The sequence below is a fragment of the Podarcis raffonei genome, chromosome 14 (assembly GCF_027172205.1).
Source record: "Podarcis raffonei isolate rPodRaf1 chromosome 14, rPodRaf1.pri, whole genome shotgun sequence".
In the NCBI taxonomy this organism is placed as follows: Eukaryota; Metazoa; Chordata; class Lepidosauria; order Squamata; family Lacertidae; genus Podarcis; species Podarcis raffonei.
In genome coordinates, this window is record NC_070615.1 from 41,786,993 (window position 1) to 41,859,081 (window position 72,089).

At 43.9% G+C, this 72,089-nt stretch overlaps 1 long non-coding RNA gene across 2 annotated transcripts; it reads right to left on the minus strand.

The window, feature by feature from the left end:
* Window positions 1-12,710: 12,710 nt before the first annotated feature.
* LOC128401885 (uncharacterized) lies at window positions 12,711-41,624 on the minus strand. 2 transcript variants are annotated; one of them, XR_008327555.1, is made up of 3 exons: window positions 41,455-41,624; window positions 37,733-37,897; window positions 12,711-13,334 (listed from the first exon to the last, which is right to left on the minus strand). It is a non-coding gene; the product is annotated as an uncharacterized LOC128401885 (long non-coding RNA). The 2 variants fall into 2 exon arrangements; XR_008327556.1 differs by lacking the exon at window positions 12,711-13,334 and adding an exon at window positions 33,452-34,757.
* Between the last annotated feature and the right edge of the window lie 30,465 nt (window positions 41,625-72,089).

The window sequence follows — 72,089 nt, forward strand, 5'->3', positions numbered from 1 at the left end:
AAACGAAGTGAAGGCTAAATATTTTATTACATAACCAAACAGAAAACTACAAAGCATTAGACTTATGCTAGCATCCCTGTGACTGCTGGGAACCCCATTAGCAACACACAAGACTCCTGCAGTTGAAATTTGGCAGGTATGCTGCACATTCCACAGTCTAGGGCAGGCATAGGCAAACTCGGCCCTCCAGATGTTTTGAGACTACAACTCCCACCATCCCTGACCACTGGTCCTGTTAGCTAGGGATGATGGGAGTTGTAGTCCCAAAACATCTGGAGGGCCGAGTTTGCCTATGCCTGGTCTGGGGCATTCTCTGAGGTTCAACAAACATGTGGTCTGAGGACTATTCAGTTATTTGGGTTACATAAGCCACATTTGGTATTTACACCAATGGTCTTGATCAATGGCCTTGGCGATATTTATACTATCTCAGCATATAACTACTAATGGGAAAGTGATATTTTATGGAACTAAAAGGTAAAAAGGTAAAGATAAACTTACCATTTCTAGGCCCACAGGACTTCTAAGCAGGAAAGGAGCATTGCTGTATGCCACCTAAACCTCCTTGAAATCACAATGGTCTTCCACGATTTGACAATACAACTTATCTTACCAGGAAATTAGTTTGAGATGGTTTTGTTTTATTCTGTTAACAAAATCATTGGACTTCCCTTCCCCAAATCACCGAATTTCCCCATGTTATAATATCAAGAAATCCAGAATGTCAGAGGCAAAAGTCTGAAGACGCTTCATTCCGGCAACTCACTGAGAACTGAAAGGAAAGTTAAACTCCACCATTCTCCAAACACACTGCCAAGATCTGGATGACTTCAGCTACAAATCCTATGTGCAGATCCGGGTGCCTTCCCTGAAAAATGACTTTGTGGAGTTGAGAAACACTCCATAAAGGGCAACCACAGGAATCAAGGAGATTGGAGGAGGAACGGTTGTAACATTGGGGGCTTTTAAATTGAGAGTAAGGGCGAGGAATAAGAGACACAATAGGAGGAGAGTATCAAATTAGGCACAGCTCTCATTTGTGGCCTTTCCAGGGTCAAGCAAACTCAAGATGGTGGTGGTGGTGGGGAATGAGGTATGTTTCAAAAGTGTTTCCATTAGCAAGCGGGGTGGGGGAAGCCTTGTGTAATAGTCTCTAACTGAGAGCAATTTATTCAAAGGAAATAGTTTTCCTAGCAGTCTTTTTAAGACGAACTAGAGCTTAATTCCCATCTGATTGCTTTCCTTCCTTATATCCTTGTGGGCATATATTGAGGATCAGTCTCCCACTGGCTATGTAAAGTAGCTTTAGAATAGCTTTCCCCAATGATACAACTTTTGGAGGTTGTCCGCCAGGCTATATAGGCGATGATTGGCTGCCTCTTAAAGTTACCAAATTAATTCAAAAATGTCTGAATTACACCTGGAAGTAAGTTCCTGGAATTTCCAGGAAAACTTAACACCACTTAAGTTCCTTTTGCAGTGGAACTTTGGGCGATTTTTAATTCAATTTTGTTTTAATTCATAAACACAAACACATGGGTTTCATCACATTTAACTCTGTTTGATTGTGACTTGTTGTTGTTGCTGTTTAGCCATGTCTGACACTTTGTGACCCCATGGACCAGAGCATGCCCGGCACTCCTGTCTTCCGCTGCCTCCCACAGTTTGGTCAAACTCATGTTGGTAGCTTCGAGAACACTGTCCAACCATCTCGTCCTCTGTCGTCCCCTTCTCCTTGTGCCCTCAATCTTTCCCAACATCAGGGTCTTTTCCAGGGAGTCTTCTCTTCTCATGAGGTGGCCAAAGTATTGGAGCCTCAGCTTCACGATCTGTCCTTCCAGTGAGCACTCAGGGCTGATTTCCTTCAGAATGGAGAGGTTTGATCTTCTTGCAGTCCATGGGACTCTCAAGAGTCTTCTCCAGCACCATAATTCAAAAGCATCCATTCTTCAGCGATCAGCCTTCTTTATGGTCCAGCTCTCACTTCCATACATCACTACTGGGAAAACCATAGCTTTAACTATATGGACCTTTGTTGGCAAGGTGATGTCTCTGTTTTTTAAGATGCTGTCTAGGTGGCTATTGTGGCTATTGCAGTTCAAATCCCCATTCTTCCACAAAGCTCACTGGGTGGGGCTCGGGCCTGTCACTGCCTCTCAGACTAACCTACCTCACAGGGTTGTTGTGGTGACTGAGGGGAGAACCATGCACGTTGCCTTGAGTTCCTTGGAGGAAAGGGTGGGATATAAATGCAATGCAATAAAATATAATGTTTACCTATCTGAAAAGTGCTGCTGCTGCTTAAAGTAAAGGTAAAGGGACCCCTGACCATTAGGTCCAGTCGTGGCTTAATCAGCATCAAAATTAGTGGGGGAAATAAAGAAAGCAATTATTCACATTTGCTACCCTCAAAAGAACCTGAGTTGCGTGTTCAGACCCAGAAACCTCCCCCCTAAATAAATTCACACTTGACTCAAAATTTGTTTTGGTTTCTGGCAGAATTTAGGCCACAACTTTATTGATTACAGAAAGTGACTGGTTGCATAGGCTGCGGTTCGACTAGCTCCCTGCCATGCAAGTAGCGCTGACCCAGGGTTCCAGCATAGGTCAGCCAAAGGTGAACACCTGAATAAGCGGAAAGCCGGGAACGGGCTAACTCTGCCACCCAAATGTCCCCCTGGACTCAGGCACAGGCACAACCCCCTCACAGGGGTTGACCAAATCATTGAGTCCCTGGATTCCTTTAACAGAATACAGTGGTACCTTGGGTTACATACGTTTCAGGTTACATACGCTTCAGGTTACACACTCCGCTAACCCAGAAATAGTGCTTCAGGTTAAGAACTTTGCTTCAGGATAAGAACAGAAATCGGGCTCCAGCAGCACGGCGGCAGCAGGAGGCCCCATTAGCTAAAGTGGTGCTTCAGGTTAAGAACATTTTCAGATTAAGAACGGACCTCCGGAACGAATTAAGTACTTAACCTGAGGTACCACTGTACCCTTCACATAGGGATGGTGAGAGCGTTCTCCCATCCCTATCACCTGAACCAGAGCCTATCCACAACCTTACAAGTTGTGACAATTTGCTAAGCAGCAGGCAAAACCCAAATGGCAACAGTCAATCAGCCAAGTGGGGAAAATTCCTGCCGTGCCCCAGTCCCAACGACAGACGACACACAACGGCATAGCAAGGTCAAGCGCAAAGCCCTAAAAGTAGGGAGAGGTGGGTGGGTGTTCCGAATGCACGCGCCAAAAGAGGAAGCTCTGGGTCACATGCATGGGCATAAATAGGTCCCTCGAACCATTTGGACTGCGTCCCATTGGCCGGATTGCACCCAGCTTTGAGGGACTTACCAATGAGATGTTGTGGCCGACCAATCGTACCCACCCACAACACAGGGTGGCAGTTTTCTAGGTCTCACCACAATATGTGCCCTCTTTAAGGGAGGACCCGATTTGTGAGAATGAAAGTAGGGGGGAAATGCCCTATTCAACTATTACAGTGGTGCAGGGGTTGCTTGCAAAATTCAGTCTAATTTCATGTGGGAAGTGGAAAGAGGGTTGATGCCTTCTTACCCCCCACACAGACTTCCTTCTTGTGAGTATCTGGTGCATAACAGAACTCTTGGCTAGACAGATCTTTATCCCACTTGCTTGCTGATGTTCTTGATGGAATTGTAACGCATCTTTGCATACAGGAGGTACCAGAGTGAAACCGTTCTGAATGTACCATGGGAGGAGAATCAGGAACTGAAGGGGGGGAGATATATGCAAATTGTGGCCTATATCACCTACTGCCAAATTACAAGATCTGGAACAGGAGCTAGCTGGAATGGGAAAGAGATTTCAGCTCAGTGGTCCCAGATGCCAATGTGATATTTATATCCAAGGACCAATTAGGCATGTTTTTAGATCTTCCCTGCTGGTTTCTGGAGTCTCCATCTTCTTTTTCCCTCCTAAGCTCCCTACAGCTTCCTTAGATGTACTCAGTGGTACTTGGGACCCAGTCAAATGGTCTTTTCTTGAAGGATAACTGGCCTTCAGAATATACCAGGAGGGCTGCAACACTCTCTGTCCAAAGTTTTTTGCATGGTGACAAAGGGGTCGCAGTGACACTCCATTATATTAAAAACTGAAGGGCAGCATCCCTGAATGAATTCAATAAAATTTGTGCTGAAAATTCATGGAGAGGTTCATGGCAGCCAGTCTCCAAAATTTCTGTTGTTGTCATCACCACAGCAACAGCAACAATTGAAACACATGCACACACTGGGGGGCAATAATAATAATAATAATAATAATAATAATAATAATAATAATAATAATTTATTTATACCCACCCATCTGGCTGGGTTTCCCCAGCCACTCTGGGCAGCTCCCAACAGAATATTAAAAGCACAATAAATAATTAAACATTAAAAACTTCCCTAAACAGGGCTGCCTTCAGATGTCTTCTAAAAGTCAGATAGTTGTTTATTTTCTTGACATCTGATGGGAGGGTGTTCCACAGGACAGGCACCACTACTGAGAAGGTCCTCTGCCTGGTTCCCTGTAACTTCACTTCTTGCAGGGAGGGAACCGCCAGAAGGCCCTCGGAGCTGGACCTCAGTGTCTGGGCTGAATGGTGGGGGTGGAGACGCTCCTTCAGGTATACTGGGTCGAGGCCATTTAGGGCTTTAAAGGTCAGCACCAACACATTCAATTGTGCTTGGAAATTGTGCAATAGCAACAATTAAAAACACGCACACACTTTCCCTATCAATGGTAAATCCCTCTCCAGGCCTTTGAGAAATGTTGTTTCCCTGCCCCCCTCCCCAAATTTCCCACCACCACTCCATGTGCTTTTTTCAGATAATACAGCATATCTGAGAACAAGGGTTTTCATTCGACCTTTACTTTACTTTCCTGCTTGCACATTTCGCAGATGGACCCAGCCGAGGTCTTTACTGGAAGAGAATGCTAGAATAGATTGGAGCTGTGTGCAAATAAAAATTATCCAGATTCTCCATCCTCTGTTTATGGATAGAGAACTTGAGGGGAAGTGTGGAGATAATTCACTAATTTTCTGGGGTTGGGTGAGGAGGAAAATGGACTTCTGCAACTGTTTCTTGAAGGTGGGGCCCACCATCAGCAGTAGCAGAAATTCAACTTATTTCTTGCTTACTAAAGGTTGTTTGTTTCATTTTGCATTTTTGCTAGTAACCTGGCTACCATTTTGCATCCTCCTGGACCTCATGTCCTTCTGGAGCATCAAGGGAGGAAGACAATGGTTGCTACACACAATGGAGAATATCTGGAGAAAATAGCATTTCTGAGGAGAGTGAGAAAAATAAACATCTCATTCCCCCCCCCCCTCATAAAAATTCCTAAGGAATTTCAGGTCAACTCTAAGCCATCTAGGCCCTTGGCATCCTCCAGCATCTCATTTTCTTTTCAAAGGGGGACATTTCTCTTCTTTTGTTTTAATCAAAATCCCAAAACTATTGAAAATTGGACGGGCCCTCTGTCACACATGACCGCCTTCCTGTTGTCATAGAAACAACACTCCTTCCATCTTTATGATGCATAGGTGTGATTGAGCCACCTGAAAAACATCACATCATAAAACTGATACTCACATTTCACAGGAAACTTCTTCAATACTGTCTCTCGGGTAAAAACACACACGGCAAAAAAACCAAAACTCACAAAAAACACTGTTATCTTGCACAGTTTCTCGGGTTAATTTTTGCCTATTGTTAAAGGATTGATCAGATGCTAATACGGCAGGTTGGCTTCTTTCCTCCCTAACCCTGTTCCTGATTAGAATTTTAAACTTGCCGGATGAATGCGATGATTTTGTGCCATTTCGCGTGTCTCTTTCATAGCCTAACGACATGTTCTCGCAAAACTCTTGAGGGCAGAGATTCTTTTTCTCTGGATATGAATGCGTGAGGAGAACAATGTTTAGGTAATTACAGAGGGAATGAAAAGAAAGCTTTAACAGGCTGGCAGGGACCGTGAAGTTTGGAAAGCGACATTTGGGTGGGTGTGTTCCTAAGGGAGAGTGGGAGAGAAGGAAGGAGAATTCTCCCTGAATCATCCTGCAAAACAGGGCTGAGGGGAACCAGTAGCCCTTGAGGTGCTGCTGGACTTGAATTCCCACCATCTCCAGTTGGTATGGCCAATGGTCAGGGACGATGAGAGTGGAAGTTCTGCAACATCAGGAGGGCTTCCCCTCAACCTTGCTGTAAAGGAAACCCAACTGTAAGTGTTGCAAAGCTACAAGGAAGTCAGAATTAGTGGACAATCTTTGGGCAGCTCTCAGCATCCTCAAAGAACTGCACTTGCATGGCAAGTCCCCCTCCCCCCCTTAGGAAATAAAGACACAGAACACGGTATTTAAGGTTAATGGGCGGAAAAGGCCACAACTTTATTGATTGTAGGAATTGAGCGGTATTGGCTTAGGCATTGGTCCTATCAACTAACCGGCTTCAGCCTGATTGCATGAAGGCCGGTAAGGGTTAACCACCAGTGCGGGGAGTCCTGCTGATGTACATCAACTAGGAGCTCCCCCGGGGTCACCGCTCGGGGGCGTGCCTTAGGCCCATACCTCCATAGGCTTCGGACAGGGCAACGCCCCCCGGAATCCTTTACCGGACTACCCTTTGCTTTGGGGGAAGATGATGGCGCTTCCTTCCCCCCTCATTTGCATAACAATAACCCTACCAATGCCTAACTGCCAATGCCGAGAAGTTGTGACGATTTGCTACGAGGTAGGCGAAAAACCAAATGGCTGGTGCCAATTTGCCAAGTGGAAAGAATTCCTACCAGGCCCCTTGACGGCGACCAACCGAAGTCCATAGCAAGGTCAGAGGAGTAAACTAAGGGCGGGCGGGGTGGGAAACCGGATCAGCTGGAACGGCGAAGAGAGGGCGGTCCTCTGGCATGCCGGCCCTAAATAGCCCAGGCCACGCCTCCCTGGCCAGCTGATTGGCTGGACAGGGAGATGATATGCCCGAGGATTCCCACATTCTTGCAGGGGCTGTGAGTCAGCCCCCGCGTGCGTGGGGAGGGCATGGGCCCGCAACCCCACCTCCTCTCCAGTTCAGAAGTGGCTTTCTCAGGATTCCTTGGGGAAGCCAGAATGTTGTCTTAATTGTCTCCTAGGTTACAGACATCTGACTGGCCTCAGCTAGAAGTTGGGCATTTAGTGTCACTGATCCGATGCTGTGGAACACTCTTTTGCAACAGAGACACAGCGGGCACCTTCACTTTTGACTCCTAGAATCATAGAATTGTAGGGCTGGAAAAGAACCTGAGGATCATCTAGTCCTACCCCCTCGAAGACCTTTTTATGTCAGTGGGCCTTTGCAGCTGCTGAATTTTGACTCTTGCTTAGCCGGTCACCTTGATGATAGCCATATGTTTGTTTGTTTGTTTGTTTTTAAAAAATGGCATTTTATGTTGTACATTCAACTGCCCTGATATTTTGCAATATGACGGTATAGAAATGCTTCTGTAAATAAATGCATTCTCATTTTTGTGTGTGTTGAGAACCACCCTGTGATCTTCCGATGAAGGGTGGTGTACAAAATTTTAATAACAACAACAACAACAACAACAACAACAACAACAATGGCTTTTTTTCAGCTGGAATGCACCGGAACTCAGTTCCGGCACCTCTCAGGTGAGCACCATTGCCATTCTAAGAGAGTGAGGAAGGTGTTCATGGTGAGTTTCGGCAACTCTTTTTGTAAAAAAATAGCACTAATAATAATAATAATAATAATAATAATTTTAAAAAATTGGGGTTTTTTGACAAGGATTTGGCTGGTTTCAGTCATTAGCTAGGATTGTTGTCTTTTGAATACAGGGTAACTTTTCATGTGTGAATTCTACATGGACTCAGATCCAAAGCAGTGAGGATATGTAGAATTTTTGATTGGATCTCCCAGGGTTTTAAGACGAGCCATTCAGGAGAACTTTGATTGGTCAGTTCAGGCAAAGGGGGATATAGACACTTGGTCTGATAAAAAGTGGGGTTGGGGAATGTGCTATCCCAAGGGTAGGCAACCTAAGGCCCGGGGGCTGGATGCGGCCCAATCGCCTTCTCAATCTGGCCCATGGACGGTCCGGGAATCAGCTTGTTTTTACATGAATAGAATGTGTCCTTTTACAGTGGTTACCTCTAGTGGTACCGCCAGCACACGATTTCCGTTCTCATCCTGGGGCAATGTTCTCAACTCGAGGTAACTCTTCCAGGTTAGCAGAGTTTGTAACCTGAAGCGGTTGTAACCTGAGGCGTTTGTAACTCGAGGTACCACTGTATTTAAAATGCACCTCTGGGTTATTTGTGGGGCATAGGAATTCGTTCTTCTTCTTTTTTCTAAATATAGTCCTCACAAGGTCTGAGGGACAGTGGATCAGCCCATGGCTGAAAACGATTGCTGACCCCTGTGCTATCTCCTTTATCCCCACAAAAAAAGACGTTATTAGCCCTATTGGAGAAAAAAGCAGACCTGAAAAACATAACTGTATTTTTTCCCCCAGGAGGGGGCTTTAAGCAGGGTATTTCAATCAGAAGATGCCAAGGGGATGCTTAAATATGCTCTTTACCAGCACTGCTTGTGTGATCAAAACTGGACACACACACACACACAGAGAGAGAAAGCTGCTTTTAAGTTTAAAAATCCATCAGAATGTTATTTAAATATGCATGTTTCTGGCTTTACTTAGGAATAAATCCCATTGAAGTCAAGGGAACTTACTTCTGAGTAAACATGCACACAATCTTTTTTTCAATCACCAGGGAGTTCAAATATAATTCATTCAGCTGACTACCTTCCTACTCCCCAGCAATTATTATTTTTTGTGGGGGGGGGGACATCCACAATGCAACAAAATGTTTTAAAGTCAGAATACTTTGATCTTTCTCTTCACTCAAGGTACATCCCCATTGTAAGGATGCTGAGTAACTTGTTTCCTGACTCTGGGTAATGGGAGCTGATAGGTTATTCATCAGATATAGAGTACAAAAGACAGAGTAAAAGGCTGTACTGGAAAGGTTTTAGAAACAGATGCTTTGAACAAAAAGTTGCAAAACTCCACCTGTCCAAATCAAATAGGGAACAGGAGATGTTGTTGAATGAGGATTGTGTAAAGAGGGAAAGAAAGTGGGCAAAGAGAGGGGGAAGTATTTATCCTTGTCTTTCCAATGCAAATAATAATAATAACAATAATTTATTACTTATACCACGCCCATCTGGCTGGGCCACCCCAGCCATTCTGGACGGCTTCCAAAAGGATATTAAAAACACAATAAAACATCAAATATTAAAAACTTCCCTAAATACTTTAATAGTAAAAGGAACGGGTGGGAGAGAATCCTGAACCTTTCTTCTCTCCGGCCCCCAGGCCCTAGGTTGCCTACCCATGTATTACCATATACCGTAGTATATATTCAACACAAAAAACTGCAACAATTTGTTGCTGACAAAGGACAGCTGGACATATAAAGGGCCCCATTACCTTCAGCAGCTTAGGGCCTCATCAAACCTAAATCTGGCCCTGTCTGCAAGTGTTGCATTTAAGAGCATAAGAGGAGCTCTACTAGGTCAGGTAACAGGGCAGTCTAGCTCAGCATCTTGTTCTCACAGTGGCCAAGCAGATGTCTCTGAGATACCCACAGAGCAGCCCTCTCACCACGTATGATAGCACAAAGCTCCTGCTTGCAGGCTTTCCAGAGGTATCTGCCTGACCATCATGAGAACAGGATTCTGGACCAGATGGATCTTTGCTCTGATCCTGCAGGGCTTGTCTTATGTTCCGATGGGCTCAAAGTCAAAAGCAAACTGAAGCACCATCTTGCTGCTTGCAATAGCCCCGTCTCCTCTCACACTTGTGCTTCTGTGCGGCAAAATGACACGCACAGCTAAGCGCCTTGCAGTTTTTTGTTTCGTTTGCCAAACTGTGATCTTGGTGGGCCATTAAAAGTCACCATTAACACACCAGGATTTATCATGTTTACCTTTTTGTGCTCTTTTAACTTGTCACATCGGTCGTGTAAAACTAGGTCACCGTTGCTGATCAGACATGACTTTTTCCCTTTTTTGCTTTTGACAGATGTTTGGCTAGAGGGAGGGAGGAAGCTACAGACCTAACAGTTATTTCCAAGGAAGCTTGCTAGAAGGTTAGCATGACCAGAACACTGCACAAGCTGCCTCCTCTAAGTGTCTCTCTTTTTTTGCTAAGGAAACTGTCATAACAACTTGAATTTAGAATGCAGACTGATCAAGGAATAAAAGCCTCCTGAGAATGGGTAGACTAGGCAAAGTGCTACTTGTGAAGGGGTGAGAATGAACTTTCAGCGCATGGAGAAATGCCAGATTTTTTATTCCTGAAATGTGGAACTCTCCATTAGAAAGCTGATTATTTTTTGTCTCTTTGTACAGGCTGCCGTGTGTGTGTGTGTGTGTGTACACACTGTTGTTGTTGTTGTTTAGTCGTTTAGTCATGTCCGACTCTTCATGACCCCATGGACCAGAGCACGCCAGGCCCTCCTGTCTTCCACTGCCTCCTGCAGTTTAGTCAAACTCATGCTGGTAGCTTTGAGAACACTGTCCAACCATCTCATCCTCTGTCGTCCCCTTCTCCTTGTGCCCTCCATCTTTCCCAACATCAGGGTCTTTTCCAGGGAGTCTTCTCTTCTCATGAGGTGGCCAAAGTATTGGAGCCTCAGGTTCACGATCTGTCCTTCCAGTGAGCACTCAGGGCTGATTTCCTTAAGAATGGATAGGTTTGATCTTCTTGCAGTCCATGGGACTCTCAAGAGCCTCCTCCAGCACCATAATTCAAAAGCATCAATTCTTCGGTGATCAGCCTTCTTTATGGTCCAGCTCTCACTTCCATACATCACTACTGGGAAAACCATGGCTTTAACTATACGGACCTTTGTTGGCAAGGTGATGTCTCTGCTTTTTAAGATGCTGTCTAGGTTTGCCATCGCCTTTCTCCCAAGGAGCAGTCGTCTTTTAATTTCGTGACTGCTGTCACCATCTGCAGTGATCGTGTACACATTAGGGACTGCTATTTTCTTCTAATTGAGCCTCCATCCCTGCTCAACTCAGACTTCTGCTGCTGTTTTAAGCCATTACTTTCCTCCTCTCAGTGTCCTTCCCTTCTCACTCCCATGCCATAACCACAGCTGTTGTGCACCGTGCCTTTGCTTTTGCTCCCCTAACCCTCCCTGACTTCATGCAAATCATGTGATGTGGCACTGCACATCCTCCAATGGGGGCTGTGCAACTGTGTGTCCGTGTAGGAGCATTGGAGGACCTGGGAAACCAGGGTTCAAAGCCCACTACACTCAGCCATCAAGCTCTCTGAGTGACCTTAGGTCAGTTTCTCAGCCTAAGCACCCTCAAAGAGTTGTGAGGATAATAATAATAATAATAATAATAATAATAATAATAATAATAATAATAATTTATACCCCGCCCTTCCCGGTTCAAAAAACCGGGCTCAGGGCGGCTAACAACAAATTTAAAACACTTAATTGATGCAACAAAAAAATCATAAAATACAGTATAAAACGTGAATAACAATAAATTCAGAATTCAAAAATCAATTTAGGGGGAAAGTCCATCCAATAAACATTAGATGATCACCAGGGCTAGCTAGCTAAATTAGTCCTATTTGGGCCAGCAAGGAGGCCAGGGGAGAATTAGCTGTGGGATCTCAGAGCGGGTAATCTTCATAAAAGGGGGAGGGGAAAAGAAGGAAGGGGAATAAAAGATCAGGCTAAGTTCAAATTGAAAGCCAGGCAGAATAGCTCTGTCTTACAGGCCCTGTGGAAGGAAGTTAAATCCTGCAGGGCCCTGGTCTCATGGGACAGAGCATTCCACCAGGTCAGAGCCATCACTGAGAAGGCCCTGGCCCTGGTGGAGGATAATCTGACTTCCTTAGGGCCCGGGACCTCTAAACTATGTTTATTCATGGACCTTAAGGTATAAAATGGAAATGAAAAGGATCAAAGGAAAAACAGAACCACTTGTGCAACCTTGAGCACCTTGGAGCAAAGGAAGTATATACATGTACATAGAATCTCAGAACTGTAGACCTGGAAGGGACATCAAGGGCCATCTAGTCCAACCCCCTGCAATTCAAGAATCCTGCCCATAGCCATCCCTGGATGGGCTCAAACTACCAACCTTCTGTTTAGCAGCCAGACACACTGACCCATTGTGTATATGTAAAAACAATAACTTTATCATCATCATCACAGACATACAATAGCTTGCCACTTGGCATCAATAACTCTTGCTACCAATGGACTGAATAGATTCCCAGAGATTTGTGGGTAAATGATACATATCCCTTGGTAGAGCCAGCCCTACTGTTAGACAAAAGGAAAATATTGTCCTGGGAATTGGGGGCTGCAGGGGAAACATTACATGCCAAATGGTCTATGCCCTAGCCAGATGGGCAGGGTATAAATAAATTGTTGTTGTTGTTGCTGTTGCTGCTGTTGTTGTTATGCACTGGTGGGATCTCCTGGCTGTTCAGCTGCAAGAGCAATTCTCCCAGTTGCTCTCCTTCCACTCCAAGTTTGCTTCCATAACCACAGGCCGTTGCTGGAATGCTTTGACAGGTGTCAAACAAGGCATGTGCAATAAACTAGATTATAATCGGTCTAGTTACCTCTGCAGAAATTGCATCCTTTCTCAGTGTTGATTTTAGAAAATGTTTTATTGAAAAGGTTAGCTAACGATTTCCAACTTTAACACATCTCAAATGTAATTCATTAAAATGACAGTGCACAGTAAATTTTTAGCATCAAAGGCTAATTCATTCTCCTTCCTTCTCCCCCCCCCCCATATTTTACATAACATCATTGCCAGCAGAAGAGAGAATATATTGTTATTTTAATCATCATGTGCCGAACATATAATTTTTTAAAGGAGGAATTTACTTTTAATGTAGGTTGGGTCACAGGAGAGCAATTATATTAGATAGCAAGGATGGTATGGCATTATTTAAAATATCCTTTCAGGTCAGCTTCTTTTACTTATCTAATTTATCAACAGTTTTGGGCTAGCGGTTTCCATAATTGTATTAGCATAATACCTAGGTATGTAATTGCTTTTTGATTTCCTCCTTTCTAATCACAACGTCAACCTGTTAACTTGGTGAAAAGTTCATATTTGTGTCTGCTTGAAGATTATATATATAATGTTTTTTAGGGAACCAATGAGTGATGATATTCATTTCTCTTTAAGGTCAGGCATTATGGAGATGTTGAAATGCAGACTTTCTCCTGGAGTAGGATCACTGGAGGCTGGTGTCCATTGGTCCTAGGAGGATAGAAAGCAGGGAAGCAAACAGTATAGGCAACACCCTATTTATGTGCATTCAATACATACATGCCCATGCATATGCACATCACGCCAAACCCAAAAGTGACCCCAAAACATCACAGAAACATCACAAAAAGGGGAAGAAAAGGGTGTTTGCAGGCTTTTCCAATGGTGTTTCAAATATACACAATTTCACTGATGCCTTGGAACATAAAAGGTAAAGGTACAGGACCCCTGACAGTTAAGTCCACTCACGAACGACTCTGGGCTTGCGGTGCTCATTTCGCTTTACTGGCCAAGGGAGCTGACGTTTATCTGCAGACAGTTTTTCTGGGTCACGTGGCCAGCATGACTAAGCAAAACCAGAGCAGCACACGGAAACACCGTTTACCTTCCCGCTGGAGCTGTACCTATTTATCTACTTGCACTGGTGTGCTTTCGAACTGCTAGGTTGGCAGGAGCTGGGACCGAGCAACGGGAGCTCATCATGTTGCGGGGATTCAAACCGCTGACCTTCTGACTGGCAAGCCCTAGGCTCAGTGGTTTAGACCACAGCGCCACCCGTGTCCCCACATAAAGGGGGTGTTGCCTGTAGATGGTGCCAGAGCCAATGACAGGCAAAGCCAACTCAATTTACTTTTGCCCCCATTCTTCTCCCTACTGAGTTTTACAGTGGTAACATTGAGACTAAGGAGGAAGAAATCAATAAGGCAGTACTTTGACTGGTTGTAAGTAAGAAGGCAAGGAGATAGTGCCTGCTGTGGGCAGACTGAGATTGGTGAGGCAGTGCCCTGTTTGCCTTACCTGATCAATAAAATATTTGAGGGGGCTGGACACCCCCCAAAGTTGGTAGGCATTGCCATTCCAATTGTGCGTTAGCACTGCATCTTGTGATCAATTTTGTGGGGCGGGGTTTACATGGGTCCCCCAATTCAAGTTGGCACCCCTGGGCGGAACAATTTGCCGCACTGAGTAGACACACAAACTTGCCTTTCCATTGAATACATAGTTTTCTCTCCCTTTTTTATTCTCAGATTTCTGTAGATTTATCTAAACAAGATTGAATGACCTAGTGAGCTTAACTGGCTGGAGAGTTAAACCTGGGTCTCTCCAATCTTAGCCTAGCACTCTAACCAATGCACTGCATTAAAGCATGTGGTCATAATACTCAGTTCAAAATTTAGAAATGAAAAATGGAACCACAAAAAATCCCTAATGCATTCGTTCAATTGTCAAGCATTTCTCAACTTTTGCTGTTGCACTACAACTCCCATCATCCGTGATCATTGACTATGCGGGTTGTAGTCAAACTATATATGGGAACCAAGGATTGGGGTAGGCTACATCAGTCCTACTTTACACACAATACCAGGTAATTCAGATGAGAATTTTGGAAATGTTCCATATTTCTAAAGACAATATGGCAGTTTTCATTGACATGCTTTCTGTTTTTTAACGGTAGGTTTTAAACTTTTTTAATTGTCTGGCTCCAGTTAGTGGAGCTGTAATCGAAATATGTTTGCACAATTGCTGCCATACTACTTAACAGTGTTGCTTAAGTGCTTTTTAATTGTTGGAGTTCAGCCAAAGAAATAACAACGTCTACAGAACACCATTTGGAGATTAGTGAAATTTAGCTTTGAGCATCTGCATTGGTAGATGGCTGAGAAGAAGAGGTGCTTGGGGTAATTTGATTTCTGTTCAGTCAAATGTGAACTAACCTGATCCATACAGCACCCAGATTGGAATCTAATTTCTTTTGGATTTGTGATACATTTCTTGACTCAAAATAATAACAATGCCCAAGTGTGTTTAGAATATATCAGTTTTTCCAACTAAGGCCACATACACACCATACATTTAAAGTACCATATTACCACTTAAAACATTCACGACTCCCCAACAGGAATTCTGGGATCTGTATTTTTTTTATTAAAAAAAATTAGGTGCTGAGAGTTGGTTGGTTGGTATTCCCCTTCCAGAGGTACAATTTCCAGAGTAGAATGGCAATCAACCAGTCTTCAAAAGGAACACTGGTTTTGCTTTCAACAACTACATCTGCAGGTTTTTATTATGGTGGTGGTGGTGATTACTGAGCCAAAAGAGCAACATGCAGCTTTTGGTGAGTTTGCCACTGCCTTCTCAACATCCCAATCCCATTTAGGCAAGAGCAAAAAGAAGAAGAAAAACTTCCCTGAGGCAGCTGAGAAAACTCATGCCTCTGGTTTCATACAAAATAAAAAAAATTCTTCTTCAGTATCTGAAGAAGTGTGCATGCACACGAAAGCTCATACCAATAACAAACTTAGTTGGTCTCTAAGGTGCTAAGGTGGTAAGGGATGCGGGTGGTGCTGTGGGTTAAACCACAGAGCCTAGGACTTGCTGATCAGAAGGTCAGCGGTTCCAATCCCCACGACGGGGTGAGCTCCCGTTGCTTGGTCCCTGCTCCTGCCAACCTAGCAGTTCGAAAGCATGTCAAAGTGCAAGTAGATAAATAGGTACCGCTCCAGCAGGAAGGTAAATGGCGTTTCCATGCGCTGCTCTGGTTCACCAGAAGCGCTCAGTCATGCTGGCCACATGACCTGGAAGCTGTACGCAGGCTCCCTCGGCTAATAAAGCGAGATGAGCACTGCAACCCCAGAGTCGGTCATGACTGGACCTAATGGTCAGGGGCCCCTTTACCTTTACCTTTAAGGTGCTACTGGAAGGATTTTTTAAATTTTGTTTCGACTACGGCAGACCAACACGGTTACCTACCTGTAACTAGAACTCTGGTTTCATACAGAGCTGATGCATGTCTGTATTCAACAGTGATTTATCTCGAACACAAGACAGTGCTGTGCTTCTCTTTCTTTCTGAGGACAGTTCATGTTGGTTCAAACTGGATGACAAAGCCCTACAGGGACTGCACCACATTTGGAGGACAAGTTGCCCAGCTCTTGGTTAACTCTTCTTCACATACACAAAAAGCCCTCTTTGTTATAGGGTAGTAATAATATCAGGGATAAGAGCTCTGACCTCAACTTCCTCTTGAGGTGAAAACCCTGTTTCCTCAAGGAGTTATCACATAGAAGTGCATTCATTCCCAGCTGCACTGTGAAGTGATACGGACTCCATACCCTCCAACCTTTCTCTGATGAAAATGTTGTTGTTGTTTAGTCGTTTAGTCGTGTCCGACTCTTCGTGACCCCATGGACCAGAGCACACCAGGCACGCCTGTCTTCCACTGCCTCCCGCAGTTTGGTCAAACTCATGTTGGTAGCTTCGAGAACACTATCCAACCATCTCATCCTCTGCCGTCCCCTTCTCCTTGTGCCTTCCATCTTTCCCAACATCAGGGTCTTTTCCAGGGAGTCTTCTCTTCTCATGAGGTGGCCAAAGTATTGGAGCCTCAGCTTCACGATCTGTCCTTCCAGTGAGCACTCAGGGCTGATTTCCTTCAGAATGGATAGGTTTGATCTTCTTGCAGTCCATGGGACTCTCAAGAGTCTCCTCCAGCACCATAATTCAAAAGCATCAATTCTTTGGTGATCAGCCTTCTTTATAGTCCAGCTCTCACCTCCATACATCACTACTGGGAAAACCGTAGCTTTAACTATACGGACCTTTGTCGGCAAGGTGATGTCTAGGGATGTCCTGTTTCAACAACAACAACTATACCTTGTCCATGTGATGCCCACTCTGGTCAGCTTCCAACATATAAAAACAAAACAAAGCATTAAACAGTAAAAAAACTTCCATATACAAGGCTGAGTTTGGGTGAGTTCTGGCTGAAGAAAAGCCCTGGGGATGTCCTATTCCATACCCTTCAACATTTCTCTTATGAAAATAAGGGACAGCTTAAAGAAAAGCAGGACATTCCAGGTTCAAATTAGAAACCGGGATGGCTTCTGTAAATCCAGGACTGTCCCTGGAAAATAGGGACACTTGGAGGGTCTGAGACTCTGGAGGTCAGTAGCATATATTTTTATAAATGAAAACACAGAGTACCTCTAACTATCAGGACAGTTGTGGCTCATATGTACAAAAAGTAATTTTCTGCAGAAGAATAGCTTGTCCATCTGCCTCTCTCTCTATGACATGCTTTCTCCACTTCAAATACTTTCCCCTTCTCCTTCTCTTTCTCCTTCTTTGTATCTTAAAAATCACCACAGGTCTTAGAGGCCAAACATTTCAGACATGTCCTTCTGAATCATCAATACCCTACTCATGTAAGAGTCAATTTGTCAAAAGCTTACTGCATTTCCCTTCCTCTGCGATTTCATTTTCTTAATCTTTTAATCCAGTGTACCACTTTGTAATGCTCAAGACACTTTGTTGATTTGCAGAAATCCCCCCCAGCCCCCACCCCTGTTCAAACCACAAGTCTCATTCTTAAGACAATTTTCTTCCGGCGTGATAGAAAATGAGATCTTCTGCTGGTATAAATCTGCAGAGCTGCAATGAAATCAATAGAGCTGCACCAAGTTTACACCCCAGTTGATTACCTCGGTCATTATCTTGTGTCTGGGCTATCTATTGGCAGTTGTCATTTCCTCGTTGTCCTGTTAACTCAGTAGCAAATTACGGCTTGAATCCTGGCCTAAGGCCCTAATATTTAATGGTTTGACATTCACAATGAACATTGTAGCCGTTGTGTCAATTACTAGACAATTAGCAGCCGAATTGCTGCTTGATTCAAATATAAGTAGCGATGCTTTTTTCCTTTGTTTTTTCGTTTAATGTTTCTACAGAGAAGGGATTTTTGGAACTAGCTGAGAAGCTGACATTGTGTCTTGTGCATTTCCAAATGCCTCGAGAAAGGAAGATGAACTATCCCTCCCAGGTAAATTAAATGTCTAGTCCTTGTCTTTGTTTTCTGAAATGCCTCCCCCAGCACTTGCTGACTGGAACTTATTAGGCTATAGGTGTGCATTAAAAGATAGGCAGGCAGCGCCTTTGAAGATTGGAATCCCACAAGAGGCAAGCTAAGAGCTCCCTTCCCTCTGCTGCCTCTGAATAATCATGCAACTTACAATGGCCATACAGCAACTACAAGTGAAATTAGAGATGATCCATTTATTGCAAGCTGCCTAGACGACACCCCAAGCCACATTTTTTCACAGCATTCTCTTCCACATTCAAGCCCTATGGCTCACTGAGGACCAGCAGTGGAGGTACTGGCATTCCTTGAGCACTGGTGCAGGGCTTGCTGGTAAATAGTAGCAGCTCTCAGCATCAATAGCTGATGGAGGCTTCTAACCAACAGCTGTTGTGGGTAGCTGGATGTTTCTGAGCATTCCAATGCTTTCTTTTTTGGCCTTGTGGGTGAACCAGGGCAATATCCAACATAAAAAGAATATTTTGCAATGTGAGATTTTTAAAAATAATAATGATGATGATGATGATTTATTCCGCTCACCATGAGGCCATGTGAGTGTGTCTGTGTCTACAACACACACAGAGAGGAGAGAGAGAGATTTGTATCCAAAGCTAGTCCTACTTGGAGCAGACCCCTTGAAATTAATGGGCTTGGCTAATGCTGGTTTATCGAGCTCAATGGGTCTACTCCTGAGCAGGAATGAGTTGGAGGCAACCCATATGTTGTTGGCATCCATTTGTCTCGAGAGACAATGGAATGCATGTCTGAGTGTGAAGTCAAACCACTCTGTTAACAGCACTGAAGTGACCTCCCTAGGGTGTAAGCCTGGGCAGCGTGTATGGAGGTCCTAGACTGCCCAGATAACAAGAGTGATATCATCTCACTGACATGCTCCAAAGGGAAACAGAGCAATATGTTTGGCAGCAGCCTGGCTGCAGGAGTTGCTGAAAGACTGAAAGACTTTTGGGAAAAGATTTATAATGAATTGAAAAAAATGTTGAAATATACATTTATAAAGAAACCAGAGGCCTTTCTTTTTGGAATAACAGGTTTGGAATTGCCCAAGAAAGATGCTACATTGTTTTTGTATGCCACAACTGCTGCCCGTATTTTGTTAGCTGAAAAGTGGAAAACCCAAGAATTACCAACGATAGAAGAATGGCAGATGAAGATGATGGATTTTTCGGAGCTAGCCGACTTAACCGGAAGAGTCCGCGACCAGAAGGAGGAGGAGTATCAGGAAGAGTGGATTAAATTTAATGATTATCTAGCTAAATTTGTTAAGTCAAATTAACTGAAAACAGCTTACAGATACTTAATTGGTTTAGGATTTTATTTATGTTAAGTGATGAATTAATATGTTTAATTCCATAAGGTGAAGATTTAAGGATGTTAATGTCTAAGTTAAATTTTATAAGAATTGGGATTTGGAAAAGGACATGCAATGAAATTCAACCAAGGGGAAGAGAGAAAGTCACTTAACAAAGTTAATAAGCGTAATTTTCAATAAGGCTATGATTTTTGTTTGTTTGTTTGTTTGTTTATAATATTGTGAAAACTAATAAAAAAAATTGGGGGGAAAAGGAGTTGCTAGAAGGAAGGGTACAAGAAAACATCCAACTGCTTTAAGGGACTCCACTCCAGATCTGTGTAGGCTTTCCTTAACCTTTTCTTCTCCCAAAGATATCCCGCAAGGCAGCAGAGGTTTAGGACCAGAGTTTTCCTCCTCCTAGATGGACTACCTTTCCAGGCGGACAAGCCCCATCTGCTCCTCACTTCCCTCTACACAGCATGGGCAGGAAACACCTTCTTGACTGTCGGACCCACTGTCGGTCTCATCTGCTCAATCTACCAGAGCCTGCCTTCACATGGAGTGGACATCCCTAACTCACTGAGGGTTTGAGACCCATCAGCTACCCTCACCTGGTACAGCTGGCCAGTCAAAGCCGTTTCCAGGGTGTGGCTGCTGTCACATGTTGACGGCTTCTAGGAGCCAGAGCTGAGAGCTAAGAGCATGGTGGGGACCAAAGGTGGACAAGCTACCCTTGTCTTCCACCATATATAAATTACACATATTTCCTATTGATGTCCTTTAATGTGCAATGATTGGAAACATATCCTTCTGACTTGGTGAGACTTATTTTTTTTTGTAATCCTTTTTCACACTTTTGCAGGAGCTCTGTATGCCCACTTCAGGATTGTTTCTCTATGCTTGGAGAGAAAGGATGGGCTGCTCCTGTTGCTTCACACACTATCTATTACAGCTGCTATACAAGCTAAGAGTTATAGCTGCTCATCTCATTTTGCCTCTCAGTGAATGACATCTTGATGCTGCTGCCCAGCTTTCTTTCTAAGCCTCTCTTTGTGGACCTCACGAAGGGGGGAAATGAGTATTATTATTTTTTAAAAGACATACAGCTTTTTGAGAGCTTTAATCTTGCAAGGTTTACAATCAGCTTTGAAGCTGATGGGCCTAAATCTGACCTCTTGCAACCTCTCTCTGATTGCAGAACACATGGTCAGGCTGGTCAACTTCAAAGTGCGTTGTGCATTTGCTTAGATTAAAGCTCTCCGAAGGTCACATGTATTTAACAACCACATGTGGGATTCCCACCCGCCCACCCTTCTTCAAAGAGAGATGTGCGGGACAAAGTGTCATTAAGCAAAATGAGATTGGCGGTGCAATCCTATACATGTGTCGCCAGACATAATCCCCATTGAGTTTGGCTTCCATGGAGATAGAGAAAGGTTTTCTGCTTTGCTTCTAAGTAATTTACAAGGCTCTTAAGCATTAGGGCATGGGATGAAAGGTAAAGGGACCCCTGACCATTAGGTCGAGTCATGACTGACTCTGTGGTTGCGCGCTCATCTCGCTCTATAGGCTGAGGGAGCTGGCATTTGTCCGCAGACAGCTTCCAGGTCATGTGGCCAGCATGACTAAGCCGCATTCTGGTGAACCAGAGCAGCACACGGAAATGCCGTTTACCTTCCCGCCGGAGTGGTACCTATTTATTTACTTGCACTTTGATGTGCTTTCAAACTGCTAGGTTGGCAGGAGCTGGGACCGAGCAACGGGAACTCACCCCGTTGTGGGGATTCGAACTGCCAACCTTCTGATAGGCAAGTCCTAGGTTCTGTGGTTTAACCCACAGTGCCACCCATGTCCCAGGCCATGGGATAGTTCCCTTATATTCCTGCCCAATCATTGAGGTCTTCATGAACAGCTCAGTTGGTTAGAGCAGGGGTGGCCAACGTGCAGTCCATGGGCTGGAAGTGGCCCATGGAGCCTGTTTAACTGGCCCACAAGCCGCCCCAGAACCGAGCAGCCTGCTCGGAGAGTCCTGGTACACTGCGCTAAACTGGCGCGGGGACTCACTTCTGCGGCACCGGGAATCGCATCTGCACACGCTTAGACACTGGAAATCATGGGCAGGCGGGTGATCTGGCATGATCTGGCCCACGGAGGGATCTCCACTGGACCAATTCGGCCCAGGCAAGGTAAACCTTGCTGACCCCTGGGTTTGCTGAACAATATAACACAACACGATGGCCAATAACAATGGCACTAAACACTATTTATAGACTAATACAAATGATCAGAAATCACAACCAAAGTCTCTAAATCTTCTTCACCAGTTGCGGTAGAATAATTTAAAAGTTCGATATATAATCTGTCACCAAATATTGCCGGAACAGAGTTTCCGGATAACCAATCTGTTTCCTTCAATGCTTCATCAGCCAGTCTTGTTCAATTCTTCATCAGCTTGTCTATATTACAACACAGGGGTCTGTTTACGGACCCCTGGGTTAGAGCACGGTGCTGATAATGTCAAGGTAGCAGGTTCCATCCTCGTATGGGACAGTTGCACATTCCTGCATTGCAGGACTAGATGATCTTCAGGGTCCCTTCCAATTCTACAATTCTATGATTCTATGAGTTAGTGCTCCCCAAAAAGGATCAGATGGATGGCTCATCTCCCCCAGGAGCAGTGCTTTCAGTATTGTGGGCCCAATTTTATGGAATTCCCTTACAACTTAAGTCAGACAGCCACTCCACTACTGAGCTTCCAGTGCTTACCAAAGACAATTTCTTCTTATTCCAGCAGGCATTTTAATTAAAGTTTGATCATGTTACCAAAGTCTGCTAGTAACTCTTAGAAACTAATAAATGGCAGTATTTTGATAACAACTGGGATATGACGTGAAAATACAAGCTGCAGGGTTTCCTCCCCCATCCCAGTAGATTAAAAAACAGAAGAGTCACATTCTAGGAATCAGGAGCATAATCAGCGCTGCTGGTACATTTGGTTCATCTCACACTTCACCCCTGTTTGCTTACACCCCCAAACAGCTGAAACTTGAACATCACCACCTACAGCAGTGCCAGATTTATGTATAAGCAAAACAAGTTCTAGCTTAGGTCCCCACTCTCTTGGGCCCTCAAAAAAAATTTAAAGGGGGGGGACTGGATGTACATTTCCAAAATACAAGATAAAAAACAGTGTTTTGTGTTGTGTAGGCTCCTATTTGTTATGTGCAAATGGCTTTAGATACCCATTAGGTCCATAAATTACCATATAGCCCATTTGTAAAAGATGTTGAAATATACATTTATATAAATAAAAAAAACAGAAGCATTTTTATTTGGTATTGTAGGCATTGACATTAAAAGACAAGATAAAAAACTGTTTTTATATGTGACAATTGCAGCAAGAGTATTATTGGCACAGAAATGGAAGCAGGAAGAACTACCAATGAAAGAGGAATGGCAGATGAAATGGATGAAATGGATGGACTATGCAGAATTGGGTAAGATGACAGGGAGAATTCGAAACCAGCGGGACCAAGATTCTTGAAAGATTGGAGTAAATAGACGAGTTATCTGAAGGACAATTGTAACCAACTGACTACGCTTGTAGGGCTACAAGAACTTTTGTAAGGGGAACTATATGAAATATTGCAGAAAAGATTTATGAGAATGGATTTTAAGTTATGGATTATTAAAAGTAATAGGGTAACAAATGTAAGATTAAGAGATGAGGTTTGAAAATCATTATACGTGTTTGATGGAAGTCTCAGGCTAATATAGCCAAAATGTTGTATAAGATGAGATGAGATGAAATGAGATGAGATGTTTGGAAAATATATGTAAAAACTAATAAAAATGTATATTAAAAAATAAATAAATTACAATATAGCATACACTCAACACAAAAAAACAGTCACAATTCGTTGTTGACAAAGGACAGCTGGACATATAAAGGGCCCCATTACCTTCAGTAGCTTAGGGCCTCATCTAACCTAAATCCAGCCCTGGCCTACAGGCTGAGTGAAAAAGTTGTAGGGGGAGCATTTTGGGATCAGCTTGAAACTGGTCCCTGAAGGCACCTGAGGACAGTGCTTTCTGCAATCAGCCCTTTGAAAGTAAGCCTTTTTTAAAAAAAGTGCTGCAGCAGAGTGTAATGGGATGGGTGGGTATGAAAGCTCTGGTAGATCCCCAGTCCTAGGCTCTGGAATGTCATCCTTGCAGGAACATCACCAAATGCCAGCAGCATGATTTGGAGAAAGTGCTACAGAGCAGGATCGTTTGGGCAGGGACTGGAGTTGCTGGGGGCTGAGTGGGAAACAACCTGGGCTGCAGATATGTATTCCAATTCTGTAGTCCTGTTGCCTGTTTCTTGGGCTCCATGATCACCATGGATGGTGACAGCAGTCACGAAATTAAAAGACGCCTGCTTCTTGGGAGAAAAGCAATGACAAACCTAGACAGCATCTTAAAAAGCAGAGACATCACCTTGCCAACAAAGGTCCGTATAGTTAAAGCTATGGTTTTCCCAGTAGTGATGTATGGAAATGAGAGCTGGACCATAAAGAAGGCTGATCACCGAAGAATTGATGCTTTTGAATTATGGTTTTGGAGGAGACTCTTGAAAGTCCCATGGACTGCAAGAAGATCAAACCGATCCATTCTTAAGGAAATCAACCCTGAGTGCTCACTGGAAGGACAGATCCTGAAGCTGAGGCTCCAATACTTTGGCCACCTCATGAGAAGAGAAGACTCTCTGGAAAAGACCCTGATGTTGGGAAAGATGGGGGGCACAAGGAGAAGAGGACGACAGAGGACGAGATTGTTGGACAGTGTTCTCGAAGCTACCAGCATGAGTTTGACCAAACTGTGGGAAGCAGTGGAAGACAGGAGTGCCTGGCATACTCTGGTCCATGGGGTCACGAAGAGTCGGACACGACAAAACAACTAAACAACAACAGTCCTGTTGCCTTCTAGATATTGTAGGACTCCAACTTCCATCAGCCTCAGCAAGTGTGCCTTCTGGTCTGGGATTATGGAAGTTGAAGTCTACAATATTTGGAAGGCATCATGGTGGGAACCACTTCCATAGCTTGTGTCACTGTGTTCCTTCTGCCCTGCAGGCAGATTCAGGCAAAATGCATTCATACACACACACACACACACACACACACACATAGAAAGAGTGAAAGCTAATCTTTTCTGAGCAGCATTTTAGGCACACACACTAATGAAAGATTAGACTATAAAGATGTTCATTTTTGATTATTTGCCCATTTACAGCAAATTTAGTTAAAAACTCTGTTTGGTTTTTTATCATCACCAGACAAAATAAGTATGACAGGATATTCTAGCCTCTGGATTATGGAGATAACGTAGAGGAAATGCCATTTACATTTACATTCTTTTCACAGGGCAACAAAACCACGCATGCAAGGAAATTAAAATTCAAAACTTAATTGGATTTTTGTACTCCCTTTAAACAGGTAATATTGTTTTTCTCCCTTAAAAAAAAAGTGTATCTGAATGTGAGGATTTAATTCAAGGAAGCCTTCGTTGAAGGGCTAGTTGTCCTTTGGTGCAAAATGCTTCATTAAAAGCCATTTAAAGTCTATCTCACCCCAATATTTTCCGAGCAGATATGTTGCTGCATCCTGATATTTCAATTTTGCTCCAAAAGGCGAATGTCAATGTTAGCTGAAGCAAAATAAAACAAAAAGAATGGGCCTCTTCTTCCTATGCTCCATCCCTGGTCATTTCATCCTCAGGGACCAGGGAAAGGGGAGAAACTGGAACCAGTTCACATTCAAAGGGGAATTGACCTAATTGTGGGATATTTACAACACAGTCAAACCAACAATGCATGTTTCCTAGATAGGCACATGATAGGGGCTGGAGCTCACAGAGTTTTCCTGTAAGTTTGCTAGAGAGAACTCTGAGAGACCCTCCCACTGTGTCCTGACCTTGAGTACCTTGGTTCTCAAACACCTTGGAACCCAAATACTGCAAACCCGAAAGTAAGTGTTCCAGTTTGCGAACTTTTTTTGGAAGCCAAACATGCTCCGTTTTGAGTCTTACGCTTCCGATTTGAGTGTCACACTTCCGTTTTGAGTTTTATGCTGAGGTCTGTCTGGTTATGGTATTTATTTGCATTTCTGTTTTTGCGGCTCTTTTTTGTTGTGTTTTTGTGACTGTGTGGAACCCAGTTCAGCTACTGATTGATTGATTGATTGTGTGACTGCAGTATATTGTTTATTGCCTTCATTTTATGGATCAATGGTCCCGTTAGATAGTAAAATTAATGTTAAATTGCTGTTTTAGGGGTTGTTTTTAAAAGTCTGGAATGGATTAATCCATTTTGCATTACTTTCTATGGGAAAGCGCACCTTGGTTTTGGAACACCTTGGTTTTGGAACAGACTTCCAGAACGGATTAAGTTTGAGGATTGAGGTACCACCATATAATCTCCTCACCTGCCTAGGCACTTCCCTTTTGCTCTTTTGCCTCTCTTTACTCTTACCTCTTCACCTCATCACCAAGCCAGAAATGTGAGAACAAATTGCATGTCTGAGCTCCATTGCTCAGACAGCATCTTAAACTAGACGTAAGCTTGTCTGTCTAACTGAATTACCATTTTAAACCTGCCTGAACAAAGCTGCTGTATCTGATATTCAGCAATAGAAGCTCTGAGTGAGTAAATGCTATTTTTACCGTTTACAAGACGGCGTGCGTGATTATTGCTTTAAGGGGGAAACACCAGGAGAATCCAGTCTGCCTTGAGGCATCCTGGATTACTCAAAGGCTGCACACATCCCAGCTTGCTGAACTACAACTCCTATCAACCCCAGTGAGCATGACTCATTGGCAAGGAAAAATGGGAGTTTAGCAACATCTGGAAGGCCAAAGGTTCTCCACTCCCTGCTGCAGACTACTGAGGTAGATGTACCAATGCTCTGACTCTGTATAAGACAGCTTCCAATGTTGTCTGACCTGCTGGGAGCCAGAGGGCCCCGTTCCTGCCTCTCTCCACCTGGCCCAGGGTGGGGCCTGGCAGACTTCATAAGACCTGCTGCTGCTGCCCAGCAGGGACTGAGGTATTTTGGGGAAACTTTTGTTGGGAATTTTTGCTGTTACTGATATTATTTTTTTTGTATTGTTATTTTTATGTGGAAATTGTTCAGTTTCGTTATGTAGGTTTTACAGTGGTACCTCGGGTTACAGACGCTTCAGGTTACAGACTCCACTAACCCAGAAATAGTACCTCAGGTTAAGAACTTTGCTTCAGGATGAGAACAGAAATCGCGTGGTGGCAGCGGGAGGCCCCATTAGCTAAATTGGTACCTCAGGTCAAGAACAGTTTCAGGTTAAGAACGGACCTCCAGAACGAATTAAGTTCTTAACCCGAGGTACCACTGTATTTATTTTTATGACTACTTTGCTATGTTTGTAACAATGTAAATCCTTTCATATTGTAAGCTACCTTGAGCATTGTTTAGCTGTGGAAGAAGAAGAGGAGGAGGAGGAGGAGGAGGAGGAGGAGGAGGAGGAGGATGATTTTGGATTTGATATCCCGCTTTATCACTACCCAAAGGAGTCTCAAAGCGGCTAACATTCTTCTTTCCCTTCCTCCCCAACAACAAACACTCTGTGAGGTGAGTGAGGCTTAGAGACCCCAGAGAAGTGTGACTATCCCAAGGTCACCCAGCAGCTGCATGTGGAGGAGCGGGGACATGAACCCGGTTCACCAGATTATGAGTCTACCGCTCTTAACCACTACATACAAATAAAATGATGATATGATGATGATCAGCAGATGGCGACCCTTGAAGCCACACCTGTCTGCATGCGTACTATGACTAATCAATTCTAGAGTAATAGAAATGCTGTCTTGGTCTTGAAGGAGCTGCAATTTTTCCTTCACTTTTTTTTTTCCTGGCCGTGATTTGTCAAAAATCACACTTCAAGAAATACAGTTACCTGTGCTGTGGAGAGAGAAAAAAACCACACACTCCTGCACAAGGAAATGGGTGTCTCTGAGTGAGGGTCTAATTATAAAACCATCAGTCCATTTGTGAGGCTTTTTGACCATCCATGGCAGCTAATCAGGCAGGCCAAGAGGCTTCTGTGAAGTTTAACATTCTCAGTGTTAAGGCCGCACTTCGCACCACAGCTTTTTCAAGTGGGTGGCTGATAATGATATGGTGTGACATTTTCCCCACCTGTGAGTGTGTGTTGCTATTGCTGCAACAGTTCCATTTCAACAGCAGCTAATGAGTTATACAAGTGAATATATTTGAAATGCGAAGGGGGCGGGTTGGGGAGGGAAGAGAGACATTGCTCAGTAGGAGAGAACGTATTTGTCACACAAAAGGTCTCAGAATCAGTCCGTGGCATGTGTCGTCTTTGGGAAATACCTTTCTGAATCAAAGCAGGCCTAGATCTGCTCAGTGGCAGACTGTCCAGAAACCACAAATACACCCACCTTAGGTTCCAAGTTTTATATAAGAAAGAAAGATATACCGGTAGATGTAGCCAAGTAAAAAAGATGAGATATATTTGCAAGAAAATAACCTAGTAAAATGATAAGGAATAAAATAATAGGCAATGGGCAAGACCTTTGCTGTTGTGATAAATGGGAATAGCCACCATGGAAGGGAGATCAGGAGCTCCTGGGAGGACAAGCACATTGAATAGTGTCCAAGTTACAGGACCACAGAGAGCATTCTCTCAAGCACTTTGCAGGGAGTCTAAGATGTGGATTCAGCACCATGGACAGCACTTATGCAGCTGAAGCCAGGAATTCAAGTTGTCTCAGCAAGATCCTGGAAAAGGTAAATCAAAGGCACATAAAATGGTGCCTTGGCTGCCTTCAGCAGCCCAGCTGTATTGCTGGGGCAAAATGTAGCATGGACCTATTGTATTCTCTGTGTGTGATCTGTGGCTTTCTAGATATTGTTGGGACTCTGCCACTGATCAGCAAAACCAGTGGTCAGAGATGAAGGGAAATTGTAGTTCAGCATATATCTGGAGGGCCACGGGTAGTAGTAGTAGTAGTAGTAGTAGTAGTAATAATAATAATAATAATAATAATAATAATAATAATAATAATAATACAAAGACGAATAAATAACTTCCTTTTTAAAGCAGAAGTCTGCCAGGTGTGTTCTCTGCTTTAAAACATGATGTTAGACTGGCAGAGAAGGGTTGCATGATATCATCAATTGTTTACTCTCATGGAATGGAATTTGGGTGCGCTGATTTCTCAGTATTGCATCAGTGCCCCAGGAGGGAAGATCACTGATGCGAAGGCAGGAACAACCACCCTCCCCAAACTGCCAATGAAGCCAGGCTGTGAAACAATGGGAGGGGTACAATTAGGTTGTCACGTCGCGAGGGGAAATGTTGCATTTATCCCCAATTACAACAATGGTTTTTGGGGCTACAGTTTGTAACCTTTCCTTATGACAACATTTTCAAAGTATTTTGCACCGGAATTTTGTGAACTAAGTAAATTGCGCACACATGCACTTGCACAAACATATTCTAATAAATTGCGCTAATAATGTATGTTACTGTAAAATGCAGATTATACTATTTACTCCAGGGCTTTGTCTGATGTAGGAATGTATTATCCTCCAAATGTAGGTGGACTACATCTCCCATCATGCCCGACCACTGCCCATGTTGGCTGGAGCTGATGGGAGCCAGAGTTTGCTGCTTGTGAGCAAGGCCAGGAAGTTACAAAGTTTAACACCAGCTCAGTCAGCTCTGCCACAGGGGTGTAATAATAATAATAATAATAATAATAATAATAATAATAATAATAATAATAATTATTTATACCCCGCCCATCTGGCTGAGTTTCCCCAGCCACTCTGGGTGGCTCCCAATCAAGTGTTAAAAACAGTACAGCATTACATATTAAAAACTTCCCTGAACAGGGCTGCCTTAAGATGTCTTCTGAATGTCAGGTAGTTGTTTATCTCTTTGACATCTGATGGGAGGGCGTTCCACAGGGCAGGCGCCACTACCGAGAAGGCCCTCTGTCTGGTTCCCTGTAGCCTCACTTGTTGCAATGAGGGAACTGCCAGAAGGCTCTCAGCACTGGATCTCAGTGTCCAGGCTGAATGATGGGGGTGGAGACGCTCCTTCAGATATACAGGTGTAAGAAGGCAACATTTTCCATTCTGCCCAGCACTGTAGGCAGCACTGTTTCCTTTCTGCCACTGTTCATCTTTCACCAAAAGCTAGCTAATTGTCTTGCTGTCCCCTTTGGGGAAATTGCACAAGGAGTCATAGGAGGAACCTCTAGAGGTCATGGGGGCTTCGCCTCCACAATAAAATGTTTAGGGGGGCCGGGCCCCCACAAAGTTGATGCTGTTTCATGTGATCAATTGTGCAGGGTGGAGCTTACCTAGGCCCCCCACAATGTTTTATTCAAGTTGGCACCCCGTAAGGAATTCATAAATAACGTTAGTTACATTGTCATTGTGCTGTTTCTCCCCACTCATTCCAGCCCAAACACAATGCCAATTTGGCAGTGGGGGACCATAATCAATTACACATCATTTGTGGACTGAAAGCAGCAGCAACAGTGAATACTGATCATATACGCTGGGTTGGTTTCTGTTCAGCACCTGGGAGAATAAGCAAGCATCAGCAATTTCTGCTCTGGTGTCCATTTTCGTCGAAATCCTCCAACACCCCTACTCTAGCATTACAGTAACTGCACACAAAGGCTTTTTGGCTCTGCAAAGGAAGGAAGGAAGCAAACAGACAGTGGCAGGCTTGAGCACCTGGGAGTGGTTACTGTCAGATGATGGAGAACAAGAGGGAGCAGATTTGAGCCTCCTTCCCTCTGGCTCCAGTTTTGCCTGCAATGCTTATTGAATGAGGTGGTGTGGAGGAAAAGAGGGCAATAAGATTAGACAGTGTGCATTTTTTACTTTCTCCCTCTCTCATCTTTTTTTAATAAATCCCACAACTGTCACTGAAGTGTACATAACAGCAGAAGGATTCTTTCCTATCACTGTATATTTGGGAGACTTTATTTAGGGCGCTTTTCCTCCACACCCTGACTTGCAGTGAAGGATGAATTGCAGCCGCAATAAATTACCTCCTTGCAGAAACAGGCAAAGCAGAGGAATGGCTTGCGGGCTTATTTCTGGCACTGGGGCCTTTGCAGAGATATGCAGGTGGAGTGAGTGAGTGAGGTTTGCCTTAGCCACTGCCTGATCACAGTGTGTGTGTGTGTGTGTGTGTGCGCGCGCACTTCAAAAATGCTGAACTCCTTGTGACCCTGAAAGGAAGCTCTCTAGCCTGGGAGAACAGGGAAGATGGGCCAGGGGGACATTCCTGAATGAAGAAGCAGGGGCATTTTTAACCCTGGCCCCACCTCTGTTTTGGAGCAAAGGCTGGATGTGGATGTTGGAGGACCATACCAAAATCATTGGCTGGAAAGTCATCTCAGACACATTAACCTATTTCCAGTCTCTGCCAGCTCTGCAAGTGCTCAGTCGTAGGTTTATTCTTTCCCATTTTTGCAGTCTTTTTTTTTAAGGTACACATGTGCGCACGTGCACACACATGGATGCAGTGGTTCAGGGTTGCGGGGGAGTGAAAACCTGTTACTATTTTCTGCAGCAAGGTCCCTGTCTCCAGTTTTCTAGAGCTGCCCAGTCATCAAGAAAAGCAACCACTGTATGCTCCAAAACATTTAGGAACACTGACAACACAGGGTGCTTCAGTATCAAGAGAACAGGGTGCAAGGTTTGTTACGTATAAGGGAACTTCATAGAAAACACAATTTACGTCACTCCAAAAGATTATATTGGAGCAAGTAAAATCATTTGCCTGCATATGTGAGCAGAAAATAATAGATCTAGCTGAAAGGCAACACACAGAGATCTACATCAAGCATTGCAATGCATCCCTAATTCTTATTATTTTATAATCTTAGAAGGGGCGTGGCTGTGACTATCATGAAGGGACCCCACACATCTGAATTTGCCACTACACTGGAAAATAGGGACACTTGGAGGGTCTGCATCTTGGCTCCCTGTACCTGCTGTAGTTGCAAGATCCATACATGGAGTGCGGGCTGGACTTTAATGTTCCTTCCAGCTCTAAGATTCTATGGTTCTGTGATTTCCATGACAAACAGCGAACCACTTTTCAAACTGAGATGACTTTGAAAACATTTTTTTTAAAAAAGTGGACTAGATGGGCTTCTTCTACTCAAAGAAAATAAAAATAGGAAAATCTCATTGGGGAACATAAGTCTTTGGTGTGCGCCTAAAGAAATTCATTGGCTCCTGAACTCTGTCTTCAGATCTCTCCTGCAATGTTGTGGCTATAACAATGTGATAACCAGCCCTAGGGACACAATGGGATTAAAATCTAGATGAAGTTGAACCAAAGACGGAAGAAATTGAAGTTCAAGGTTTCTTCCAGAATTCAACTTAATTTAATTGTAGTTTTGAAGTTTGCACCAGGGGCACCTCCAGATCCCCTGGTGTAATAACAGAAGAAACCTAATTAAGAGACGCTAATGAGAGACACTATTAAAAAATCCTGCTTGCTTTGATGAATTTCCTTGCTAGGCTTGTGCTGCAAATAAACAATAGGTTCAGATAGTTTTCGGCCTTAAAGTGTAAATTATCACCATACTATCAACTGATCTTGGCAGCCAATTAAATCAAATAAATGTTGTCTCAATGCATTAGGAAGAAATATGAATTAATCCAACAACAGAATCCATTAAAGTGGAAGATTTTTCAGGATATAAATGGAAGTAATTAAGGCCATGGTTCTTTTCATATTGTGGATGGCTTTCCAGTTATCGTCACCGAATGGAGAAAGGGGATTTGCCTCCATTGCTAGAATAGCTGCTGCAAACCTATGCAAATATGCTCAGAAGTACATGTCATTAAGTTCAGTGCTCTTTATTGCCAAAACCTTGGTGGAACATAGTCCTCCAAGATCAGCAGGCAGCCAACACATTCTGATTACTCAATGTGTTGTATGACTATGCACTTGTTTAGGCTAATTCACTTGCCAATTTACTTCATTGGGTTCTAGAGTTAAGCAGAGAATGGGCAGGGTAATCTGCTGCTTGTATTATTATTATTATTATTATTATTATTATTATTATTATTATTATCTCCTACTATTTTATTTATTTGCTGATTTCATTATTTTAATATAACCCACATGGAGAGTTTTCACTGACAGGTGACATGGAAATTGCCCAAACAAATATCCCCTGGTATTTACATTTGATCAAGTTGGTTGCAGCAACTCACAGGGTTCTGTTTGTATCATGTATGGCATCATAAGAAGAAGACCCAAAGCCCATCTTGTCCAGCATCCCATTCTGGCAGTGGCCAACCAGATGTCTATAGGAAGTTTGCAGGCAGGACCTGAACACGAACACTTTCCCCCAGGAGTTCCAGCTTGGCACTGAAATTTGCAGGGAATTTTGTGGGTACTCGGGCACCCAGGGCCCCAGGGGGTTGGCGCTTATGCTTCCCCCTCTTGTGGTTTCCAGCAATTGGTATTTAGAAGCATACTGCCTCCAAGAGAGGAGGGAGCATGCAACCATTGTAGCTAGTAGACATTAATAGCTTTCTCCATGTATTTGTCTAACCCTTTTCTTTCTTTTTGTTTTTTTAAATTTTATTTTATTTCCATGCTTATTGCATACAAAAAAAGGGGAACAATGCTGAAAAGGGGGTACAACTTAAGAGGTGAGGGAAAAGAAAAGAAAATGAAATTTACACAATCTGTTATTAAGATAAAAATTATGACAAAAAAATTATGATTACAATCTTTTATACCCAACTTCCCATTTATTCCTTCATTCTTTTTACATAAATTTACTGCCATATCAAAATACTATTTTTTTGGTTACTATTTTCACAGTTTATAAATGTTTATATTTATATAAGCAATTAATAAAAACTGCTCCGACAATTACTTTTGGCTCCTTTGTACATTTTGGCTAATTTCCATGGAGTTAAATACCGCCAGTGTTGTCTAACCCTTTTCTAAAGCCATCCGAGTTGCTCACCATCATTGTCTCTTGTGGGAGCTAATCCCATAGATTCCCTATGAACTGTTTGAAGAAGCCCTTTGCTTTGGTACCTGGGAACCTCCCTCCCCTGCCATACACACACCGGTACCATACTTTTAAGTCACATCCACATGAGAGCCCACCATTTACAGGAACACCCTTCTGTCCACTTCTCCCCACCTCTCTTCCCCACACACACCTATGGCCTACTCTCTCTCTCACTCCCTTGCATCTCCACTGCAGACAAAGGGGATGGATGAACTTTCTCCACCAACAAGGATGAGCTGTTGGCAGCGCAAGACGCGTGCAAACCCTGGAGTAACCAGCCAGGTCCCGAGGGCAGCAGCCAACGAGCCCAGATGGCTGGCTTCAGTTAATTGGTGCTTTATTTTTAAATTTGCAGTCAACATCACACTACTCCATCCCTTAATTGCACAGTCTAAAATAAACAAAGGGCTTTAAGTTTCGCCTTTCCTCTCTTGCTCCACCTAGCCTTCTCTTTCCCTTGTGCTCCATTTCAAAGTAAGGCTTCGGATGTCTGACATGCATTCATTTAGATGATAGAAGTGGGGAGTGTTGAAGGAAGGGGAGATGTCTTAAGTGCCTGATATATAGCTTCTTGGCTTGTGGTCAACCATTCCATCAGCCGTTTCCAGGAAGAGCACCCCATCTGGAGCACCAGGAGCCAAAAGAACAATTTGGTTGGTGTCTTGGGGCCAGCGTTAAACCAGTTCAAACTAATCCACCACATAGTGTCTGGGTCATATTACTTCTGCTAGGATGCTGCTGCTTTCTTTCCAGGTGGGAGGTATTATGAATCATCCCGGGATTGGAAGGTAAAATTTATTAGTCATCTTTGCTCCCTCAAGAAGACCAGTGGAGGAGAATTTGCCTCCCACGGTGGCACCAGCTGCATAGCTAGATCCAGACTCACACACACCACCAGCCAAGAAAGCATTATTTTCAGAGTCCAAAACAAGAAATGATCTCACCAGGAAGGGATGAAAGATGGATCTTCTCAGTAAACTCTTACCCATATCTGGTCATGAACTTCCTTACACAGCCTTCCAGCCATCTCAGGAGTGTTAGAAGGAGCTTCACAGTGTCCCTGTTAAGGAGCAGTCTGGCAGAATGGGGCCATGGACAGGACCCAGGGTACCCATTAATTTGTATGGCAGCCTGAGATGTAAGAAGGCAGTTATTTCTATTGACCTGTATTCATCACAACCAGGCCTGTTTCAGTTCTGCTGCACTTCTGGACTTCATTACAGTCCCAATGAAATTATTTGAGTGCCTCACCATGAGCAGCATCCCACACTTAAGGAGGTTTGGGGAATAAGGATTTCAGGATATCTGGTGTCCAGAGAAAGGCTTTGGGTGTTCTGGGAAATTACATTTACCAGGTTCCTTCATACCAGGGAAGCTGCTAATGCAGTGTTGAAGATGCCACGGAAGGAAGCTGATCAGATCAGATTATAATCTAAACCAAAAAAGAGGTACAATGGTACCTCCAATTAAGTACTTAATTCGTTCCGGAGGTCCATACTTAACCTGAAACTGTTCTTAACCTGAAGCACCACTTTAGCTAATGGGGCCTCCTGCTGCTGCCGCGCCGCCAGAGCATGATTTCTGTTCTCATCCTGAAGCAAAGTTCTTAACCTGAAGCACTATTTCTGGGTTAGTGAAGTCTGTAACCTGAAGCGTATGTAACCTGAAGCGTATGTAACCCAAGGTATCACTGTACATGGATTAATGACTCTCTAAAACTGCTAGCGAATTTGCAAAGCTAAGCAGGTCCAGTATGGTTTTGAATCAGATTGGGGACTGTATGTTGAGATCCTTGCTTTGCAGGGGGGTTGGAGCAGTTGAACCTTGGGGTCCCTTCCAACTCTACAATTCTGCAAACTTCAACAACATTTCTGTGTGGAACACTTCTGAGAAATCCTGCTGTCAGCATGATTCCGGATTTCTTCAAATTTCCTCAGATGTTTTGCCCGAGGAGCAGCCTCTAGAGTCCATTGAAAATCCGTTCTCTTGTGAATTTCAGGTGACAACTGTAATGAACTGCAGAACCCCCCTGAGAACTTCCTTCATTTTTACCAAAACTTGTCAGGCTTCCCTTTGAAATTCCTTGGGTGCATCTACAGTGGAAGAGCCGCTAGATTCCCTTTCAATGTTGCTTTATGACAGACAAAAGAAAATCCTTCTTCACAAAGCACAGTTAAGCTATGGTATTTGCACCCACAAGAGGGAGTGATGGGCACCAATTGAAAATTAGACAAATTTATGAATGATAAAACTTTCAGCAGCTACTAACCACAATGGCAATGTTCTACCTCCACTGTCACAGGCACTACGCCTTTGAATATCAATTGTGTTGGGTTGCAAGTGTGAAGAGTTCTGTTGCATTCAGATGCTTCTTGTAGAAGAAGAAGAAGAGGAGTTTGGTTTTGATATCCCACTTTATCACTACCCAAAGGAGTCTCAAAGCAGCTAACATTCTCCTTTCCCTTCCTCTCTCACAACAAACACTCTGTGAGGTGAGTGAGGCTGAGAGACTTCAGAGAAGTGTGACTAGCCCAAGGTCACCCAGCAGCTGCATGTGAAGGAGCGGAGACGCGAACCCGGTTCACCAGATTACGAGTCTACCGCTCTTAACCACTACACCACACTGGCTCTCATAGGCATCTGGTTGGCCACTGTGAAAACAGGATGCTGGATTAAATGTGCCTTTGGCCTGATCCAGCAGGGATCTTGTGTTGTGAATTGGGTTCATTAAGCAAAAGAGAGCTGTTGCCTTCATGTCCTGCTAAGAGCTTTTCAGAAGCATCTGGCTGGTCAGTGCTGGAACAAAGGTTGCTGGCTGGAGTTGGCAGGCAAAAACATAATGCATCTTTCTTGGTTGCTTTCATGAATACAGTGGTACCTCTGGATACAAACGCTTCTGGTTGCACATGCATTGGGTTACAAGCTGCGCTAACCTGGAAGTAGTTGCTCCCGGTTGCGAACTTTGCCCTGGGATGCGAGCGGAAATCATGCACCAGGAGGTGCGCTTTTGCTAATGGTGCCTCATTTTAAGAACAGTTTCAGGATAAGAACAGATCTCCGGAACAAATAAAGTTTGTAACCAGAGGTACCACTGTATATGCATTTTATATAAAATTCCACCTGATATGCACATGTTGTCTACACAATTGATTGGAGAACTGCATTGCAAAATTCAGAGAAGTGCAAATTTCAAAGTATGGTTGTGTTTCATAGAATCATAGAAAAGGGATACAGGTGGCGCTGTGGTCTAAACCACTGAGCCTCTTGGGCTTGCTGATTGGAAGGTCAGCAGTTTCAAATCCCCGTGATGGGGTGAGCTCCCATTGCTTTGTCCCAGCTCCTGTCAACCTAGCAGTTCGAAAGCATGCCAGTGCAAGCAGATAAATAGGTACTGCTGCGGTGGAAAGGTAAACAACATTTCCTTGCTTGCTCTGGCTTCCAGCACAGTGTTCCGTTGTGCCAGAAGCAGTTTAGTCATGCTGGCCACATGACCCGGAAAGCTGTCTGTGAACAAACGCCGGCTCCCTCAGCCTGAAGCGAGATGAGCGCTGCAACCCCATAGTCGCCTTTGACTGGACTTAACCATCCAGGGGTACTTTACCTTTACCTTTACCAGAGAATGGTAGAGTTGGAAGGAACCAGGAGAGTCATCTAGACCAACCCCCTGCAGTGCAGGAAACCTTTGCCCAACATGGGACTCAAAGCCACAACCCTGAGATTAAGGATCTCGTACTCTACTTACTGAGCTATCCTGGCTCATGAAACGTTTTGGGAAGTGTGGATCTGGTAGATTCGCCTTCAGATGCCGACTGAATAAAATTTCTCCCCCATCCCTTCTCTGCTCATAGCTTCCCTGCCTGCAGAACCCTTGAACAAGGTCTCCTAATAAGCATAATCCCATGGCTGGAAGAGCTTTCAAATTTGCTTGTTTCCCAACAATATGTTTGTTCTACTGTTTTACTGGAATGGGGCGTTTGGAAACAGAACATGCTCCACCAAGACAGCAACCAACAGCTAATAGACAATCCTGCCCCATTTCACTCCCTCACTCCCCAATTTTATTGCAACTGGCTCTCGAGAAAAGACAAGAACATTGACATCCATACCAGCAAGCATCAAACTTTGGGGACACGCACATTGCCCATTAGATGGTTCCAGAGCATTGTTCTTCCTCGGAAGCCACAGTTGGCTGCAAATGTACAAGCTTCCCCAGACGATTTCAGCTCATTTGACAATCCAGATTATAAAATTGGCAGCAAACCAGAGACAGGCTGGTGGTGTGGGGGGGGGGGGAGAGAGAGTTGACTGTTCATAATTAAGGCCTTCGCTTCTTCCTTTCCAATTCCCCTTTTTTTCGCTGAGGGGACGACACTTGTACAAAAGACACACAAAGATGCAGGCCTCGGATGTGCAGGAGTTCATTTAAGAAAATACACCTTTCAACATATAATTCCCTTCCACTCTTCTTTCTCCTCCCTCCCTCCCTCCCTCCCTTCTCTGTCTTGTTCAGGCTCATTATCTCTTGCTTTCCCTTGTATGGTTTCCTCTGAATCTGAGCTCACAATGACTCATTTGGGGAGCAGGGTGGAGGGGATGCGGAGACTAAACTACCATGCTAGACTCTGTCCCCAGGGCAGCTTGACAATACTGCCTATTATCTCGCATCTTGAAAGGCTGACTTAAAGGCATGAGTTCGTCAAACACACTTCCTTTCATCCTTTCACCTCCAGGGATGCAAAGCAGAGAGGGGCACAGACAGCAGCATCGCTTGCCTTTTCTTAAAGCAGCAGCAGAGAATTACTTAGGCCCCATCTGTGCTACGCATTTAAAGGACGGCGGTGCCACTTTAAGCAGCCATGGCTCCCCCCAGAGAGTCCTGGGAACTGTACTTTCTTAAGAGGGTTGAGAGGTGTTAGGAGGCTCCTTTTCCCTTCACAAAGCTGCAATTCCCAGAGTTCCCTGGGAAGAGGGATTTATTGTTAAACCATTTGGAAATGTATAGCTCTGTAAGGGGAATTGGGGGGGGGGGCAGTTCTCCTGACAACACACCCTCCAATATTTCTCTGATGCAAACAGGGGTGTCCTAAGGAAGAGTGGGACATTCCAGGATCGAATCAGAAACCAGGATGGCTTCTGTAAAATTTCAGTCAGTTTATTAATTCTTGGGCCATAGGTCATTCACATGCGAGATAAATAAATACAATACAAAACCCAACAGTATAAAATCCTGAATAAAAGACTGCATAAAATCACGTTGCTGCATAGAATCATACATAAAATCTGCATCTTTGAAGTACAGCCGTACTTTGGATCCCAAACTCCCAGGAACTCAGACATTTCGGCTCCCCAATGCTACAAACCCAGAAGTGATTGTTCCAGTTTGCGAATGTTCTTTTGGAACCCGAACGTCCGACGGGGCTTCTGTGACTTCTGATTGGCTGTAGGAGCTTCCTGCAGCCAATCAGAAGCCATGATTTGGTTTTCAAACGTTTTGGAAGTCGAACGGACTTTTGGAACGGATTCCATTCGACTTCCAAGGTACAACAGTACTGCATAAGTCGCATGTAGCACATACAGAACTTACATATTGAGAGGGTAAAAATTTAATACAAATGGAAACATTAACTATCGAGAGATATTATGGCTAAATAATATCTCTGTGAATCCGGGACTGTCCCTGGAAAATAGGGACACTTGGAGGGTCTGTGACACCTCTCAGCACTGTTAGCAAACGCCACTTCCCAGGATTCTTTGGAGGGATGATATGACTGCATTGCAGGGGTTGGACTAGATGGCCTTTGGGGTCCCTTCCAGCTCTACAATCCTATGATTCTATGACTCTTTCATAGCATAGCACTGTAGAGTTGGAAGGGACCCTGAGGATCATCTAGTCCAACCCCCTGCAATGCAGGAATATGCAGCTGGTCCATACAGGGATTGAACCTGCAACCTTGAGTGTTATCAGCACCATGGTCTAACCAACTGAGCTATCCAGGCTTAAAGTGGCTTGATACATCTTGACATGTGTAGTGTAGGTGGAGGCAGACACAAGCAAGTGGGATAAGCGTTGCAGTATTGAGTGCGCCCTGCTTGGGACTATGGCCACTCTATTCCATTCCCTGCCCCTAAGAGTCTTCCAGGCAGCATTCCAGGGCCACTGAGCAGGCTCAGTACTCATGTGGCTGTTTCAGTGGGTGTCCCCACCCTGTTAAAGTTTTCTCCGTCTCTTTTTCTCTTTAAACCTTGTGGGTTCCCCCAAGCCTGCTGACACATCTTCCTCCTACATAGGGGGTGTCATTGTCATAGGGGCGCATAGTGCATTTCATTAGGGTGTGCATTCAGGGATAGATAGGTAGGTAGATAGATAGGTAGATACACTGGTGGAGGAACGGGAGTACAGAGGGAGCAGACCACCCCCGGCACCACTATTTCGGTAAGGTGCCATTGCGGCAGCCCCCCAGACATGCACTGTGCACACACACACCCCACGCACTGGGTGCCACGCCCCCACGGGTGGCATGTCATGCCCCCAGAACATGCGCCATGCCCCTGTGGGTGGCGCACCACACCCTCACGGGTGGCACACCACACCTCCGGGATGTGAACCACGCCCCTGCAGGCAGCGTGTCACGCCCCCGGGGGCACCAACTACGCCCCCGCCTGCTCTCTGCCCCCAGTAGCAGAGCATGCAGCTTCACCACTGGATAGATAGATAGATGATAGATAGATAGATAAATGATAGATAGATAGATAGATGATAAATGATAGATAGATGATAGATAGATAGATAGATAGATAGATAGATAGATAGATAGATAGATAGATAGATGATAGATAGATAGATATAGATAGATGATAGATGATAGATAGATAGATAGATAGATAGATAGATAGATAGATAGATAGATAGATGATAGATAGATAGATAGATGATAGATGATAGATAGATAGATAGATAGATAGATAGATAGATAGATAGATAGATAGATAGATAGATGATAGACAGACTTACAGTGGTACCTTGGGTTACAGACACTTCAGGTTACAAACTTCGCTAACCCAGAAATAGTACCTCGGGTTAAGAACTTTGCTTCAGGATGAGAACAGAAATCGGGTGGCAGCAGCAGGAGGCCCCATTAGCTAAAGTGGTACCTCAGGTTAAGAACAGTTTCAAGTTAAGAACGGACCTCCAGAACGAATTAAGTTCTTCACCCAAGGTACCATTGTATTTCAATGAAGGAAGAAGGGAGGGGGGGACAATGACAGGGCAGGCAAATAATGTCAAGCAAGAGGTAAAGATGCAAAAGGCTAACAAAGCAAGAAGCGGAAAAAGTTGATCTTTCCTGCAGAGGTAAAGACCCATGTCAAACTGGGCAGAGGCAGGGCAGATCCGGAAGGCCAAGGGTGGCGCGGCTCCCTGTCTTTGTGTCACAAAAGCAGCCCCTCGTACTGACAGATCTCTCTCTCTCTCTCTCTCTCTCCCCAACAGGATTGCCAGCTGGGCTCTGATGCAGACAGAGCCAGGAGACAGATGCAGGCAGAATCAAAAGGCTGGAATGGATCCCATTGCCACTTCCAGAGAAAGACTCAGCAGAAGCTGCAGATCCCTTCTGGTCTTTTTCTTCTGGCTTCACCTCTCTCTGTTTGCTTCCCTTGATCCCAAGTCCTTTGAAACATATGGGCGCACCTGGGCAAACCCAGCACACCCCCTGGACCTGCCTATGGTTACTTAAGCAATATGGCTCACAGCCTGGACACCGGATATAGGATCAGCTGAGAGGGAGGGGCAGCGCTGTGCAGTGACCTAACAGGTCTCGCCGTCACTTACCTGGAGGAAGATGGGAAGGGACAAGATGGCAAGAATATTGGCACAACAGTTTCATCTGGTTTTGCTCTCTGACACTCTTAGCTGCTTTCTGTTGGACAGTTAAACATTAATATTTCCCAGGGGAAGGAAGGAAGGAAGGAAGGAAGGAAGGAAGGAAGGAAGGAAGGAAGGAAGGAAGGAAAGACAGACGAAAGAAAGAAAGAAAGAAAGAAAGAAAGAAAGAAAGAAAGAAAGAAAGAAAGAAAGAAAAGAACTCAGACTGACCATAAGAATGTTGGTTGCCTGGAAGCCATGCATTATTCATAGGTTCTAGCATCTTCTGTTTTCTTTAGTTCTTTATGAATCCTGTTTAAATGAAGCTTTTTAAAAAAATAAAAAAGAAGAGTGCTGCATTTCATTTGTCTGAGTTTAAACCTTGAATACACCTCTTTCGTTTCCTTTATTGATCGTCGCCAAAATTGCAAATATAAATTACAGCAGCAGCAAATTAAATGTCCTAATGACTGTATTTAAAAAGAGCACAGCACTGTCAATAGCAGATTGGATAAGACACAGAGAGAACTGGACACGACTTTAAAAATTACCTTGTAAATGCAGAAACATTTCCACACCTTGTAGGAAACCAGGAAATTCCCATTTATCCTAGGCCCACAAATTAAAGTCCACTCTATGCATTACCTATTCCAGTTCATGGGATCACTGCCACACATGCATAGCACTATGTTTGCCTTTCCTGGTGTTTGTTTCTCACTGCTAGTGCATTGGTGTCACTTTGGCTAGGATTTCTCCTCCCAGCCAATCAAATGTCATGTAGAGAGTGCGTCACTATGCAGCCAATCAGAGCTGGCTATGCAACATCACTAAGGAATAAAAAAAGCCAACTTGGAGGAAGGGCAAGTGTTTCCTCCTTCAACTTGCCCTTATTCAGCATGGGTACTGGACAATCCTATATTATGCCTTGGCAAGCCGGGGATGGTGGTGGTGGTAAGCTGTCCAATAGCTGAGAAAACAAGGATTACAGTAGTACCTCAGGTTAAGAACTTAATTTGTTCCGGAGGTCAGCTGCCACCACACGATTTCTGTTCTCATCCTGAAGCAAAGTTCTTAACCCGAGGTACTATTTCTGGGTTAGCGGAGTCTGTAACCTGAAGCGTCTGTAACCTGAAGCGTCTGTAACCCAAGGTATCATTGTACTCCTAAGTCTGTGAGGCACCCTGTGGCACTCTATTGCATTTGAGCAGAGTGCAAATACTTCCAGAGGAATTTTTTCATGGAGGGCTGTGAAAAGTGCAAGGAGCCTTTAGCCATCCAGATGTTGCTGAACTACAACTTCCACCATCCCTGGCCATTGGCGATGTTTGCTGGGGCTGATGGGAGTTGTAGTTTAGCAACATCCAGCAAGCCAAAGGTCTCCCTACGCCTGGGCTAGGATATTCCCGTTAGCATCACACCACCACTTGGATCCTTTCTGTAGGCTTATTGGTTCCAACACTCTCCATGTAAAGAGGTTGCTCATATCCTTTTTCTTAAATGCAGGTTGAAATGGAACATATAGATTTCTTCCTCCGCCATCTCCCAGTCCCACCATCATTGCTCCCCCCCCCTTTTCAAAACCTCACTAAAGAGATGTCAAGCGAAGGGGTCGTCCTTCCCAAGGGCAAACCTCAAATGTCATCACTTCAGACAGAATACATTTCTCGACCGCAGAGTAATCAGAATCACTTTTCTGCATGACTGACACTTAGACCTGGGTGCACAAAGGGATTGGCTTGCCAGGTTGTGAAATTGTGGGTATAATAGCCAAGACTTTGATGCACCTGAGGAAGCGCAAAAGCATTTCATTTTGCTGTCTGGTGAGCTTTTAGAAAGAGACAGCCATGGAGAAGCTGCAACACTTTCTATTGCATTCAGGTTCCTTTGAATGAGCTTGCTTGCCTTTTATTATTTGTGCCTCCCCCCCCCCCCAAGCCAGAGTTTGGTGCCACCCACCAGGCCTTTCTCTGAACTTTTTATTCGCTGATGTAAAAGAATAACTAAGCATGTGGAAGAAAGCCTCTGAGAAATAGCACTCGTCTTACAGAACAGAGATGGCGGCAAAAGATTCCTGTGTGACGCACAGAAACAAACTTCTAGAGCGCATAAAAGCTCACTTCAAAGGAGAAGCAACGTCTTCTCCAGATCAGATCAAAATCCTGCCCAAGTAAGAATTCCTGACTTCTCCCCATCTCTGCTACCCTCCCTCCCATCCCCAAACATCATCCCTGCCACCCCACACTCCAAGAACACACTTGCCCTTCCCTTTCTTTATGTATAGGTCAGATTGAGGGCCACATTGCCTTCTGGGTAAACTTCTGGGGGTCACCTGCTAGTGGTGGATGTGGCCAGAGCTAAAAATGAGCAGAGCTAGTTTCTAAACGCACTTGCGCATCCCACTCTGCCCTCCCTCCAGACAAACAGGAGGCATTATCTGAGTTCAAGGACATATTCCAGCCAGGCAAAAACTCTCAAGGAGAGGGAAAAGCAGAGGTGTGGCCACAGAGGGATGTGGACTGGGGACAGTGGTGTAGCATGGGGGATCCCACAGGGGCAGTTCCCCTGGGAGCAAAATTGCTAGGGGGCACAAAATTTCAACACCCGGTGTTGCCTCAATACAGCTTCACACTTATGTCACTGGGCTCCATTGAAAACAGCTTCTCCAAGCAAACCATGAAGTTACCTCCCCAGACAATGGAACAACTCTTCTTTTCTTATCTCTGCACCTGTGATCTCCTGGGTGATGCGGATGGCAGTAGGCAGTTGAATGCACATGCACACTCTGGCCATTTCCCTCCTTCCTTCCCACCCCTCCACACTGCCCCAGGCACTGGCAACCTATGCTACAACACTGCCTAGGTAGAGTACTGAGGGCCAGATTGGAGGCCTGGGGGTGTGCATTCAGCTCCCAGCTCCGAGGCTACCCAGCAGGGAATGCAGGCCTCAGGCTAAAGAAGATTCACCATCCCTGCCTTAGAAAGACTTGGTCCATTCCAAGCCCTTCCATGGTAGTTTCCTCTACTACTAGAGCCAGTGTGGTGTAGTGGTTTAAGAGCGGCAGTCTCGTAATCTGGGGAACCGGGTTCGCATCTCCGTTCCTCCACATGCAGCTGCTGGGTGACCTTGAGCCAGTCACACTTCTTTGAAGTCTCTCAGCCCCACTCACCTCACAGAGTGTTTGTTGTGGGGGAGGAAGGGAAAGGAGAATGTTAGCTGCTTTGAGACTCCTTTGGGTAGTGATAAAGCGGGATATCAAATCCAAACTCCTCCTCCTCCTCCTCCTCCCCTTCTTCTTCTTCTTCTTCTTCTTCTTCTTCTTCTTCTTCTTCTTCTTCTTCTTCTTTCTTCAGCCTCCCCTTCAATGCAGGCCCAACCCAAACACAATTTAAACTAAATTAAAACTGTGTTATCTTGGAGCTGCCTAGCTCAATGCTATCTTGACCAGAAGCCCCTCCCAAACACAAGCAGTGGTGAAGAAGGGTGGTGGTGATGGGATAGACTATATTAAGCTTGAAAGATTGACCAACATGAAGAATCCAGGTCAAGGATAAAGGCTGGCACCAGCACCTGGCATTCTCAGACAACTTCCAGGGCCCAGACATACCCAACAGAGCCCTCCAGTGATGATAGTTGCTCACCCCACTTACCTGTTCCACTGACCATACACTTATTAGATGGCAGAGGCCAGGTCTGGCAAAATATCTGCCATTTGAAATTTCCCACAATTCATTGGGCTCAGCAATGTGAAATTGAGACTTTGAGAGGACCCAAATGACAGGTGTTATGTGGCTCCCTGCCACAGATCATGGCTTGCAATGGTATACCTCCTGGGGGCCAATAATTATATCAGAAAGGAGTGGTGATGTCAGAGGGGACCTCCCAGACCTCACATTGCCCCTTCTAACCTTGTCAAAGACTTTGCAAACAATGTTCAATTAGGGATTGGTGAGTTTGTCAATGGTTGCTCATTTTTCCAATCTTAATTTCACATCTACACATTTTCACATAAGTTTGTGAATTATTCTGAAAAAAGTGTTCATGAAAATTCAACAACATTTTAGTGCAAATTTCTCCTAATGGACATGTGTGTATGTGTTTGTTTTCCCAGTGCACATACTTCTGCAGAGTATCTTTTCCTAATATAACACATGTTTAGTATTAGATGCACTTTACCCTAATAGATGCATTTTTGTGCATGTTACTTAGCAAAACTCGGAGAAGCTCACATTTCCAATGATGGCTCTCTTTCCATCCATGCGTTGTTTTGGAAAGTTCAGATTTTGGTACATTCATTTTTAATGTGCACTGAAATGAATTTCTCTCTCTTACATTCAACATTACGAATGAGATCAAGCTAGTTTACAATAAATCTGTTAAAGGTTTGTCTTACTGCGCTTACGTGGGTTGTATTTTTCAATTTCAACCTGGTAGCCATATCCCAGACTCTTCTTTTTTTAATAAAAAACAACAACAGCTACAACTGTGGAATAGTGAGAGGACAGCCTTGTCCCCGCGTTCTCATTTATGGCCACTTGCCATTTTCTCCCTGCTACTAACAGATGGTTTATTAAAAACTACTCTTTGGGAACTCTTCCACAGCTTCCTCTGAGCTGTGATTAGCATCCAGGACTTGGACGAAAAACAGAGAAATGCATTCAGCTTTCATGTAAGTTGAGTAACTGTTGCATTAAAATCCCCACACCCTTCTTGAGCATGAAGATTTAGATGGAAAAATAAAAATATTAAAAATAAATGGAAGTTCATGAAAATATGGTTCAGCTTTCATTTCCATTCCCTTTTCTGTTAAAATAAAATAATTCAGAATTCTGAGTACCGGATGGGGACAAGGAGAAAGACAGAGAATCATGTAATGTAAAGACCATCAAACCTTCTTCACTCCTTCCCCATGACAAGTTCAAACAAAGGAAGCCCAGAAAAAGAACTTTCTTTTTTCAAGACAACACGATGCTGCTATTTATGGACCGGTAGGAGAATTAGAGCTGAAGTAATTAGACAAACAATGAAGTTTGAATAAATGGATGTAATTATTCCAAAAGGTGGCAGATTGGCAGTCCTGAAGATGGAAGAGCTGTGCTCTGTCCATTGAAGAGAGAAAACCTGGCAAAAAGCTGAACTAGAATGGAATAACCTTCATCCATGTAGTCCTGCCAATTTCTTGCCTGCTCCAGATGTTTTGCTCACATTAAGAAGTCCTGCACCTGTCCCCTTCCACAGACACTCAGACCCTGACTCACAAGGAACATTGTTAGGTGAGGAGGCCACGTCACTAGAACCTTTGCACCCCAAGCCTTTGAGAGTAAACCTTGTTCATTTATTTGGGTGGGGGTGGTAAAGTTCAATACTGAAGTGTTTTGTTGATGTGAGAATTGAGTAGATCAGGCATAGGCCCTCCAAATGTTTGGGACTACAATTCCCATCATCCCTAGCTAACAGGACCAGTAGTCTGGGATGATGGGAATTGTAGTCCCAAACATCTGGAGGGACGGAGTTTGCCTATGCCTGGAGTAGATGGAGTAATGTAGTTGTAAGGAGATCGCCAAGGGACAGTGTTTGTGGATTGTGGGTTTAGATTAATGTTGTGTGCTGTGAATTAGGAATGGGGGAGAAAATCGAATGAGTTCAGATTTCAAGGTGAATTTATACCTCCAGAAACAATAGATGAACCTGAAGTGGAAACCAAGCCTTATAAGTTGAAGGTGTTGGCATGCACCCAAGGAAACAATAGGCAGGCCCCCAGCTGGCTCCAGCCCACTGGCGGGTGTACCAGGCGGAATCCAGTCCTTGGTGCAGCATAAATCTGCGACACAGGCTTTAGAAGCCTGTACACGCTATTCAGCAGAGAAAACGCTGTGCAAACAGAAGTGGCATGAGAGGCTGTGTGAGCATATATACAAGCAGGTTTTATTCAGCATAGATCAGGACAAAAGGAAACATGTCTGATCTTCTTCATGTCCAAAGCAAAACAGAAAGCTATCCACAAATGGAAGTTCCCAGCATGCAATGCTGGTGTGTGTTACAGACATGTGACATGCAACAGTCCCACGTCTGTTCCTTAAGGTGGAATAGAACATCCCAACAGAAGGAGCTGGGTATGTTTATCCTGGAAAAGAGGAGATAGCCATCTTCAAATATTTCAAGGGCTGTCACATAGAAGATGAAGCAAGATTGTTCTCTCCGGCTCTGGGGCGTAGAACTTGAACCAATGGCTTCAAGTTACAAGAAAAGAGAGTCTGGCTAAACATCAGGAAGAACATTCTGACAGTAAGAGCTGTTCAACAGTGGAATGGACTCCATCGGGAGGTGATGGACTCTTCTTCCTTGGAGGTCTTTAAGCAGAGGTTGGATGGCCACCTGTCATGGATGATCTAGTTGAGTTCCCAGCATTGCAGTGTGTGGGACAAGATGACCCTCAGGCTCCCTTCCAACTCTACAATTCTATCATTCTATGAAGCATAGTCATCTTCTGAAATTCTCACTTTTCCCCATTTTGCTGTGCAATTCTCCAGCCAAAGGATGTATGAAAATGCATATGCCAAAGGTAAATTTGCATGAAAATAACATGCAAAAATGCATTTTAGGGAGGAAAAAGGCAGTGCAAAAATGTGTTGATTAGGACAAACAGACATTAAAATAATGGTTAATTTCCATGAGAATCATTATTGTTGTTGTTGCTTGCAAAGTCCTCAACCCAACATGCCTCAGGGTGCTCACCACTATCTAAGCCTCTTACTTCCCTTTCTCCACATGATGTAGCAAACCCAGCCCCAAATAAAGTCCAGAGGAATACTCTACACACATGTCTCTCCATCAAGGCAAGCAAGATCCATTGTCACTGTTCAAGGGTATGTTCCACCTGAGGTGGGGGCACTGAGCGGGGTCAGTAAGGGATTGGCCCATGGGAAAGGGGTGGCAAAACCCACACTGCTTGTAGGACTGGAGGGTGCGGTGCCAAAACAGTGAAAAATGAAGACTCGGGAGAATGTCATCCTTCTGTAAACCTGACCTGGTAGCAGATGGAATGCGGGTCTTTTAAGATTAGTGCCACATGTTTCCGATAGGCTGTTCCCATTGCCAGTCTGGCCTCCACATTCTGCACCAGCTAAAGTAGGGGTCAGCAAACTTTTTCAGCAGGGGGCCTGTCCACTGTCCCTCCGACCTTTTGGGGGGCCGGACTATATGGGGGGGGGGAATGAACGAATTCCTATGCCCCACAAATAACCCAGAGATGCATTTTAAATAAAAGGACACATTCTACTCATGTAAAAACATGTTGATTCCCGGACCGTCCACGGGCCGGATTTAGAAGGCGATCTGGCCCCTGGGCCTTAGTTTGCCTACCCATGAGCTAAAACTTCCAAGCCAAACCCTAGGGCAGCCCCATGTAGAGCTTGCTGCAGTAATCCACTCTCCTGGCAGAGATGAGAGGAAATTCTCCCTTCAATACCACTATTAAAAGCACAGAAGCACTGCCCTGACACACACTCTCTCTCTCTCTCTCTCTCTCTCTCACACACACACACACACACACACACACAGCACTGCCACTTGGCATTCCCCTGGAATTCACACTCAAATACACACCAGCTGGTTTCTATATCCAGTCTAGCAATTACACAATTTGGGCAAGTCAAGTTAGGTTAGGCTGTGAAATGGTGACTTGCCCAGAGCTATGTGATCTCTATGGCTGAGCAGAGAGCTGAACTTCACCTTCCAACCTCCACGGTCAACACTCTCCAGCCACTAATTCCAAAACACGAGGAGGAAATTAATAAGGTAGAATTTCAGGACGGTACCAGGGAGATACAAGTCCTGCTTTCCTCCCATGCAAACCTGTCTGCCCTTTAGCACTCAGACACATGGCTGTGTTGCCTCTGCAAGAATAAGAATCCATGCCCAGCTAAGCTATATATCACACACACAAAAAACAAACTCTGGAATCCTGCAACAAAAAGCACAAATGATGGGGAAACTTCACAAGAAAGAATTTTTCAAACTATAATGAATATGCTTTGTCATGAGTCCCACTAAGGTATGTAACAAAATTCCTCAATAAAGATGGAGAAAGAGCTAATGTGACCAGATTTTGGGGTGGTTTTAAAGCTTAGACTCTCACTGTCAGAGCACTTAGAAGTTCTGCTATTATCTCTAAGTGGTAGAGCTTCGTATTAACCAACAGCAAGGCAAGGCAATTTTGTGGAAGGACAGCCTGTTAACACTTATCCCTCACCCAGAGGAGGCACTTACAGAATAAAACAAGAATTTTTTTTATCTACATTCAATGTAGCTTAATGGTTACTCTGTTAAGGCACAACACTACATTTCAGAGAAGCACTCTTTACACAACTTTCTTAAATTTCACACTTTAAACCTGTGACTGAATAGACTAATTTCTCTAATAATGGCTATGGGTCTTATACTACCAGTAAAAAGCTCCCTGCCCATTCTAGGACATTTCCTTTCCCCTCTGGGTTGCCCTGCTTAGCTAACCCCTAATTCGGCCCTAACCAGGCTCAAGACTGATCCCTATCTAGGTGCTTTCAAATCTCTATCTGGACAGACAAGCCCTATCTGACAGTTTAACCACCAGGTTCTAATTCCCTTCTCTCTCATGATTGGATGAAACTCCTTCCAACCCTGATTGGTCTCCAAGTCACTAGGAGGCTGACTTAGGGTATTGTGGCTGGGTCAGTGGCGAGAGGAGAAGGTGGCGGCAATGGCAGTATGGACAGTGGAGAGGCAGCCCTGGCTCGGCTCACATTGTAAGGAAGAAGGCGCAGCTCCACCCATGGACTAGCCCTGCACCATACTCTGCTCAGCTCTAGGCCTCTGCTGCCTCCTCAATATTGCGAGGGCTGAGCCCCCTGTGAAACATTATTGAGGGAGCTGAAGACACTTCAGCCCTATGAAGTTGGCATCTCAAGTAAGACCCAAGTACAAGAGCAGTTCCTAGCATTACTGTATCCAGCCTTTGAGGCAGAGCATAGTCATCATGGCTATCTGCCACTGATAACACCTCTGCTTAAAAAACCCCAGGGAAGGAGAGTCCACCACATTCCAAGGGAGCCTGTTCCACTGTCAAACAGTTCCTACTGTCAGAAAGTTCTTCCTGATGTTTAGTTGGAATCTCCTTTCTTGTAACTTGAAGCCATTGGTTCGAATCCTACTCTCCAGAGCAGGAGAAAGCAAGCTTGCTCCATCTTCCATGTGGCAGCCCTTGAGCTATTTGAAGATGGCTATCATATCTCCTCTAAGTCTCCTCTTTTCAGGCTAAACACTTCCTGTGGAAACAAGTTCCATAGTTTAAACCCGGCTTCCTCAACCTCGGCCCTCCAGATGATTTTGGCCTACAAGTCCCATGATCCCTAGCTAGCAGGACCAGTGGTCAGGGATGCTGGGAATTGTAGTCTCAAAACATCTAGAGGGCTGAGGTTGAGGAAGCCTGGTTTAAGCGCTAGGTGAAGAAGGACTTTCTTTCAGCTGACCTGAATCTACCAGAATTCACTTTCATGGGATATCCCCAAGTTTTAACTTTATGAGACAGGGATAAAATCTTTTCTCTACTCACTTACTCGATGGTTGTTTAAATAGCTCAGGCAGTGGTTGTACTGGTCTGTTGCACTTTATGCCGAGTAAATCCTATTTAAAATGAAAACATGTAATGAGAGATTCCTTAACCCCATTTCCTTCCTCGTTGTCAGTGCTATCAGAGACAGATCGTTTCTAACTTTGCATGTTAAGTACGACAATTAATTGCATTACTGCGCTGAGATGAGACATAAAAGGGAATTAATAACAGGGTTTAGAAGAAAGGATTAGAATGGACATTTTGTACACTGGAAATGTATTAGTCAGTTAACTCTGGATTGCAAATATTAGACAAGGTTAATATTTAGCTTAAAGGTAAACCCAAGTATGGTTTTACTGATTAGAACAAGTTGTTCCCTTAAATGATCTGCCTCACTCTTTTCGATAGCTAGGGGAAGCTAGTAATGATATACTAAGCTTGGTATGAGATCAGTCTGCAACTTTGTTTAGGATTTTACCAAGGTATTTGCCAGGAAGTCTGATAATGTGACATTAAAATTAATTAGAAGTCTACCACAGCTGGTGGTAAGACAATTTCCCTGCCCCCTGGGGGAATTCAGGCCTCTTCTTCACCATACATTTAAAGCAGTCTCATTGTACTTTAAGCAAGCAAGACATCCTTCCAAGAATGAAAGGAATGGTAGCTTGTTATGGCTGCCGAGAGTTGTGAAGAGACCCCTGTTCCAGTCAGCAAGCTATAATTCCCAGAGAAGCAATATTGACTGTTAAACTCCTCTAGAAACTGCAGCTCTGTGAAGGCAATAGGTGTCTCCTAACAACTCGCAGCACCATAAACAAACTGCATTTCCCAGAATGCCTTGAGGTAAGCCACAGCTGCTTAAAATTGTATAATAGTGATTTTAATGTATAGCGCAAGTGGAGCCTCAGTGAAACCGTGCTCCTCAATTACTCTGCTTAAGAATAAATTGGAGGGTGTTTTTTTTGGGGGGGGGGTTATTTGCACACATCTCTACTGAGATAATGAGGGTGATCCATGCATGCCAAAAATGGAAGCAAAATAACCCATACCTGAGCATCTCTTGCAGTTATTTGTAAGAACAGAACCCGGTTAGCCAATGAATGACTCTTACAGTGCAGTCGGTTGCATGCCTAATCAAAAACAAGCCTCAGTGAGACATAGCGGAATATACACACACATTTTTAACACTCAATCGGTGTTTTTAACACTCGATTGGGAGCTGCCCAGAGTGGCTGGGGAAACTCAGCCAGATGGGCTGGATATAAATATATTATTATTATTATTATTATTATTATTATTATTATTATTATTATTATATTACCATTCTGAAATCGCATTTTTTTTAAAAAGTGTTTTTAAAAATACATTGAATTTTCCATAAGGCCCACCATCGCCATCTAGTGTCACATTGTATGTTGCACTTAAAACACACTTAAAATGTTTTATTTGCAGCTGTATAGCTGAGTCCTGAGTTTAAACAGCAGGAATGTGGAACCTACTTTGCTCAGGTTGGCCACATTTCACGACAGGCATCTTTCTGGGGGTTCACAAGCCAGTGTTGGGTGGGATCAGATGCAGAAGTGGACAAAACAATGGATGTAACTGTTTGCATTCTAGAGTACATTCCAGGCACATGAGAACCAGACGTTTCTGCACATGTATGAACGCCTGCATCTGACATCCAGGCAAGTGAGAGGCATCATCAGAGTTCAAGGATGCATTGCAGCCAACAGCAGTGCTCAAGGAGAGTAATGAGCAAAGCCAGTGAGATTGTTGGCCTTGGGGCAAGTCCAGAAGTCCAGCTAGGAAGGGCTTCATTCTGCCCTGGGGCCTGAGCTCCTTCAAGCCTGGAGCATAGGATTGCAGCCCTAGACATTCCCCAAACCTAGAATTATTGTGAGTCTATCTGCTGAAAATGGCACAAGTAGCAGGTCATATCCAAAGTTGTGGGAATGTTCAGATGCTCAAAAGCTTCATGGATTTTCTTTTAAGTGTAGCTGTGAATTCCCATTAATGCCGGCAAGATAACGGGCCTTTTCCTTTCTCTGCCCTCCTGCTCCAAGCACTTTTGGTTTCCCTGGTTTTAACCAAGCTCACACTGACCCTTTGGAAATGCCTTAATTTAGAAATAAAGCAACCCTATTATACTTATCTCCCAAGTTCACCTGAAAGCTTTCATCCATGTCTGTAATTTACTGAAAAGGGTTATACTTTAGAGCTACCCAAGGCTTCTCATTGCAGTCAGACATACTTGAGTTAAAGAGCTCTTGATATATTTTTCTTAAAGCCTCCTTTTTTAGAAGTGCTAAGACTCTGTAATAACGAAGAAGGTTGGAAGACTAGGTTCCCGAGTCCTATTTCCAGTCTTCCCATAGACTATTTTTGATCTTCGGTAACCTCAAGGAACTACGGTGCTTTCCGATGATTCAAGATGCTCCAGAAGGAGCTCAAGGAGAACATAACAATCAATTAGAATGAATAATACTATTATTCTCTTCTTGGTTGAAAAGTCTCCTTGCATTGAAGTGAAAGCACAAGCATGAAGGGTGGCATGACAATTTGCAAGTCGTTGTGCTACCCTCATAGAAACTTCCCGTTCCACCCCAAGTTTTGCTTGAAATTCCTCAGGCGTTTCATTCAAAGAGGCGCTTCCACATTCCTGGGGGAAATGGCTGAAGGTAAAATTCAAAGGGTACGCGGGTGGCGCTGTGGGTTAAACCACAGAGCCTAGGACTTGCCGATCAGAAGGTCGGTGGTTCGAATCCCCGCGATGGGGTGAGCTCCCGTTGTTCGGTCCCTGCTCCTGCCAACATAGCACTTCGAAAGCACATCAAAGTGCAAGTAGATAAATAGGTACCACTCCGGCGGGAAGGTAAACGGCGTTTCCGTGCGCTGCTCTGGTTCGCCAGAAGCAGCTTAGCCATGCTGGCCACATGACCCAGAAGCTGTACGCTGGCTCCCTCGGCCAGTAAAGCGAGATGAGCGCCGCAACCCCAGAGTCGGTCACTGATTCTAGCTCAGGTAGTGCTAAATAAAATAAAATAAAATAAAATAAAATAAAATAAAATAAAATAAAATAAAATAAAATAAAATAAAATAAAATAAAATAAAATAAAATAGTGCTTTAATTGCTGACCAAAGCACAATTTATTTTGCTTTCATTTTTTGCAGCTGACTGATTCAGCATCTATACTTTTGTGCCTCTGTGTGTGACTAGCACATCCTGTTAATCGTCCATGGAAAAGAAAAGGTCTCTTTTAAAAATTAAAAATAAAGCCTTCTGTTTGGAAGCTGTATTTTTGTTAGGTGGCGGGACAAAATCTTTTCAATATTCCAACTGATACATCACATTAGACACATTGAATTGGATTGCATCAGCAATGTTGCATTACAGTGCATCACTAGAGTAATGTGGTGTGACGGGCTTGCAATGCAACCTGCCATCTGGAAAATTGGAAAGATGTGATTTCCTGGACAAAATGCTTTTGAAGTATTGGGGTATTTCCCCACCTCTTGTCATTGAGCCATTGTGAAAGGGTGAGAGTGAGGTTTTTGATGACCTCCTGAAATGTCCTAACATCTTCTTCCCCAAAACGCCTTGGATAATTTATATGTAAATAAATCTTCTCCGTCTACAGATCCATTCTTACAAACGATGAGACATAAGAAAGAGGGAAAGTCTTCTGTGTAGATAGAATAAATACGTGCTGATTGCTCAAAGCCCTGAGCCATTGAAGAACCTCAAATCAATTTCATTCGGAGCTCATATTGCATTCTGCAAAAATTACAAAATACTCCCAGGTTGTGTAGTCCCTCTTTTTTTACTTGATGATAAATTTGGTGTGACTTGCCACTTGCTTCTTTTCAACCAGATAAAAGGGGTAGAGAATGGCTCTCAGAGGATGTGTATCTCACAGTGAACATCCCCCAAGGTAATTCCTCACCCACTAAATGGGGACAGACTACTGCCAGCAAATAACTCCAGTGAACAAAAGCTCACACTGGCTGGCCATATGCTTTTGGAGCGGAATCAAGGTTCTTTTATTAATTCACAAGGCCTTTAACAACTTGGGTCCAGGAGACCTCAAAGACTAGCTGATTCCTTGTACCCTGCTCAATCCCTGAGAACTTCAGGGGAGTTGCTGTTAGTGGTCCTCCATGACTCATATCCACCAGGAGCCATGCATTTAGGTCCAAATTTGCAGAACTCCCTTGCAGTTGAGGTCAGTCAGGCCCTCTTCATGTTGAATTTCCGGAAGACTTTTAGTATTATTATTATTTCCGAAGGTGTTTTTTCATTGAACTCTGATTTTATAGTTTTAACTCTTATTTGGTAGGTCAAAGGTTCCCCATTCCCCCCATAGGAGGGATTTTGTTTATGGATGAATATGTGTGCTATCCTTTGAAGGGGGCGTCCTCAATTAAATCATTTCATTGGTCTCCACTTCCACTTCAACAAAATGGTTTCCTTCCCTCCTCCACAAAGTTGTCTGGTACTTGCTGATTTTATTTGACATTATTTTGTTATACGGCTTCTTAAATGAATCCTGGCTCTGCTCAGACAGGAGAAAAGGCTACAGAAGTAGCTGCCCTTGTGTGTGCAGATGTGCTAGTAAATTGGAGATGTTTGAGTTTTAGTGGCTTATTTTAGTGCAATCTGCTAAAGAGATAAGTAGAAGCAGATGTGCATGGCTTATGAACTACTGGACAGTTGCGAGTGGATTTGAGAACAATTTGAGAGTCACTCAAGCATATGCTCCCAAATCGCGTGAGGATAGAGAGAGTTCCCCCTGACTTTAAATAGTCTTTGTAAGTCTACAAATAAGAACAACGTTCTAAGATCCAATCTATGGGATCCTTCCACTATTACCCCAGTCACATTTGAGCCACTGTTTCGTAAATAGAAAGAAACCACCTGGTTGAGTGATGGTACATATGACACAGTCATGAGAGTGGGGTCTGAACACACCTGTTTGGACATCAATTATATGATTGGGAGAAAAGAAGGGGGAGGAGTTTGGTTCACACTTGAATGCAAACCTACCTAGCATTTGTTGTTGTTTAGTCGTTTAGTCGTGTCCGACTCTTCATGACCCCATGGACCAGAGCAGGTTTGTCATTGCTTTTCTCCCAGACAGCATCTTAAAAAGTAGAGACATCACCTTGCCAACAAAGGTCCGTATAGTAAAAGCTATGGTTTTCCTAGTAGTGATGTATGGAAGTGAAAGCTGGACCATAAAGAAGGCTGATCGCCGAAGAATTGATGCTTTTGAATTATGGTGCTGGAGGAGACTCTTGAGAGTCCCATGGACTGCAAGAAGATAAAACTTAGCATAGCATAGCATTTAAGGAGCTCCTATGTGGAGTCAGAGGGATGCAGGTGGTGCTGTGGGTTAAACCACAGAGCCTAGGACTTGCCAATCAGAAGGTAGGTGGTTTGAATCCCCATGACAGGGTGAGCTCCCATTGCTCGGTCCCTGCTCCTGCCAACCTAGCAGTTCGAAAGCACATCAAAGTGCAAGTAGATAAATAGGTACCGCTCTGGCGGGAAGGTAAACGGCGTTTCCGTGCACTGCTCTGGTTCGCCAGAAGTGGCTTAGTCATGCTGGCCACATGACCAGGAAGCTGTACGCCGGCTCCCTCAGCCAATAAAGCGAGATGAGCGCCACAACCCCAGAGTCAGTCATGACTGGACCTAATGGTCAGGGGTCCCTTTACCTTACCTATGTGGAGTCAGAATCTGTCAGATACAGGAACTGCTTCACCATCTGCCTCTTCAGACTTGAGGGGAATGCAACACTGGAGTTCACAAACCTCACCTGTGTTATCATGGATAGGATTGTAACTGAGTGACATTTTTCAATTCCCCCTTCACTTGCTGTGTTGCTCCTGTGTTAACAGATCACAGGGAGGCATGTTACATGCTGACTGTGGTTCAGTGTGCGATGGTGTGCTAGTTTCAAAGCAAATATTGAAATTAGACATTCAGCACTAGCTGTGGCTTTTTGTTTGTAACATTTTATTGATTTTTCCAAAAATAACAAAACAAAAAAAGAAGGAAAAGGGGGGGGGGAGAAAAAATCATAACCATATTAAACCATATTTTTTTGTCAACTTCCCTTCACTCCCCCTCTTGGTTACATTATAACAAACTTGTTCATGCACGTCCACAAAGCCTTATATACTTAACAATCCAATTTTAAAATCTTCTTCATCTTGTTACAAGTGGCTTCCAAAAGTTATACTAATGTAAGAATCTACACACAAAGTTTAAAAAATATGCATTGAACAGTTGCCCTTTTTTTGTAATAATTTGCCCTGCATAGTTCAGTATTTTATTTTGCCAATCTTCTTCTTTATCATCTTCTTTAGCCAAGGCTTCTTCCTTCCATGAGAGCTGGTCTGGTCTTGGCATATCGGAACAAAGTCTTTCGCTCAAACAATCATCAAGTCCTATACATCTCAATATCGTAACTTCATATTTTTTTTAACAACAATCATTTTCCACATTTTCCTCAGATCTTTATAAGTCTTTTCCCAGGCCTTTTTGGTAATTTTACATTGCCACCACATAGGGTAGCTTTGTAAACCTTTCATTCAGCATGAGCTGTGATGTATCTCAAGGCGGTGTTACCCCATTACTCTCAGCTGCTCTGGAAGGACACCCGTCCACTCTGGATGGGAGCAACATTAGAAAGTAAGATTACAGAGATGCCCTCAGACTGTGGGTGAGCTTATAGCATCCTCATCCTCTACTTGGCCTGCATATAATGTGAGAAAATGAAACAGTTTTGGGAACTGATTTATAACAAATTGAAAAATATATTTAAATATACCTTCCCAAAAAAGCCGGAATCTTTTTCTAGGCTTGATGGGAGAGGAAATAGAAAAAGCAGATCAAAGGTTATTTAAGTATGCTACGACTGCTGCTAGAACTTTGTTAGCCCAAAAATGGAAAGTATCAGAGTTACCAACAATAGAGGAGTGGCAGACGAAGATGGTTCACTATGCAGAACTAGCAAAACTGACCTACAGGTTCCGAAATCAGGAGGAAACAAAATTCCAAAGAGAATGGAGTAAATTTATGGATTATATAAATAATAACTGTAGAAACTTGAAGACTATATCAGGACTGAAATAAATCTTATGATGTAGACATGACTGGATATAATAAGAAACTGTGGAAAGGTAACTGAAGTAAGAAAACCTGTTGAAGGGAGGGAGGGAAGTCAATTCTTGGCAGAGTGCTGGGAAAGAATGTGGGTAAATGACTGTCGAATTTTATTGTATTTTGTTTGTTTGATTTAAATGAAAAACCAATAAAAAGCAGAGCCAGTGTGGTGTAGTGGTTAAGAGCGGTACACTCGTAATCTGGTGAACTGGGTTCGCGTCTCCGCTCCTCCACATGCAGCTGCTGGGTGACCTTGGGCCAGTCACACTTCTCAGAAGTCTCTCAGCCCCACTCACCTCACAGAGTGTTTGTTGTGGGGGAGGAAGGGAAAGAAGAATGTTAGCCGCTTTGAGACTCCTTCAGGTAGTCATAAAGCGGGATATCAAATCCAAACTCTTCTTCTTCATTTACAAAAAGAAAAAGAAAAAAAAGATTTGCAGACTTGATTCATCTTTGGACAGATTCTTCGCTAGCACTTTCATCTCTCTGACCCATTGTATGCCATTTGTTTCTCCTTCACTTCCTGCTCCAGATCCACCCTTCCCTTCCAGCTGGACTTCTGTCACATCACCTCCCAGCTGTTTCTCCAGGGTCCTAAGTTCTCTCCTCATTCATCCACGGTCCCTTTGTTCACCTAATCCTGTTCTCTCCCTAGATCGTCACAAGCATAAGAAAGAATATCAGGGGGGATAGAGCAGGTGAAATCCCAGCTGTGCAGACTTGAAAGCAAGTCCCATTGAAACCAATGGGTAAGTCAGCACATAGTGCAGGATAGTTTCATTGCATCTAGTTTGATGTCGGGTCCTGCCATATAACTCAGTGCATCATCTCATCTTGCCCAGGTGTCATTCAGAAAATACAAACTACATTTAAGCAACAGCTAATGGCTTCCTCTTTGTTCCTTTATGGACATCCACAGAGGAAGTCAATCTGTAGTATACACCATTTAACTAAATTAAATTCTAGTTAGCATCTGGGATCCCCTCAATAATTGCCTTTATATTTCTGAGGAGCCACAGACTAGTGCCAGTAATAGACACATAAAGATTTTAATAGGTAAATAAATTAGGAACTGCATTTCGGCTGCTACCAAAACATGGTTTAACAGAGCAATTAGTAATTAGGTGCCTGACTTTAATGAAGAAAATTTTGCAATCATTAAGATTCTCAAGGAAGACATTTATACCATCAGTAATGTTTATTTACTCTCAGATGCATTAACTCAGCACCGCAGCTTCGTTCTCATCTCCACCATTGTGTGATGTAAATCTTTAAGCAGTGGGAAATTCCTACCAACATTAGAAAGTGATTATTGTGCTTTCTTAATTTCACTTTAAACATAGAAGCAGAGAATTGTAGAGTGGGAAGGGACCTCAGGGGCCATCTAGTCTAACCCCTTGCAATGCAAGGATCAGCATTAAATGATGATGACTTGAAAGTAAAACTACAAAGTTTTATCTAGACCAGGTGTGGCGTTCATACGGATCCCCCGGTTGTCTCACAGACTGTTGACCCATATACCACTAATCCGCTGCCACCAACCAGGTTCTCCCCGGTAAATCACTTAGTCGAAGGCGGGTTCTCAAATTAACAATGAAGATTGTAGTTTATTGCAAACACAAATAAACTTTAAATGCATTTGAAACGCTGTTACCCTTTACCCTCTTAGTCTTATTTTATCCTGTCTCTAACTCTTCTACCTCCCCTCACACAAGAACTGTCTCTCTATTTCCATCTGTCCTCCAACCGCTTTCCCAACTGCTTCCCCCCCACACACACTGTCTAAACCTTTTATAAACAGGTAGGCTCCGCCTCTGGCTTTTCTATTGGTCTACCTATTAACCCTTTCTTTCCCTCTGTACAGACATTTCCAAAAGAATGGGCAAACGCCACTTCAGGGCTCAGGAGACATTTCTTTTTTTTTCTGTGAAGGGCAATTTACTCATGGTGAGGTGATGGGAATCAATCTGGAGCCAGATCTGATGGTGGGTGGAGTCAGATATGATGGTAGATCTTCTTTGGAGATCACTTGTAGCCAAGTAAGATTGTCTTCCACAAACATGGTTTTAACAATGAGTCCGTAAGTGACTGTGGAGGCCAATTCTGGATCCACACGTCCTTCCACAGTGGGGGCATTGGTTTTCAGGTGGGAATTGATCACAGTGTGGATTTGCCAAGCATGCCTTCCTATTAGCACATTTCTCCCTTGCGTCCTGAGTTCGTGTGTCTTCAAAGCCCATGACACCTTTGGTAAAGGCTGTTCTCCAATTGGAGCACTCGCAGGCAAGTGTTTCACAACTGTCAGTCTTTATACTACATTTTTTTAGATTTGCCTTGAGACAGTCTTTAAACCTCTTTTGTTGACCACCAGCATTACACTTTACATTTATAAGTTCGGAATAGAGTAGTTGCTTTGGAAGACAATCATCAGGCATCTGCACAACATGACCAGTCCAGTGAAGTTGATGTTGAAGAATCATTGCTTCAAAACTGGTGATCTTTGCTTCTTCCAGTACACTGATATTAGTTTGCCTGTCTTCCAAAGTGATGTGTAAAAATTTCCGGAGACACCATTGACGGAAACTTTCAAGGAGTTGGAGATGGCGTTTATAAGTGGTCCATGTTTCACAAGCATACAGTAAGGTTGGTTGTACAGTAGCTTTGTAAACAAGCAGGCACCTACATTAGGCACTTCTGTGCTCACTCACAGAAAGAAGCAATTTGCACCTCTCCTCTGTGCAGGATAGAATTGTAGGGTTGGAAGGGACCCAAGGGGTCATCACCCCCAACCCCCTACAATTTAGGAATCACAGCTAAAGAATCTCTGACAGGTGGCCATCCAAGCTCTGGGAGCATGGGATCCAATCCTGACATCCAATGAAATCTAGGCATCCTTAAGGGTATGTGTGTTCAGTGTGGAAGAGTCTGAGCTGGTTCAAACAGGAACTGAGCAGGAAATGATCTCTTGTACACTGTGGATTTTTGAGGGGATATTCACTGTGGTCCTCCATGGGCAGGCATCCAAAGCACTGCCAAGTGCACTATCATGCAGGGACACCCCATTGGTGACCCCTGTAATGGTAAGCAGCTGAGATTGGACAATGGCCTTTACTACTGTGTCCCAGAAAATGTCCCAGAAGTGGTGCATTGTTCATCTATTTCTGTGTAATTTCTGCCACAAGAATTGATTGCAGCCCCAAGGTCTAGATTTAAAGGAGAGGATGGAACTATACATCCAGAGGCTGAAGAACTTCTTACTAAAGCACTAACTAGTATGAAGAATAATAATGATGATGATGACTGATTTATTGATTGATTAAACGTTGGGGTTTCTAAACAGAGTTGTGAAGGTTCCAGAAGAATTAAACATAGTCATAAACATTTCCTCTCCCTCCTTTTGACAGAAGCAAGTAGGATTTTATTTCAGATGCTGCCCATTAACTCGCAGTGGCTTTACAAGCTTAAGCAGTACTAATCAGCTTTGTACACAGCAGGCAAGTCTAAATACAAACTGGAATATCCTAATTGACATTGCATAGAGTAAGAGTGGGTGTTTGCATTGGAAAAGATTGGATTTAATAGCACCTCCCTCCAGTTTGCTTCTTGGATGGTCATTTGCAGCAGAAGTCTTTTGGTTGAAAAAGGATTTCACCCCTGATTTTGAATATCAGACTCACCTTAGCATTGTCAAGCACATCTCTTTAAACTATGACCAGTTCATGACATTCTGCTGCCTGAGGCAAAAACAACAACAACAACATGGTGGTGTGTGGTGCGTCCTTCCCACCCTGCACTTCCACATTCAGAAGCTGATGGCTGAATCCTACTTCAACACTGGTGAAAGGGCAACATCTTCCACCTCACCTGAGGATAGCAGTCTAGCTTCAGTGATGTAGGGCAGGCCACGGGGCATTAACAGTTCTCTCCTCCAGCAACTTGCCCCTAGCATCTGTCACTGAGGGCAGGCACCTCACTCTGCCTAATGATAGGGACGGGGCAGACTACTGGTGTCAAGAGTGTGTGCAGGAGCCAGGCCCTGTGACTGGTAGGGCCTCGCAGGACTGGGACCTTCCTGAGTTTGGCCTGGAAGGGCAAGGCGTGGCCGCACAGGTGAGGCTTGACAGAAGACTCGTAGCACCTGGTGGCAAGGGCTGGGAGGAGTATATAAGACCAGCATTTCCCCCTGGCTCTTTGCCACAGCAACATGCTACCCATCTAGCTGTGCTTTGGCTTCCTGACTCCTAGTATTCTGACTCTTGGACCCTTGGCTTCCTGACTCCTGGTTTCCCGACCCTCAGACTCTTGGCTTCCTGATTCCTGGTTTCCTGATTCGTGGACTCTTAGCTTCCTGACCCCTGGACTGCTGACCCTGGACTGCTGATTCCTACTGCACCTCTACCCCAGTCCCGAGGTACCAAGCCGGGACTCCAACTGCCAGTAACCCAGACCATGACAATTCGTTATCTGAAAGCCTGTGGTTGCCAGTGACTCATGCTCAGTTGTATCCATCGTTCATGTTGTTCTCTCTGCCCCTCCCTGTTCCCTGCTACCCAGGACAATTCTGCAAGGAGTCTTATGTGGTACACTTTGTCTCTCTGTGCCAAAGCTTGTTGCACTTGCCCGGTTTAAGTTGCAGATCATCCAAATGCTTCCAATGGCAACACACCAATTGACTTGGATGGGTCCCATTACTTAGAAGTTAGCCTGCTGATGTGAGTGCATTTCGAATGATGGCCTCTGCTGCGATCCCATTAGGTATCGCTGCTGGAGGCTTGCCCCCAAGGCCTTCTAGAGTGGTGTGTGGAGTTGACGTTCCCAGTGAGAAGCTGAATGAGGATAAATGGCTCCCTTTTAATGAATGTATGTGCTTGGCCTCATCTCCTTAGCTCCCAGGCTAATGAATTGTGCTGGGCGAGATTCACTCCATTGCCTCTCAGATCATCAGAGCTCGATTAAGATTTCTCAGGCTCCCAGTATTGAGAGGTCTAGACTTCTGCTCCATATGCAATATATTTAAATAGTAAAATAGATAATGGCAGTTCACATGTATCTATTCTTCTTCATTATTATTATTATTATTATTATTATTATTATTATTATTTTGATGATTTTTTATTGTTCACGGATGATGATGATGATGATGATGATGATGATAATGCTCACTATTAGGGTTACTGCTACTATCTCCTTAAAACAGTATTTGGAGTGAAATGGTGGGGGGGTGCTAAGACGGAACTAGGGATATAGAGATCAATTTTGGTTCGCATGGTTTCTAATCTTTCCAATCTTAAATTGTCTTGCCTCAGTTCAAAACTGGATGAGAACCAACAAACCGAGGCTCAATCCAGATAAGAGGGAGGGTCTGTTAGTTGGTTGTTCCCTATAGTGGATAGATGGGAGGTATCCTGCTCTGGATGGGGTTACTCTCCCACTGAAGGAGCAGGTACATAGCTTGGGGGTACTTCTGTATCCTTTGCTGTTGCTTGAGGCTCAGGTGGTCTTGGTGGCATTTTTGTTTTGGGTTTATTAAGTATTTTGTGTTCTCTCATATATCTATATATAGGTATAGATACACTCTGTGTGTGTGTGTGTGTGTGTGTGTGTGTGTGTGTGTGTATAGTTTGCATATATATATATATATATATATATATATATATATATATATATATCCATTCTGTTATCTTAAAATGAAAGGCAGTTGATTATCATCATCATCAATATTAAATTCAGTTCTCCAAATTTCTACAGCAATCAGCAGTTTTTCCCTTTAAAAATCCTGATGTAATTTCATCAGCAGTTTAGTATAAATTTCTCCTAATAAACACATTTTTGTATGCACACAACATTAGTGCAAATAACTTACAAAAATGTATTATATTAGAGAAGATCGCTTTGCAAAATTTTCCCCAATATAATGTGTTTTTGCAAATATTGTTTGGTTGGAGAACTGCATTGCAAAAGATGGAGAAGTGAAAATTTTGAAGGATTGCTGTGTTTTGGTCCTCATATTATTTTGAAAAGAGTGAAGCCCATAGATTCACCTTTAAATGTTAACTGAACTGAATTTTCTTTCCACCCCTAGGCAGGACCATGCACAAGAATTAGGAGCAAAGAAAGCTGTTCAAAAATGTATTAATCTAGACCAGTACAGTTGCCTCTGAATGACAGAGACTCTTCAGGGTCTCAGGGAGAGATTTTCCCTATCACTTTCTGCCTGCCCTTTTTGATTGAGCCATCAGGGATCCTGTATGGTAAGCAGATGAATTTTCCATGTAATCGGCTGCTCCAAGTTTGGAAAATCGAGCTGAAAAGAGAATTCCCAAATTAGGCTTCCCATATCACTAGTGTATACCCATAAAAGTAACAATAAATATTAAGAGCCTATTCACATTACTAAATTGGACACATTGGGGATGCATATTGTATGCATGTCTGCAGAATTTGGCTTCCTTCAAAGCAATCATGTAATTGCTTTAGCCATGCAGCCAGCTTGCAAGCTGAAATTCATCCCACATGTCCTTGTCACAACATGGCATATTTCATTACATTACGTGCTGCTTTGGGTTTGTTACACAAAGCTGTTTTGTTGGTTTAGGTCCCAGGCTCGTCTATGGCATTTGGGCATCCTATGGTGCTCAACCATGTGCCCATGAGCATGGCATGAAGGTAATACTCCTGATGCTACCCAACAAGGTCCATAGCTCAGTGGTCTCTGTCAGGGAGGCGTCAGGGAGCAAGGTGTCGCAAATTCCTCGCGGCGCTTTTTAGCGAAAAGCTCAGAGTCCCAGGTTTTTCCAGTGCAGTCTTTTTAATGTGAGCTATATACAGGTATTTACAAAAACAGTCCATACAGAGTACCTGCTCCTTAAGGCAAACGAATACTCTCCACCACAGCACCACCACACCACAGCACAACCACCACACTTACTGTTGAACAGGCTTTCCTTTTTAAAACAGGTGATAGCCAATTACATTAATCACATTCCTGCTGAGTCACTCTGACCCAGCACTTCACAGAGTATTGCATCAGCCTGTTGAAGCCTGCAGACTTACTCAGTATCCTGCGAATCCCAACACAAGGTCATCAACAGGTCAGAAGGGAGACTCAGAGACTCAAAGTAAAGTCAGCTGTTCTATTCAGGAAATAAGTACACAACACATGGCTGTCCTCAGTGAAGACATTGCCAAGACTGGCTCTTGACAACTCCTCCTTCTACACCTCCTCTTCCAGATGTCTTGCAAGCAGACACAGGGAGGAGGGCGCCCTTTGGGCTTTCCTAGCTTTCTGTTCAGCTATGTGTAAAACTCTGTGTGACCTTGGAGTCAAAGGGGGAGGGGAGCTCAATGCAGAGGAAGCAGGCAGCTACTGTGAAGCTGCTGTAGCATCTGTCTCTTCCCCGTCCCCTCCTTCAGAACCTGAGCTCAAAGTGTGTCCATCTGCAGTAGGTCCTGTCCTTGGAGGTCTTCCTGCCTCTGGGTCTTCTTGTCCACTGAAGCCTCCTGTTTCTTCCACCTCCATGGCTTTCTCCCTCCTCTGATCTATCTTCCAAGTCTCACCACCAGTCGCCTGGATCTGAGCCTTCCTCCTCTGTGGCTTCACTAGGAAGTCCCTTGACTGAAGCCTCCCATCACTCCTCATCATCTAGCCAGTCCCTGACCGTCTCAGGTTCAAACCCCAGCATCACAAGGTAGAGATGGGAAAGACTTGAGGGCCTGAGGTTCCCTGCTCCTGGCGTACACTGCCTGTTATGTTAAGCTATTAGAATCATAGATGGAGAATTGGAAGGCTACACCAAGGGTCATCTAGTTCAACCCGCTGCAATGCAGGAATCTCAACTAAAGCATCCATGACAGATGGCCATCCAACCTCTGCTTAACAACTTCCAAGGAAGGAGAGTCCACCACCTTCCAAGGGAGTCCGTTCCACTGTCAAACAACTTACTGTAAGAAAGTTCTTCCTGATGTTTAGTGGGAATCTCCTTTCTTTCAACTTGAATCCATTGGTTTGCATCCTACCCTCCAGAGCAGGAGAAAACAAGCTTGCTCCATCTTCCAAGCGACAGGCCTTGACATCTCCTCTCAATCTCATCTTTTCCAAGCTAAACATTCCCAGCTCATTCAACCATTCCTCACAAGGCTTGATTACCAGACCCTTGATCATCTTGGTCTTCTGCACACATTCCTGCTTGTCAACATCCTTCTTAAATTGTGGTTCCTGGAACTGGACACAGCACGCCAGGTGTGATCTGACCAATGCAGAATGGAGCAGTACTATTGCTTCCCTTGATTATACCATATTTTTCTGTGTATAAGACAATGTTTTCTGCTATTAAAAAAATAGTCAAAAATGGGAGGTTGTCTTATAAACAGATGGTGGACGCACAGTGATTCAGGCTCTGCCTCTGGCATGGGCAATGTGGGTTCTGGTTTTGGTGTGAGCATGGGTGTCCCAGGCTCAGGTTTGGGTTTGAGCTCTGACCCAGGCAGCCCAGGCTCAGGTTCTGTTCTGGTTCTGGTTCTGGTTTTTAACCCCAAATCCTTAATTTTGGGCTCAAAAAAATAGGAGTCATCTTATAGATGGAGGCGTCTAATACACGGAAATACTATGGTACTTCTGTTGATGCCCAACCCCCTTTAAAAGCCACCATCGAAAAGCCACCGACGAAAGAAGAATGGCGGATGAAACTGATGGACTATGCAGAATTGGATAAATTAACAGGAAGGATTCGAAACCTGCGGGACCAGAGATTCTTAGAAGACTGGAGTAAATATCTGAACTATTTGAAAAGTAATTGTAATGAACAGATTATGCTAGTAGGACTGCAAGAAGTTTTGTAAGGAGGACTATTTGAAATATTGCAAGAAAGACTATGTGGAGAATTATTAGTTAATGATAATTAAGAGTAATAGAGAAATTAAGAAATGCAGAATAAGTGATAAAGAATGGAAAATCATCAGAGGTGTTGATGGAAGTCTAAAACATTGTATAAGAAGTTATGTTATATGATTGTTGGAAATGATATGTTTAAAAAAACCCCAATAAAAATGTATTTATTTTTTTTTAAAGCCACCATCTCCACACCTTATGCCAGTGAATCCCATAAGCTAAACCCCGAGGGTTTCAGAAATACAAAAACATAAACTTCCTGGGCAGAAATGGGTGGGGCGACGACAGCTCAATGAGATCTGAATATGCTGCAAGTCTTGCTGCTTGGGGGGGAACAAGGGGGGAGGATGGGGGGGGAATGTTCCTGGTGTACCTGTGGAAGACTCTTGATATTTAGAGAGTGCTGCAGCTTAGAGGATCAGACTGCTAAGTTTAGAGCAAGATGGCCCTTGTTCCTGTGCTTGCATGATGCGGGCTGCTAATGTAGTTGTCCTTCACACTGATTTAAGCAGTCATCCAACGCTACAGAGGCATCAAGCCTGATTCTGGTACTACAAAGATAAAGTGATGAGAGCCAGACGTGACCAGGGTTGAACAGGAATAGTTGATGGCACCCTTTGACAGCGCTTACAGCACCACCCCACTGACACCACTTCGACAGGGCTCATCTAATCACTTCTGAACTGCCACAGGAATTCAGACATGGCATATCAAAAAGGTTCATCGTCCCAAGATAGCACATTAAAAAACCACAAAAAACCCTTCACTGCAGTTTTGGAACTGTCTATGAAACAGAGCTGTGCTGAGGGTTCATTTAAGAACTGGCTGAGACCCAAAATTCTCTTCTTATGTCCATCAGTGTTGCTGACTTTGGAGAGCCATTACCAAGATGCTTGGAATCACACTCGATGGACATTGTTGCTTCACAAAAGAGGTGGGGGGCGTGATGATTGCAGGAGAGGAGGAAGAAGAAGCTACTGCCACAGAAGCCAACTGAATTATACTGGAGCCTGATGAAAACTTGTAAAGAGCTTGTGTGCAGCCAGTAAAGGTTTAATAGTTTTCATTTGGAGCTCTAGTCATGTATTTGGCACCTGCTGGTACCAGATGCATAGAGGAGACGTGCTGAATGTGCAATCTAGCTCTACTCCAGGGGTGTCATGACCCCAAACTCTAGCAGTGACCAGCACACCAAGTTGGAAACTACAGTGTCATTGGCTGAGGAGCTGGACCACATTCCAGCCTCAGAACCTGATGCTGCTGATCAGGAGACCATTGAACCCGAAGCTGAGAGGCAAGATCCTGCTAAATCAGATCCTACAGCTCCATGGCTCATAGAACTGAAGCTTGGACCAAGGGCCTCCCATGCTACCTGGCCAACCCATGGATAACATCAGAGGTTTCCATCTTCTGGACAAAGCACTGACCCTTAAAGATACTCAGGTTTCTAAAAGGGGCAGAGCATAGGAGAAATGTACAGGAGGCAAAGGGTACATTCAGATGTGGATAATATTGTGTTAGCTTTCCCGATTATAATGCTGGTGTTTCTTTCCTATTTCCTAGTGCTGTACCTGTTGTGCTGTGGCTTTTGGACTGTTATACCAGCATGTCACACTAAATTTCAATTCACACCAGTGGCCATGGTGTGACACCAGAACCAATGTCATCACTCTCCCATGGTTTCTGCACATGCCTCCTTCTGTTCTCCCATGATTCACCCATGAAAACAGCAGAAAAAAATGTATCCTGCAATACTGCCCCAAATTTAGTCACTTCACTGCCATGATTTTCCAAGTTAAGGGGATTGCAAACAGACTTTTTCGGGAATCAATTAACATGGAAATGAGTGTTAAGCATGCACTATATTCAATTAGTTTTCTGGAAGTGGTTTCTATGCCATGTGAAAGCTCAAATAAAATGTGAAAATTAACAGTTAGGAAAACATCAAGAAATGGAAGAAACTGTCATGTGAATGCAGCCAAAGGCTCAAAAGGCACACAGTTCACTACCATCCTTTGTGGGTTAGGAGCTCTCCATGGTGCTGAAACACCCAATCTGCCTTTCTGTCTTGCCCCATAGGCTCTAATAGGGAATTATAGGCACTCCCCCAGTAGATGCATAACTGGAATCAGCCTGAATGGAATCTATGTATGGATGATGGACCAGGATTTCATAGAGCCATAGATTTGGGAAGGAATCTGGAGTTCATCTAGTCCAACCCCATGCAATGCACAAATCTTTGGCCCAACAAGGGACTTGAACCCACAACCCTAAGAATAAGAGTCTCATGCTGTACCACCTGAGCTATCCATTGAGGGAGCCCTACATCTGTCACATGCTTCTGAGAGTAGGCCCCCCTTTAGACTGATACCAGTCACACATTGCCTAGAGGATATGACCAGAGTATGTGTCAGTGAATAGGGGACAGGGCTAGCTCATGCAATCTGGGTACCATTGGTGCCAACTCCCTGGGGCCCTGGGTGCCTGAGCACCCACAAAATTCCCATTAAGGGGCTGGGCACCCACAAATTTCAGAGCTGGGGCCTTGCATGCTGCATGGCACCTATGGTCCCGGGCACCCACAGTCGCAGGGCCAAGCTGGAACTCCTGCTGGGTACTCATGGATACATTGAACAGGGCTTGAGAGATGTTAGCTTTATCTGCATGTAAAGGCTGAGTTTATATGAAATCTTGAAGAACTGTCTGGTTCAATTCCAGTTTAAAGGTTGCATTATAATCACAGCTTTTACTTGCAGATTTTAATAGAGTTCTCCCTGAAGAAAGACTTTCTACTATAAAACAGGACACATAGCCAACACGCCCCTCAACACTGAAGCCAGCCCTGATCCGACAGATTATAGGTGAACTGGCCTTCAGTCTGTGGATATTATGGAAGCACACAGTAGCTCAAAACATGGGTGAGCATTTTGACCAAGTTTCTTTTCCTCCAATATATAAGCAACACAAACACATATTGTTGCCATGTATATATATTTTTCTTTCCTTGGCAACCACGCTCAGACATTGTTATTCTGTCTGTTGTGCCAATAAACCAGGCATGCTGGCAACCACAAGCAAAGTGAATCGGGGATGCAAATTTCTGTTGAAGTGCAATTTTTGAACTTGACATCAGGGCTTTGAAGCCAAAAATGAAAGGGATATACTGTTAAACAGCAACAGATGTTCTGGGAAGAAGACATCTGCATTATCTAGGGAGTGGTGGTTCCTCTGCTTGGATGCGGCTACAGAAAGCCATGGCGGTTGGTTGGGTTGATTTCCAGGAATCATTAATTTGATTTTTTAATACATTGTTTTCCCTCATTCCACTGTTCCAGCTCACTTGCAGACAACCTATTCATTGGGCACTGAGCGTGAATTTTTTGCACAAAGTTTGTGGGGAGGTTAGACAGTGTATAAGCATTCGTTCTGATTCACTATTATTATTTGCATGTGCATCTATGATCCACCTTTTTCTCCAAGGAGCTCAAGGTGGCATACAGTGGTACCTTGGGTTACAAACTTAATTCATTCCGGAGGTTCGTTCTTAACCTGAAACCGTCCTTAACCTGAGGTACCACCTTAGCTAATGGGGCCTCCTGCTGCTGCCGTGCCACCGACACACAATTTCTGTTCTCATCCTGAGGTAAAGTTCTTAACCTACTTCTGGGTTAGTGGAGTCTGTAACCCAAAGCATTTGTAACCCGAAGCGTTTGTAAACCGAGGTACCACTGTACATGGTTATTCCCCTTCTTCTTGCTCAGTCCTCACAACAACCCTCTGGGGTGGGTTAGGCTGAGGGTGACTGACTGGTTCAAGGTGAGCTTCATGGCCAAGTGGGGATTTGAACCCTGGTCTCCCAGGTCCTTGTTGAACTCTCTAATCACTGCATCACAGTGGCTCTCATGTGTGGTGAGATTAGATTACGTCGTGTCAAGCAATTGTTCTCCCACACTTTCCAGTATAGCTCCCTGCCATAATTCATTTGTTGTGCAAGAGTACTAAATCAACTTTCATTCTGCAACCTCAATTTCCAGAACTGAAAAAAAGTAATGGCCAAGAAGCACCCCCCTAGGTGTGGAGGATGGGGGTAATCAGGGAAGAAGAAGAAAAAATCCCTACCCTGCAGTGATTCAGAGCAAGATTTGTTAGTGGCAAAGATATCCCAGTTACAGAACCAGGACTTGTTACCTCCTGTTGACTGTACAATTTAGGGCAAACTCCATGTTCCCTTAATACGTTGCATGCATCTACATATCTTGATTTCCCCCAGTTAATTGCAGGTCCAGGAGGGATTATTCCTGGGAATCTTACATCAGAGGTGGAAATGAGTTCCCTCTCTGTGGTTGGGATAGAAATTCCCACCCAGCGTAGCTAGAAGCTTTAGAAAACTCTTGGAGGGATGTTCATTCCAATCATAGAATTGAAGAGCAATCATGCATTCCTACACAGCAAGTGGCTGGACTAGCTGACCCTTGGGGTCCTTTCCAACTCTACAATTATATGATTCTATGACTCTGTATTAAGCAACATCAAGTTTGTGTGGTGTGTGAAACACAGAGCAGTCAAATACAACATTCCTAGAATGGACATGTTTAGACATGGAGAGGGATGTTTGTCCAGCCAGTAGATAAACTTCCTATTTTCTCCTGGGCTGGGACAAACTTCCTCTACATGTGACCAGAGGTGGGTGTGACCTCACCTGTGCAGGTAACAAAAGCACAGGGCTGGCCACCACATCCCTCTCTTCTTCATTTTGCTTTCGTTGAAGAAGCATCAGCCTGAGATGCTCTCTTGGCTTCCATCTCCTTATGGGACAGATTCCAGATGTATATATTTTGTAACTTAAGTCTGCCTTCTGGGATCCATCTGTGAACAGAATGTGTGAGTACACTATTTTATACTTTTATACAAGATTGTATTGTGTCTATTCTTTTTAGGAGGGAATAAAGGGGAATTAC